Here is a 60,962-nt window from a genome sequence, read left to right as displayed (position 1 = left end):
TATAACATATTTAAAGAGTCACACGGCTTGTTTAAACCTCATACAACCTATATTCTCCTCTTACCAATCAAAAGCAGTTCTGGATACCTCCAGTTCAATGATCTACCAATTTAGCCTATTAAGCAGCATAGATCAGATGGTGTGAAAGCTTTGATTAAAGCAACGCAGCAAGCATGATGGAATTTGAGGTAGGTTTGCAAGGTCTCAGGGTTATTCACAGCCTACCCAAATTTGTCATCAGCATGAGAAAACAGTTGTAGTAATCATACGCTTAATATCTCAGCAGAAAGAGTAAAGATTGTGAGATTTTTCATTTTTGTCACAAACATACATTGGTATTGAGTACTAACGAGCTTAATTACTTGTGGATGAGTTTGACACAACGTTTTATTCATCACATTCAATGCATGAAAATATTTGGTGTGAACATTAATTGGTTTAAATAAAGCCTTAGATGAGACCCCCCAACAATAGAAGTTGGAACTAAGAAAGAGATGCAACTGAGAACCTAACTTATCTGTAACGATCGATTAGAATTTAGAAGATGATGAGAGAATAGGTGGAGATGCTGTAGCTCTAAAGCACAATGCAATATTCATTGAAAGCAATGACAGAGATAGTATTGCAAGAAACAGAATAGTTGTCAGTGTGTGTGTTTGTGTTTTGTTCAAGTAAGAAATAGAACAATTGTGGTTAGTGACAACCTGGATTTTATCTTTGGTGGGCCAAAGCATGAATTAGAAACATTTTTCTATTTGATGAGAAATTTACTAGATTCAAAAATAAATTTTTATAGGAAAATCCAAACTATGATTTCAAATATCCTTCTAATTAAAAAACCAAAATTCAAGAAGAGAAACAATTGAAGTATTGAACAAACATAATTTGATCCAAAAGTCTTTAGCTATATTAGCACCCAAAATATGGGTTCCAAAAACCATCGCAAATGCAGTTAGTCCAATAGAAATTAATGAGAAAGAGAGAATCGTAGAGGTGTATCGGTGCAATCATCGCTTATGAAGGGAGGGAAAACAAGAACTGAGAGTTCTTATTGTGAAGCTAGTAAGTGTGCCGATGGGTAACTCAAGTTGGGTGCTATGTAGTGATTTTGTGTTGTATGAAGTGATAGTCCACCTATGGACTTGTTAGGTGTTTTTTATTCAAGCGTTCTTCAGATCCGTTTGTTATTCTCTAGTTTCTATTAATGCATTTCCTTCTCCACCTTCTCTACCAAACAATTAAAGGTAAAAAAAGATACAGAATTTAAAGCAGATAGCATTTCTTCTAAGAAATTGACCTGGGTGGTGGGGGGTTGAGAAGAGCATCAGATATAATACCAAAGACAATAGGACTTAATATGGTTAAAACAACCTCAAACTCCTCAGGCACCAGAAGATTCATTTAACATAGGAATCTCCTTCGCCAAAGTATCTGTAACAAGCAGAGTCTCAAGCATTATAGAAGTGAAAGGCGAAAGAGCACAATCATTTCATTAAAGGAGTTTTCCCATACATTATCTTTTGGGGGGTTTAAACCATAGTGGATTATGTTAACTTGGTCTTCTTGGACTTGACATGAGTCTTCTCAGGGATTTCAGTATCGTCTTCTGAAGAGCCTTCAACAAGTTCATCAGGAACATCATTAGGAACATTATGTTTGGTGATGAATTCCTTCAATATGCTCATGCTTTCCTCTTTCATTGAAACCAATTGATCGGAAAGAGTTCCCTCATTCTTGCAAACAACATAAGTTTCAGGCCCAAGGCGAAGTGTGGCTCTAACCCCATGCTTGGGAGGAATCGCATTATTAGATTCAGCCTCCATCATAGCCTTAAAAAAGCTGCATCATACATTTTAATTTACTGGTCTTGGGGCACAAACCAGCTAAATATTAAACCAACAATAACAGAAATACATTGACCCACAGGTAGAAACCCAATCACATCATATTAGAAACAAAAGAAAAATTCTGCTTTTGAAGCGTCCCATACTGCAGGGGGATGGAAAGGTTATTAAAAGCAATGGAACACTTAGCTAATAAAATAAAATACTTAATTACCGGCTCTCAGATTTTTGACAAAAAATACCATATAAGAATTTTCAAAAAACCCATCCCATAAACAAGAAGAAAAAAAACCTTCTCATCAAAAAAAAAAAAAGAAGAAAAAAAACCTCAAATCCCTTGTTAGTCATATTCCTAGTCCTTAGGACTCCAAAATCCAAATAAATATACACACACAAATCACAACAGCACGTTTGAGTTTGAGTTTGAGTGGTGAGCCTCACATACCGTAGGTCTGTAGCCGCGACGAGACAGCAACCTTCGTCCTCGATCTAACTCCGGTGTTGTATGACTTTCTCACACTCTCTCTCTCTCTGCCTAATCTCTATGACTCTATTTATGTTCTGCTGTCAATACTTTTATTTTATGGAAGAAGAGTAAAGCTGGTCCGACCCGAACCGAATTGCTTTGAGCGGGCAGGTGGACATTCGGGCCGTGTTCGGGTCTTTCTCTCTTAATTTTTGGGTTTTGGGTTGTATTGGTTTAACCCGACCCGCCCGGTCCTAATTTAAAAAAAAAAATTTATTTTAATCATCTCTTGAGTTTTTAAAAGGTTAGTTACTGAGTTTGATTTTTTTTTTTTATAAACAAAAGGGGGGCGGGGGCGACCATATGTGACTTACCCCCAGAGCGTGACCTAATAGGAGCACCTCGTTAAAAAATGTTGAATTGAGCCATAACTACTGTGACCAGGGTGCCATAGACTTCACCTTAACACCTTAAGAGAGCCAGCGGAGGAGGCGCAAAGCAAGTTAGGAGCCCACCCCTCACATGGTACCCGCCACGACTCGAATGAGGGACCTTGTACTTGCTTGCGAGATCTCCACCAACTGGGCCACCCCTCTTAGGGCTAGTTACTGAGTTTGATATTATATTATTCTCAAAAAAAATTTATACTTTCCATGTTTTATTTCCAATTCAAATTTGAATTAAACCTTAAAAGGAAATCTTTTAATATTAATGACCCAACTTATTTGAAAAAAGATTTAATCACTTATTAAAGAACCTTCTCAATAGAAATGTCAACTTAAATCTTAATTTAAGAGCTTAATTTCAATGGAAACAAACAAAATTTCCCAAATTATAATCCAGAAGTCTTGAGATAAAAAATGCTCAAAAGAGTAATGCTAAAGATACAAACTTTTTTACAAAAAGTTTTACAAATTGCTGATATGGTGAGTAGTTATTGGTAAATAAAGAAATAATATTAATGGTAGGCCTAGATGAAAATTAATAAGAAAATGACCACATCAACAGTTTGTAAAATAGTTTGTAACTATAACATTACTCTTCCCAAAATTATCAAAAATTCTAAATGGGCGTTTTTCTTAATTATTAGTATTATTATTTTTAATTACAAAACAATTGTACCAAGAAATTAATTATTAATATTAATATTATTAGAAGATTAAGTCTATGACAGTTAATAATATGTTACCTCTTATAATCAAAAACAGTTTAGGAAAAAAATTTATACATTCCAATTTAGAATAAGTGTTAAAAATTTAAGTTTTAAATTCAAATAATATCATATCAAAACATTAAAATTGTGTAATTCACTTTTAAAAAAAAGAGATACCACCACAAATCATTAAATTAAAAATATTATTATTATTTTTTGTCATTTATATATATTTTTTAAGACATTCTGATTTAAAATAAGTATTCTTAATTCAAATCCGTCTTCTTCTTCTTTTTTTCTATCTTTTTTAAGTGTACTAAAATAGACCAAAGTGGACCAAACAGACCTAAATGTGATCTTTCATTTTATATGTTAACCGAGTAGCATTAAAAGGGTGTAAGGTTAAAAATTATATAAAAAAGTTTTTTTTTTTTGGGTAAAAGTATAACAAAAAGTTTACTTCTTTGTTTGAGTTTCTTGAGCTTGTATGTTGTATCCTTCCTTGATAAACAAGAAATTAAAAACCATATAGAATGCACAAATCACTTCATATTTTCAATCAATGTCTTAAACTTCTGAATTCCAACAAAATGATAAATGACTTGATATTTTCAGTCAATGTCTTGAACTTCTACATTCCAACAAAATGATAAATGACTTCATATTTTTAGTCAATGTCTTGTACTTCTGTATTCCCACAAAATACTATAGCATTTCTCTATATTTTAGCATGATTTATTTTTTCTTTTTTGAGAAACATACATATATTACATGTACAACAAAACTACCATAAAGAGTCACCATTATTGCATAGATAAGAGTCATAAGGTATGCTTATGCATATTTTCATTTAGTATCGATGTATCTAATGGCCTCCAAAAGATGTTCCTTCTTCAGTGGTTTGCCAAGATGAACATCCATTCCAGCCTCAATTGCCACCTTAGCTTCACCACCTGACGTATGAGCAGTTAATGCAATGATTGGAATATGAACACCGTAGGACTTCTCCATTTTCCTTATTTGCTTTGTTGCTTCATACCCATTCATCATAGGCATCTGTCAAACACAAAATGATATATGATTTATTAGTTGGAAAAAAATTTAATATGATTATGAAATATGAACAGCATACATTGTGTGATTAAAGTTAAACTATAGTGCAAGGAATTACAATAAATAAAATTAAAAAAATATATTTTGAATGGTTAAACATAGAAACATGTGACATAGTCCAAAGGATGTCCTCTAATATATTTCAGTTGTTCTAATCGTGAAATAAAAATAGTTATATATATATATATATATATATATATATTATAATACATTTTTTTAAATGCCATAAAAAAGTAAAGGAGAGGGAAATCATGGTCTTTACCTCACAATCCATTAAGACATAATCGTATGGAAGAACATTCGAAGCTCCAAGTTTCCTTTGATCACTTAGACCTTTGCAAACCAGATCTAAAGCTTCCTGTCCATTAACACAAGTTTCGGCAATTGCACCAAGCTTTAAAAGACTGGCAACAGTTAACTTGCGCAACAATACATTGTCATCAGCAACCAAGAGTTTCTTCCCACTCAATGGCTTCTCATCATTTGAGTTACCAATTTCTTGTATTTCTTGTTCTTTTGTTAGAATTCCGTTACTCGGAGGACTTCTTGGTTTGGACCCAACATGAGATAGAGTTTGAATGGGTGACATGCTTTTCTTCTTAGCTTCCTCAATGCTGCTACCATGGTCTTGTAATTCTACTTGTTGAGTTGAGTGTTTGTTTGCCGAAGAATTCTCAATATAAGACTGACTCCTTGATGAACTAGGATCTTTGGGAACTTTTTCAGCTTGGAACTTGATTTCTTCTTTTAGTTTGCTTGAATTCCCTTGCAATGTACCTCCAAACTCAGGAAGAAGTCTTACCACTTGATACAAACGAGAACCATGAAATGGCTTAGATATTACGACATCATTAGGATCAACCAGGTCCTCTTCAATGTGTTTGAAGTTAATGTTACGCATCATTGGTTTCTCCAACCAAACAACCTTACAAGTAGCATTGTGGAGGCCTTTTTTGAATTCAGCCACAATTCTACATAATTCTAGGAATGGTCCAGCACATGCATCAATCACAATTAATATGAAACTTGATGCAAATTTAGGAGTAGTCCTTTTGAAGACTGATAGTATGTAGTTTGAACCATCCATGCTACTTAAAGGCACATCCTTTTCTACACCGCTAGAGTTATTAGAAGCAGAACTACTTAAGTAGCCACTTGGAGAACTCAAATCTGATTTTCCTGAAGAATTGTGACAAGAATGGTTCTCCTTATGTTTTATCTTTTGAAGAGTAGAAGGAAGATGTTCCCATTGCTTTGCTACTGATACTTTTATCCTTAAGTTCTCCATGAATCTTTGTGAAGTCCTTCGCCGTTCATTATTTTGAATCAAAAGAACAACATGGGATGTCGTTACCTTGGGGCTAGGGGTTGAGTGAACTGTCAGCTTTGAACTAGAAGTACGTAACCACAAGCCAGGACTAGGTGTGCTAAGAGTTAGCTCAGGAATATGGGAGCCATCAACCATTTCAAGGTCTTCTGCTTTTGCATTATTGCAACTAACATTTTCACATGTACTGAGTATCACATTGAATCTAAAGCAAGTTCCCTTTTCCCCAATCTCTTTGTCCACAATTGATATGTCTCCATGCATCAAGCGTACCTAGCACAAAATTACAAGAAAAATTAATCAATAAAAGGGATTATAATGATATTAGACTATTAATCAAGGCACTTTAAAAACTAGTGCATCAATAAAGTTATTTGTGACAGTTATATAAATCTAATCCAAGTTACAACAACTACAGATGCATAATTGAGTTTAAAAAATAAAAGTGGTACAATAAGTGAAAAATAATTCTCTCCATTTCAAATTGATTCATTTAATAGATCCTCTCTATTTGTACAGACTATCATGTTATTTAAAATTTTAGATGGCCTGTACACTTTTAAACTTAGAAAATAAAATATGAACCATGAAATAGGCATAATGAAGATGACTTGAAATGGAGGGATCATGATCCCGCTTAGATTGCATATCTTGAAACTCTAGATAAACACAGCCAAAAAATAAATAATATGTGAGATAAAGTTAGTTGCTTACCAGGGATTGAACAATGCCAAGTCCTAATCCAGTGCCTCCTTGTCCAAGAGCTGTTTCTTTGACTTGAACATAGTTTTCAAAGACTGAGATGTGCTTTTCCTTCGGAATTCCATTTCCTGTATCATCAACCTCAAAGACAAATTCCATGGCATTTGGATCTTGTTGGGCTGCATTCATGGCTTCCAGGTCATTATATGCTTCATTGCTCTTGCGAAACAAACACTGTAAATATTTCATTAAACCATTCTGACTAGATGCAATTATTGAATTTTGCAAACTGGGTTTCCTAACCCATGTTCGAACGGTTACATGCCCCTCACAAGTAAATTTAACTGCATTGCTTAGTAAATTGCATAATATTTGCTTGAGTTTTCCCCTATCTCCTTTCACTTGTGAAAATTTGATGGCAGAACCATCATAAGGGTCTAATACCACATCTACTCCCTTTTTGATACCAACAGGATGATATAAATCAACTACATCTTCAAGAAGTCGAGCCAAATCAAATTCCTCTTCTTCAAGTTGCATCTTGCCAGCCTCGATTTTGCTTGTATCAAGAATAGAATTCAGCAAACCTGAATAAGTATATAAGTTATACATATTCATTGATAAAAAGAACACTAAATATAAAACAATTTGCCTAAAAATGTATGAAGAGATTACCTAGTAGGTCCTTTGCACAAGTATCCATTTGTCTCAAATTTGTCTCCAATTCAGAACCAGGATTAGCTTCTTCATAGCACATCTCTATCAAACCTGTAAGGCCTGCAAGTGACGCGCGAACATCATGGCTAGCACTAGCAAAGGCAAGACTCTTGTTCATACTCTTCCTCTCTGCTTGTTGAGTTGCTTCCATTTGTTTTATGAGAGCAGCACACAAGTGCATTTCTCGTTTGGCAGCTCTAACGAATATATATGCAAAACTTAAAATGGAAACAACCATTGAAGTGATAATCACTATGAGGAGGGCCAATGCCACTATCCTGTTCTTGCGGACAAGGCTGACTAACCCTTTTTGTGGGAAAGCCAATACATATACCTGAAAAGAAATAGAATTCAGTTTTACTACATTAATATATGCATAAACTGTTGAATCCAACTAATCTCTACCGTAGGAATGACACGATATTTATCGAAATGATTTTTTATCAATAAGCTTTTGAATATTATGGCCACTTGGCTAGCTACAATCTATAAAAGCCACAAGTCTATAATGTGTAGAATAAATTAATGATCAGTGAAGCATTTAGAATAGTATTTTATGACTAGCACAAACAAAAGCATTTATAATACTTATTTCTTAAGATTTTCTAGAAAGAAAAGGAGAATAAAAAGGTTTGCTTTTTTTCTTTTTTTTTTTTATAACTAGGAATAGCATAATTCTCTCTAATCTAATGCATACCTGATTATATATAAAAAAAAAAAAAGTGTAAAACCTACCTAATGTGTACAAAAACAAAGAAAGAAAAGCACACATGTGACATACATGATCATATAACTTAACAAGCAAAGCCTTTTGCAACGTTTAGTGTTCAATGCAACACAAGAAAATATAAATATATACAAATGCAGTTTTGCATATTTGCAAGATATTTAAGAATTAAAACTTACCGATTGGACTCCCACCATATCAAGTGACGAACAATAAAACATGTATTCTGTTCCTTGAATATTCAAAGTAGAAGCTCTTGGTGAGCCATCTTTGATGATGCAGGAAACGTTCCCAAGAACTTTTTGTTCCCCATTTGGTTTCATCAATTGGACAGAAACCATATTACCAGCAAGAACCATATGAGTGTTTTTGAGCTCTTCTATAAGCACTTTCCCATCTTTGGTAGCTAAATACAAGCTCCCACCCTGACGATCTATACTAGTAAAACGGGTGGTTAGTAATTGGGCCGAAAACCCTAGAGAGATAACTCCTTCTCCATTAATTCTAGCTGAGCTAAGTAGTATAAGATCTTGAGAATTATTCCATCCAGTTTCCAATGAGGCATATCCATTGGGACTATTCAAGGCTTCTTGAAACCATCTTTTACTGACCAAATTCAAGGAAGGGCATTCAATGGAGTTTCCATATAATTCTCCTGTCTCATGGTTCACATGTTGGATGTAACAACTGAGGTTCCTTTTTACATTTGGAGCACTTGATCTAGAATTATATGAAGAGTTAGAGTACACTGCAAGAGTTTGATTCTGACCAGTGTAGTATGAGAAAAATAGACCTTCTAACCCAGTATATGAAATTTGAGATAAGTAAGGAATTGTAGACCATGCTTGAAATAATAGAGGAGCCACCTGTAGATTTTTTTTAAAAAAAATTATGAAATCTTTAGTTGTTTCTTATTGAAGGTAATCATTTAACTACTTATGATCTTTGTGAGAGAAGCATATGGATACCAACCTTAGTCTCAATCATAGAGAATGAGAGTTTAGTTCCATTGAGAGACAACTTTAAAACTCCTGCTAAATTTGTTGCTGATGAATTTATTGGATGTAAGAACTTTTCTGTGTTCTCAATTTCATAATGCAAATTAGAGTGGAAGTCTTGGGAGTTCAAATTCACTTGATGCTCAACACGACTAATCATAGAATACCAACATGGGATCAATGCAGTAGGAAGGAGCATCACAGCAAATGCCTGCATTGGGAGTTTGACAGAATGTGTGAAGGATCGATGAAGGAAAAAAAAAATTCTCATGTTATTCTTTGACCAAGGATGAAGGGAAAAAAATTGTTTATAGAGAAAAAGACAGAAAAAAAAGTAACGTCTTTTAAAATCCTATACAAAGTACAAACAAATCCAATACCTAAGAAGTAGTAAGAAGGTCTATTTTCTTTTGTTTTCAATAGTTTTTGTTAGCATGTAAAATACTAGATCCTAACACATGAATAAGAAAATCACATATGATAACACTGCCAAGACTTGAAGACTTACCAGAAGAAATAAAAAAGAAACAGGTTGTAAAGTTATCAGTGAGCCGAGTCGCATCATGATCAGGTCCTCTAGTTGTGATCACTAAGGGTTCTGCATTGAAAAATATGTAGAAAAATCAATTTGTGAATATATATATTGAAAAATAAAGAAATAAGAAAAATTGCATTCTTTAATATAGTGAATTTCTTTCATAGGCATCATACCAGGAACAAATCTCTCTCTCTCTCTCTCTCTCTCTCTCTCTCATAATAACTCAAGAAGATTGATTTCTTAACCAAATCTTTAACGAACTTCTGTATGGAAGTTTCAGCCTTATTACTATGTCTTCTATACAGGGAAGTCAAATCTTACTTTCTATTGAGTGGACTAGAATACATGTGAACCGTTACATTAATATACAAGTAATTGAATATTTTCCTTGATGATTGAAGTGGCTCATCCATGACTTGTGGAAACTTAGAAAGCTTACTCTTTGTAATAAAAGGGTTTAAATAACTACAAGAAAAATTAGGGTTTTCAATAATATTTTTATACACCATTAAAGTATGCCTATTGACATCAAGATTTTTTTTTCCCTTTAATACTGCATAGGTGTATAAGCTCTGGCAAACATCAATCTTCTATCTACTAAGCCTTCAAACCAATAAAAAAATATTGCATCTCATCAAAAACAAAACAAAATAAATATTGTACAGCTAGCTAGGCAAGTAAGATTCATCGATTCATTATTGTGCTCATTCATTCATTGTTCACTGAAGTTGTTTATAGGCATTCCATGCTGAACTATTTAGGAGAAAACTGTGTTCACAATATATTTTTTTTTTCCAATTAAGCTATGTTTTAACTCAAACTTCCAAGCCTGGCATTATTGGAAGGGTGCAACATTGATTTAACCAAAATGATGTTTAGGCCAAATCGTTTTCATTCCTATGTTTGACTCTTAGATGTAAGTCATAATTTGTTGATTGGGTAACACTATTTTTTGCTAACTGCTTTAAACTTCTTATAATTTTGTTTCTAAAAAAAAGACTTATGATTTTTAGTAGCAAAATACACACACACACACATAACATAATGAAATTATAGTTATTCTTTAATACATATAACAACTTTTAAAATTAATATATTTTCAAAAAAGTATAAACTTTAAATACTTTCATTATGCATCATATTTTACAAACCTTTTATATGTAATAACCAAATTTATGAATAAGAATAGTAATTTCATTACAACATCTTTTATTCCAAGAAATAATAATTACTATTCCTAATATAATCTTCATAAATTATCATTTTTCTTTTCACTTTGGGGTAAATTCAATTTAGTTGCCTCTCAATTCCATAAATTTAATTATTTTTGCTTCTCCTTTCCCTTGTAATTTGAGTAATATTTTCAAGTGATAGACTACACATGATTATAGTATATGCTAGGTTAGTTATAACTTATAAAGATATCACACATACCCCGCATAAGATTAACAATGTAATAATCCATTCCATGGTTAGCAAAAGATGAATATTATATTGTATGTTACATGTTTGCAAATTTTAAAAAAAAGATATATATATATATATATATATATATATATATATTCTCTACAATAAAACTAAGTGCAAAACACATGAATGTGTTTGCCATCAGTTTTAACTTGACCTTTTTACCTTTCCTAGGTACAATTATATTTTAACCAATTTTCACCATATAAGCAATACCAACAAAAATTTGCTTTCAAATACACATGATCATATTTTTATAAAAATGCATCAATTTGACTAAACTTTAAAACTTTTATTTCTTTATTACTTGTAATCAAAATCAATATTTTAAATTCCATTTTTTTCCTATTTATATTAAATATCAAAAAATTATATTTTTATTACAATCTCTTTTTTTTATCTATTGAGTTTTATAATTACAAGGATGATCTTCTCTAATGTCATATACGTATAATTGTATTGATGTATATTCAATTTAAAGAAAAATCAAATCATGATCTTCTCTAATGTCATATGTATTATGTACGTATAACTTTATTGATGTATATTCAATTTAAACAAAAATCAAATCATTTTAAATTATAGTAATATGAGAAAATAAATATATTTTTTTTGTTATTTTGCTTGAAAAAAATTAACTTATTTAGTTGTTTTCAAAAATAGCATATAAAATTATACTAAGTGAACACAAATATGTTAATAAATTGGAATATAATAAAAATAATAATGTAACAAATATGTGTAAATGTACTTTCAGTCCCGAATTTTTAATTCAAATCCGTATATACTGTCTATAGTACTCACACCTACTTCTATTTACATTTTTGCATTTATGTTTTATGCTGAATTTTTCAAATGTTTAAAAATCAAATAAAATAAAATTATTTTGAGAAACAAATAAAATAAACCTGGAAGTCAAATATATTCCATACTAATTATACTCTACATACTTCAAAAAGAAAAAAAATTATAGTCTACAAGTTATGATACGTAAAAAGAAAAAAAAAAATTGCACCCTAGAATGACTCCATTGACTATGGTTTATTCAACTTCCCTAAATATTTTATTTTTTTTGAATGATGTATAGATATATATATATATATATATATATATATATATATATATATTTTATAGATTAATAGTTGGGTGGAAAGATTTGAATTTTGAATATTTTTGTTGGAAAGACCAACAAATACCAAAAATATAGCATAACTTGATTTAGTATACATAATATAGAATTGAAATCCATACCAACCATTTAAGTAAAAGATCCACCAAAATCTACTTTTATAGAATAAAAAACTAAATTGTCCTTTTGGGAAAATGAATTTGTATAATAACAATTTATTCGCAAATCTCTACACATTACATGCATGATACAAGCAAGAGAGACAAAAAAATTATTTCTTACCTTACAAAAGCAAGAGAGACAAAAACTTTATCAAGCCAGAAGACAAGAAAGAAAAAAAAATTGTAAAACTAAGGAAGAGAGAGGACCTGTAATAATGGTGCAAGGCAAACTGGTAGCAGAGAACACGGAGAAAATCTCTTAGTCTTCTTCCTTTGTCTCTAACATAGGCAACACCTTCAGTTTTTCTGGTTTCTATAAACCAAACTATGAAGCATATATATATGTGTGTGTATAAATTGTAAGAATACTAAACTACTTCCGTCTTATTCTCCATAGGCATGGTATGAGGAAGAAAACTTTATCTCCTCTCTATGCCTATGAATCCATAAGATTCGTTCTTTCACCGAATCATTTAATGAACTTTTATGTGAAAAGTTGATGCTCTATATATGCTACAATGTGTTTTTAACAGGGAATTGTTAAATCCTACCGCCTGTTGAGTTATTAAAAGTATATCTTAGCCGTCGGATTATATATACAAGATACGCTGTATTATATTTTCCTTTTGTGGTTAATCCTCTTGGCCAATCGCCTGTTCAACACTTACTTCATTTTTTTTTTCTAAAGGGTGTTTGACCTACATGAAGAAAGAAATTAGGGTTTGACTGACGCCAAAAAAAAAAAAAAAAAAAACTGGTAGTTGAAAACAAATTGGTTAGTCAAGCCTAGATATTATTTAAAAAATAATAATAATAATTTCTAGAATACTAGAAAAATACCAACTTAACTTTATATGCATCATCACACCAAGAGTAGTAAACTAAATCAAGAAATTTTTTTAAGTCCTTTTATTACTGCTCTGAACAAACCATGTTATCCTTTGATTACCATTAGAAAGATATATAAATACCATACAGCCAAAATAGTAAGATTTGTCAAGAAAATAAATAGGTTGCATATGCAAAACAAGAACTATGGTGCATCATGTTGACTGGATCTTGATCAAGTGCGTATTGTACTTAGTCTCACATCTATGCTACACTAGTTAATTTGGGCTTTATTAACATCTACAATAAAACTCAATTATGACTAAACTAGTCTTTTTGGGACATAATGCATATGTGGCAAGCATTTTTCATTGGGTTGATATTGATTAAGCGTGTGCTATGCGGGTGTGTGTTGAATTCTACATTAGAAGTCCTTTTAGAGTATAATGTGGCTAGCATTGACTGTCAAAAATGTTGGGAATGGGAGAATTGTTGGTATAAAATTGGTTAATGTCATAGCAAGCCATGAGAAAGAAGGAAGAAGTTGACAAGAGATGAAGGCTCCATTTGTTTTGAAATAAAATATTTTCAATCGTAAAATATTTCAAGTATTTGGTGTGACATGTATTATTTTCCAGAAAAACCACCCAAACTAGTGGCTCAGCCACTAGAGCAGCTAGTGCTAGATGTCCAATGATTAGATCGTTGAAACTGACAGCTAAAATGGTGACTCCAGAGACTGGACCATGGTTAACTTTTGTCAAAATGGAGTCTCTAGGGACCAAACCGTTGGCATTGGTCGTGGAAATGGTGGTTTCGACAACCTGACTAACGAATGCCACCTAAATAATGTCTTTAGTGACTGGACCTCTAGCACCAATCGTTGGAACAACAACTTCTGCCACCTAACTGTAGGCAATTGTTGCCAAAGTGAAAACTCCAAGTCTGGACTACCTACAGCAATCATTGAAATTAAAAATCTAGCCACTGGATCAACAACCTAACCACCATATAGGGTCAAGGAGGGAAGCAACTGTGTTTTTGGAAAATGTTTTGTAAAATTTTATTAAGTTTAAACATTTAACACCTTTTATAAAGGATTTTAAGATAAATAAAAAATAAACATTTTACATACAAATGAATACTAAAAAATGGGAAAACATATTTTTAAAAATATTTTAATTCAAAACAAACGGAACGGAAATGAAAAACAAAAAAAAAAAAAATCCTAGGAATGGATGGCTTTGATACCATGTGAAGAAAATGAGAGGCTTTGATACCATGTGAAGAAAATGATAGTAGGAAAAATGGCTTGTCACTTTTATTTATTGTATAGTGTGTGTATATATATACACATACAATCCATCAAAATAATTTTTTTTTTTATAAAAAAAAGTATGTATATACTAAGATATATGGTTCAAATCCCACAATTACATAATCACTATAATAATTAAATTCCTAAAAATAAGTATTTGACTATATACAATCAATTTAAATGATTTCTATAATGGATCACTTAATCATGATAGTGGATTTGTGATTCACAATCCAAATCAATTTGAGCTATTATTGAGAATATTTCTGTCATTTTAATTGTAGTTTTGACCATGCAAATGATTTACAATTAATTTGATTTATTTCCTGAAATATTCTTGACAATATTTGTTTTTTAAATTATTTTCACATAAAGTGCTTGCCACGCTATGTTTCGAATCGTGTATAATGGAGAGCCAGTGTTAAAATTATACAAAAAAATTTCCCATTGTTAATGATGCCAAAAGGAATTGGGAAAATGATAGAGAAGCTTGTTGAAACACTCATACAAAGTTTCTATGCCAAATTTTTTAATCATTATATTTAATTATATATAAATTCATTTTTGAAGCCACTTATATATGATTCATAGAATTCTCTCTTATAAAAATATTTATCAATGATAGCCTTAAAAGTAATTCTATTTGTTCCGGGAGAAGTGTTGTTTGTTTTCTACTTTTGATAATTAAATCTATGATAGTACCTATTCGTGTGAGATGAGTTAAACATTACTACTAGAATATTGAATAGTTGTCTATTTGAGTTGCATGGAATATACATGTAAGGGGGAAATGCAACTAAATCAGCAACGAACACGACTTGAGCTTTTATAATCATATGAGTTGCTTTTTACTAATTATTGTAGTTTATTTGTAAAATATTTGATAAGGAATGAGTTAATTTCTCCTGAATTAATATAAGTGTTACTAATTATTCATTAGTTGTATTTTTACTTTGTATTAAATTCAATTATGTTTCCTCAACTCCAAAAATTAGATTTAAATTTTGGAAAATTTTTACTCCAAACCAGTTGGAGCTATCTTCCTCCATATGTGGCGATTAAAGGAATCATCCATATATAATTTTAGTCACATTACTTTTTAATAAGTCATATATTTTTTAAAAAATAATACACATGCATTGATAGTTTTATAAATCGCCACATTTATAGTGAGTTAGATGAGATCTCTCCGAATTGGTTTTAATCTTAACTTTTTTCATGAATTTTTAAGAGATAAATATACTACATACTGCATACATTTAGTTAAAACTATGAATATCTAAAGGAGAAACAACACTTTTAAAGATGGTAATAGAATATTTATAAAATATATATTATAACTAGGACATGTATATAACATATTAAATTATATGTATAAATAATTTAATATATATTAAATAAAATATGTATATATATAATAGCGAGCAAAACCTATCCCTACTCTGTGACCTATTTGAGGTGGTAAAATTTTGCTTTCGATGTAGGACATGGTAGATCATTATTAACATCCCTACTTTTACATTGAAATAGCACTATGTTAGGATTGAGGCTTAAACATTGTTCTTAGAAAGAGAGAGATAAACTTAAAGAGTAGCCTTTTTCTATCCAAATCACCACCTTCCTTATATGAAATGAAACTTGGATGATTATAAAGAGTGAAAAGTATAAATAGTTTTTAATTTAAAAATACGGGGGATTTGATAATAAAAAAATGACATAGGAAAGAAAGAGATTTGAATTTAGGGAAAAGAGGAAAGGGGAGATGTATAAATGGTTTTTAATTTAAAAATACTCGGGATTTGGTAATGACAAAATGATGTGGGAAAGAAAGAGATTTAAATTTATTTTCTTTATCCTATATTTGGATGAAGGGAAAGGTAGGGAGAGAAGAGGAGAGAAAAACAGGGAGAAGATGAGAGGGAAAATGTATAAATGGTTTTTAATTTAAAAATACGCGGGATTTTTCACTGAAAAAATGACACAAGAAAGAGAGAGATTTAAAATTATATTTTTATATTATATTGGGATGAAGGGAAAGGCGAGAAGAGAAGAGGAAAGAAAAATAGAGAAAAGAGGAGACGAGAGAGGTATAAATGGTTTTTAATTTAAAAATACAAGGGATTTGATAATGACAAAATGACTTGGGAAAGAAAGATATTTAAATTTATTTTCTTTATCCTATATTTGGATGAAGGGAAAGGCGGGAAAAAAAGAAGAGAGAAAAATAGGGAAAAGATGAGAGAGGAGAGGTATAAATGGTTTTTAAAAATACACGAGAGTTGATAGTGACAAAATGACACGGGAAGGAAAGAGATTTAAATTTATTTTCTTTATTCTATATATGGATGAAGGGAAAGGCAAGGAGAGAAGAGGAGAGAAAATTTGAGAAAATAGGAAAGCAGAGAGGTATAAATGATTTTTAATTTAAAAATACGCGGGATTTGTCAATGAAAAAATGACGTGGGAAAGAAAGAGATTTAAATTTATTTTCTTTACTTTATATTTGGATGAAGGAAAAGGTAGGTAGAGAAATGAAAGGTGACTAGAATGTACTAAATTTTAGTATATTCCGGCTACCTTCTCTATTCTCCCTCCATCTCCGTTTCAATTTCTCTGAAAGTTTTAATATCTCTTTGATCTATTGAGATTTACAAAGTTTTGTAGCCATGAGCCTTGAAAAAGGAAGACCAAACAGATAATTTAAGGCTAATTTCATTTAGACGTTGGCTGATGATACCTTTTACAACAATTTATTTGTGGCAATTTTAAGTTTGACTTGCATGTTCACTTTTTATGCATTTCTTTTTCCTTTCTCTCTGAGTCTCCTACTTGCAAACCATTTTTCCAATGATCAATAATAACGCGAAAAATGTAAGATAGATGTAATCATTTATCAAAAAAGAGATTAGAGAAGAATTTTTGTTTTTTAATAAGATATCTTATATCATTTTCTTAAGTAAAAAGATGCATGATTTGTAAAAATTCTTAGAACAAAACAAATAAGTAAAAAAATCTAGTGAAATCTACTCTTGGAAAACAAACTATAAATGACCTTTTCTACAGGTTCTTTGTAAATGAATGTCAGGTGAAATGATATATCTCTGTCTCTCTTTTCTTTCGATTCATTGTTCATGAACTAGCAAAAGAAAGTTTTTAAGATCAGAGAAATTAAACATACCCCACTATAAAATAAGAGGAAGCAAAGCTGAGAGAGAGAGAGAGAGAGAGGACCTGCAAGAGCACGCCAGAAATCAAAGGGTGATCGAGAAGAGGGTGAAAGCTGTCTTCGTTTCTTTGTCACAAACAAACGTCAGTTTCAATGTCTAGATTTGTATGTCAAAGGGTACTGCACTTTCTCTCAGTCTCTCATGGTTTTAAATGGGCGAAATTGCCTGTATCAAATATGGAAGGGAGGAACGGAAACCATTCTTAGGCAACGTGTTGAAAAGTTTAATGAAAAAGTGTGCCCTATTTTGGAATTTTTAGTGATAATTACGCTTTTCACAAAGCGAAAACTGTGGTGAAGATCATGGTTTCTTGCTAAGAATGCACCTTTTTTGGCATTTGGCATTGGTATTTTGACTGTTTGGGGCACCTCCATGCAGCAAAATCCACTCTCACTCTTCAAAAAAAGAGAAAACAAAACAATAAAGCTATGAAAATTTTAGAGGTCAACTGGAAAACCAGTTACTGACGAGTTACGTTACCAGCACACAGTTTTTACATCTAAAGAATCTTTCAAATCTGAGATAAGCTCGCACAATTTCTTTAAAGCTAGGATAAACAGTGACTACTTTAAAAAAAATTCAAGAGTATATTTATGCATGATGAATAGTTGAACTAATACCAATGTTTGAAATTAAAGCATATCAAGTTCTGAAAGTTAAATTAAATTTTTTTGTGAAAAAAGAAGAAGAAGAAGAAGCTAGAATTACAAGAACACATCTTAAGGCAAATCACAAATTGTCTGCATTGCGTTTGTTATGTTCATTTCACCCAATAGCATTTTTATTGTTAAGGTGAATTGGTGTTATTTTAACTATAAATTAATCATTGGTATTATGCTATTAGCTTAGATGTTTTTTTTAAGAAGAATATTAGCTTAGATGTTAAAATGATAGAATCCTCAAATATGGATTTCTAATTTTTCAGATAAGGTGTTCACTCTGGTTGAATATGTGTCTCTAGGTCCCAAAGAATAATAAAACTAATTGAAAATATATATTTAGCAAATTTATTTTATAATATTTATTGGACCATTATATATCCATTTAAAATATAGCTATTTAAATTCGATACCGTGAAATTCAATTTTTAATACTCCAATCAGATAATTGAAAATCTGTCATCCAGATGGAGAGGTGGTTTTCCCCAATTCTTAGCATCACATGTCACCAGATTTAAAGAGTACATTGCAATAATTTTTAGAAGAACATAATTGTGGCACTTTTTTTTTTAGATAGTTACAATAGGTTACTAACCCTGCAACTCAAATCCTTTTTTTTAGATACATGACTCTTAGTAATAGTGTTGTAATACAGATTTTATTTTTATTTTTTTCCTCAATGAATGTAATACATACTATTGTAATCAAAGAGGATATCCAAGAGGATACTAAATTAATATGCTAATAATTGCATGTTGTTTTTTACTAGTCTTTAGACTTCTTACCAACTAATGCATTACAAACTTATTAAAGTCATAATTCCACAACTTTTTTAAATTTTTTTTAGGAAAGAATTCCATATATAACAGGGTTTTAGAATTTTTATGGTAACTTAACTATTTGTTTAAAGGTTAAAATGTAAAATTGACCCTCTAAATTTCTTCAGATTTTATTTCAGTCTTCTAACTTTGATTTTGTTTATTTCAGTCCTCTAACTTTCAAGTTTATTTAATTAAAATTTTTTCATCAACTTTTGTTATATATTGCGGTTAATTATTCAATTTTTAAATTTTTCTTCAAATTTTTTAAATTAAAAAAATTCAAATAATGATTGAAAAATATTTTTCAGATTTATTTTTCAAAAAAATTTAATAAAATTCGACGAAAAACCTTAATTGAATAAATTTAAAATTTAGAGAACTAAAATGAATGAAAATAAAATTAGAGAACTGAAATGAAATTTAAAGAAACTTAGAGGATCAATTTCGCATTTTAACCTTGTTTAAAAATTGATAACATACCACCGCGCACCCTTGGTGCGGTGGTCACTCTAAAAGTATAAAAACTTGTGGGGTGTAGGGGTAAGAGTCAGGGTTCAAGTCTCCAGGAGGGAGTTTCATACACATTTACATTTAGATTAGGCTAGAGTAAAATTCTATCTTGTATAAAAAAAAAAAAAAAAAATGATGACATGGCAAAAGTCAATCCACTTTTTTAAATTTGATATATAATATTTTAGTAATTTCATGAAAATGTTACCTTGAACATGTGTATTGAGAGCATAAAGAATATGTCATTCAACGATTAAATTTTCAAATTATATAATAATATTTATTTTATTGAGTAAGGTTGTAGCCTTAGACTACAACAAATTTTGTAGCTAAACTTTGTTCTTATAATTTTGATAGAGAGATAAAGGAAGAGTAATTTTTTTGGCGAATTGATAACTTTTATATTCTTAGGCTACCGCAAACATAGTAAAACATAATATTAAAATGTTGAACATTCAAAAAGAGTATATTAGTTTAAAAATAATTTTAAATTTTTGGACTTTAATTAAAATGTTTACATCGTACCATAGATAGACAAGAAATTCTATTGCCAATAATTTTTTTCTTCTTTTTCCCTAAGTGAGAAGTTTTACTTTTTTATTACTTATTATTTTTGTCCAATAGTGGAGGAGATGGGGAGTTCCTCCTGCCTTTATACCATATTGAATTACCAATTGGTACAAAATATTAAATTGTTGATAAATAATAAATTTAATCATATATTTTACCACATAATTTTAACACGTTGAACTTGAAGGCTACTTTATGAACATCATACATGCAATCCAATGAATTGAGGAAGACTACTAAAAAAAATAAGAAATGCGGTCCAAAAAGAACGTTCGATTATGCTAAGAATCTACGATAAATCAAGGTTTTAAATTAAGTCAAAACACCAAGCACTTTGCAGCTTAACTTATGAATTTTTTGTACTTTATGGACATCATTATTCAAATCCCTTTTCTCTAATTGTAATTGTGAAATTAGTTTTTTTTTTCAATTAAAAAAAAAACTATACAATACATTAGATAAAAGAGTAATGTTATAGTTACAAACTATTTTATAACATTTTTAAAAATTGTTGATGTGCATGGCAAATTTTGACTAAGTCTCATTTGAGCTCACCACTCACATCACTTTTTTACATACCAATAACTATTTACCAAATTAGTCATTTGTAAATTAATTTGTGTTTGTAGCATATTTTTTTTTGGGAAAAATACTCATACATCCCCTAAACTTTCAACTACTGGCCAAAAGACCCCCTCAACTTTTTTATTGGCCAATTTACTCCTTAACCTATTCACAACTACCAAATCAATACTTCAGTTAGTCACACATTAAAACACTAATAGAATAAGTACATGTGACTCACATGACTTTTAAATACAAACTTAAAATAACCCAAACGTCCAAAACCCAGCGGAAAGAAGAGAAGAGAACCAGGTCCGGCAAAGAGAGAGAATCCACATCATTCAAAGCCACTGCAGAGCTTCTCCCCGCCATCTCGCCGCCCTTTTCCCAATAGTGCATTGGTGGTTCCACCACACTGTTCAATCTGGGTATCTCTTCTTCTTCTTTTTCTTTCTTACGTATTGCTATTTAAATCTTCTAAGAACTTCTATTTTTTTTTAATCTCCATGTGCGAATTTTTATAGTAAAAATTCTTGTTTTAGTTTAATTTTTGGGTTGTCTCTGTGAAATTCTTGGTTTTTAACTATCTCCATGTGCCTTTCACCAACTGTTGCATTTGAGTATACCATAGAGCTGTTTGATTAAATGCTTGAGAGAGATATGGCTACTACTAAGGGGGTTTGGTTGCTTGGTTATCCAATTTTCCAAATATGCTGGCCTTCCAAGTTTCCCTTGCAACCCATTTGCTACAAAAACATATCAAACACAATAATTGGTTCTATAATGATCCAAAAGCCAATAACTAAATCTTCAATTAGAGAAATTTTATTAATTTTGTCACTTGCAAATATGCCATGGATCCATCCAAGAAATAATGCAGAGCTACATAAGGATTGATCATGAACATCCAAAATCTTGTTTATGAATCCCTTGGTATTTTTAGTGTGTTCCAATTTGGTCTAAACCTGCCATGTCTAATTACATTATAGAATTAGTGTAGCACTTTTCTTTTTTATTATGAGAAGATAATGCAGTTTTTCCATTTGTTTAGGCAAGGTCACTTTGTAAGTGAGCCTTATTGTCTTTATGTCTTAACAACCATCTTATGCAACATTTGCAATGACCAAGCAGTTGATACTGAAAAATCATAAACATAGTTTCAAATTTTGCATTAAGTCACTAAAGATTTTACCTAGTTTGATCCAAATAAGTTTTTTTTTTTTTTAATGATAATTCAATAGTTGGGATAGAGAGAATTTGATGGCCGAATGTCTTTGTAACTCAACTAATTTAAGGTTTCTAAATACTACTAAATATGGATCCATTAAAAAGAATATTATTAAATTTTACATTTTTCTATTGTTGCTGGGTGCGATTTTTTTTTTCTTGAAGATACTGGGTGCAGCTAAGTAATATTAATATATAATTTATAAACTTTCTAACAATTTCAAGATATATATATATATATATAACAAATTCAATAATTAAATTTTATATTTTAAATGTGTCATTATTTCTTTTAAAAAAAATGTGGACAATATTATCATGAGCTTTATAACTTAATTGGTTGGCACCAAAAGATGTGAATATTATTACTTGGAGCTAGTATTTACTTGACAGTTCAAATCATCTCATCTCATTGTAACTTTCAAATTATCAAAAGAAAAATATTTGGATGTTATTTTTTCACTTTTTAAAATGTGTACATTCGTGCATCAATTGTGGATATTTACTTAAAATAATAGAGGTAAATGAGTGTAAGCTAATATATATATATATATATATACACACACACACATGTGTGTGTGTGTGTGTGTGTTTAACATGGAGGTAAACCTATAGGGAAGTGGTCAGTGACACACTTCTAATTTATAACCATTTAATGAATTATGTTTAGTATATTGCCAATATAATGGTGCTAGACATTTGTCCCATCTGTTGAACTTTTCCAACTTTTTTGGCTTTTTACAGGATACTCAGCAATCAAATATAGGTACTCAACAATCGAGTCAAAGTTGTACAAAGGACAACACTAGTGGAAGCAAGAAGGATAAGGGAAAGGCTAAGGTCTAGTGGTAGCAAGAAGATAAATAATTTTTTAGTTCAATATTTTGTTTAGGAATACACGGCCTTCTAAAAATACTGATAGAGTCAGTATACTTTTGTTTTTCAATATTGCTGGAAAAGTGTAATTATTGATTCATTGAGTGTTATTTTTTTGGCAAACAATATACTATTTATAAACACTCATTTGATATTTCAATTCATGGCATATTGAGATCCTTTTAAAAATACTAATGGAGCCGGTATACTTTTGTTTTTCAATATTGTTGGAAAAGTGTAATTATTTATTTATTTTCTTAGAGTTATTGCATAAAGTTCAATTCATGGCAGGTTGGAACACATTCATATTTTGGTGGTGGTGTAGAGGCTATGAGTTTGAGAATTGTTGAATAGTATATTGATGCATTTAGCAAGATTGCTAAGGAAAGCACCACAGTGCTCCTACCTAACAATGACTTTGAACCTTCTAGCATGATGGCTCAAGCTCCCAACAAATACTGTCAAAATCAATTACCATGTATGGAACTATATCATTGGAGAAGATTGTGTAGGGGCTGAGTGCCATTGTTGAGTTCAGGTGATTTTGATAGGGTTTTGTTTTTCTTTGGCCACTCTTGTTGTTGTTGGTTCCCTCACTCCCTCAGTCATGATTTTTGTGTTGTTTAGGCTACTTGATTTAGCCTAAACATCAAGTACCACTCTTGTTGTTTAGGCTAAAAATCAAAACCAATTACCATGATTTTTGCTAGTTCCCCCACTCCCTCAAGCATCACAAACATGATTTAGGCAAAAGGAATAATATGAATTCATGCATATAAATATTAGAGTTATCATGTATCTAAACCATCTAGCTAACGCACAAGTGGTGACATCCATAACATGATAGCCAGAAGCTCCCTTATTTTACCATCACTTTTTCATAAACTAAAATCTAATAACTTGTTCTTAATCAAATCAAGAGACAACCAGACATAAATAAATCAAATGACTGCCCTATATGGCAGCAGAAAATAAATGCTGATATTTTCATATCAAAATTCTACAACACCCCAAATTCCACATTAACCCTTAGTTCACTCAAGCCAAATTAGAACTAATGCTAATGGCTAATACTTAACATGCGGCTTAAAGGGGACAACTTGATATCTCAAATTTTAATTAGAATAATGAAATATTGAACCAAAAGAAAATAGATTAAAAAAAAAAAGGCAAAATCAAATATAATTCAAATTAGCATCCAAATCACTAAAAAGTAAAAGAATTTATATATGTGGATTATGTCCAAGTAAGTTAATATTTTCTAACTAAATGTGTAGCCAAACCATATCAATTATCACAAGTTAAAGGAAGAATCAAATAAAGAGAACAAGTACGCATCAACCAAATCACTCATACAACTTGAATCAAAATAAAGAGAAGAAGTAAGATCATCCCAAGATTGTTTACTTTCCTCGTTGACTACTTAAATTATTATAGTGTCAAATCTACATTATACAACTCAAACCCTCCACAGCAGCCTCTCAATTTAATGGCTGCAAGAGAACCTATAACAGAAGGAGGACATATTCAATTGGCTTCTATTTTTCATTGTTCCTATATGACTTGAAACCTTTACAAGTATCAATGGAAGAAGAAAAAAATCTAACTATACATTTCTTCCATCTAAAGAATAGAAACAGACTTCATATTTCTCGTAGTCACAAGGTTCCTAAAGATCTGGCAGTGTTATCATCCCAAAGTTGTTGCGATTAAGCTTACTAAAGTGATCGCAGATCAGCAATGTATCTTTCTCCCCAATCTTTCCCATCATTTTGAGCTTGTAAATTACATTCTCTAATTTGCTGAAACAAATAAAGGAAATATTCAGGGTTGATTTCTACATGAAGAAGAAGAAAATTAAGAAATAATAATTGAAGTGCTATATATACAGACAAGCTTTTAGTAGTCTTAATTCCAATTACGTTAGTAATGAGGCACTTGATTCCAATTAAGTTAGTAGTATCATCAAATTGATAAGCTATTGTCACACATGGGACAAATGTCTAGCACCATTATATTGGCACATGAGTCACATGTGTTATTATCACACATGGGTTATTTTAAGTTTGTATCTAAAGTCACGTGAGACACATGTGCTTATTCTGTTAATGTTTTAACGTGTGACTAATTGAAATATTGATTTGGAATAGTTTAAGGAGTAAATTAGCCAATAAAAAAGTTTAGGGGGTCTTTTGACCAGTAATTAAAAGTTTAGGGGGGTGTATAAGCATTTTTTCCTATTTTTTAGATAAAAAATATTAGTCAAGACAGAAACACAGAAGCCCAGGTTTTTTTGGTTCACAAGGGGGTGGAATTGTAATTATCCTGGGAATTTTCCCATAATTTTCCTGCCACACCCACACTCACACTTCCCATTTCTATAATCTAAACCCATTTTTTCTTTTTTTCTTTTTTTTTTTCACTTTCTTCTTTCTTTTTTTTACACACTCTCTCATCAAACACATTCTTCAATGGCACCATCACAGGGCCAAAGCAATGGTCGATCCCTAATCGTAATCCAACAATGTCAAATCACTGACTTCTTCACCAAAACGGCCTTGTCCTCTCCTTCTCCTTCACCATCTCCCACTCTCTCCAAACAAAATTCCAAGTTTTCCAACTCTGTCCCTAACCCTAACCCTTGCTCTACCCCCAATTTTAGTCCAAGCCCTACCACCCCTAAAGAGGATTAGGGTTTTTTGGCCCTTGGATGAGGCTTGGTATGAAGGCACTATGAAATCTTTTGATACGGTAGCTAACAAGCATTTGGTTCCGTACGAAAATGATGAGGAGGAGCTACTGGATTTGGAGAAGGAGAAATTCAAGCAGTTATGCCAAGGTGCTTTGGATTCAAATGAGGTGGTGGAGATTGCTGAGGAGGAGAAGGATGTGAAGGGAATTAAATCGGCATAGAGGCGTGAAGGCCATTGTTAAGGATGAAGATGACAAGGTGGAAATTGGTGATGGAGATGATGATGATTCTAGTGAGACGAAGATTGGGGGAAGAATGTGGAGGAAGAGGCGGTTGAGGAGATTATGGATTTGGATGAAGAAGAAGATGTTGTGAAGGGGTCGAAATGAAAGGGTGGTGATGAGAAAAGGAAAGCGAAGGAGTGAGGGGGAGAAGTTGGGGTCTGCTAAGAAGAACAAGGAAGGTTTCAAGTTTTCCTTGATGGATTGGAGCCTACTAGTAATAATGTTGAAAGTAAGTAAAATGGAGTATTATAGTTGCGTGTATTTCATTGATTTATTTGAAGACAGGATGCCAGGGTGAAAGAGTATATGTAGGAAATGTTTATATTGTAGCACAGGTTGCAAGTGGAATGAGTTGTGTATTGTATTATTTGAAGAATATATAGTTCATATGATGGGGCTGTTATGTGGAATTCTGTATTTATGAAAGGTGCAACTTTTTCACTTACGAACATATTGCCCATGATTCACTTTTTAAAGGGGATTTAGGAGGACTCCAGCACCTCTTCTTCTTAATTTTCTTTGTCCATAGATACATCTAGACATGGCAAATCGGTCCGGTCAATTGAGTTGTGAGTCGGGTCAGGTTATGGGTTAAAACGGGTCATTTTTAAGCGGGTTAAAACGGGTTCAAATCAATTGGGTTGCGGGTCGGGTCGGGTTAACCCATATTTTTCACATGAATTTTTTTATATAAAGAAAACAACATGTATTTGTTATTTGGAAAGTCATGCAACAAATTACTTGATATAAAATGCATTACTTTGAATTCACCACTGTGGTGGACCTTTTTGTGATTTTGGGCTGGACTGCCTCTTGCTGTGCTGGGCCCAAGTATTCTGGATAAGAGAGTTGGGACCAGCCCAACTACAACTCACTTTGGTCCGGTTTGTGTTCAAACTATGCCTCCATTTGTCGAAACTTTTGTCACATGCCCATGGCAGGCGAAGTTGTCGCAGAAGAAAGTTGCGGTAGAATGGGTACAACAAAACAATGATAAGCGAGATACATTATTGTTAGGCAAAATAAATAAACAATCTTTCGTTAAAATAAAAGAAAAGAACAAGTTGTAAGTATAATAATAAAGCCTAGAGGAGAAACGATAGCAGTAATCAGTGAAGTTAAAGAAGAATATAACTAGCTTGCCACAATCAGTTTAGTCACGGAGCTATGGCCAAGGAGGGAACCATTTCATCAATGTGGGTAACCTCGCAGGAGGATCCTGCCGCGGAAATTACACACTTTGAGGGAGCGGACCTGAATGGCTTGTGCCCAAAAGGATTTTTTAGCAGAAGGTAGGCTTTAAGAGGGAGAGAAGGAGAAAACCTATTGGTGCATGCCTGCCATTCTACTCTCTTTCGCTCTTTTTCTAACTCTCTGTTTTCCTTCCCCTGTTTTACTATTTCAATTTTTCCTTTTTGTTTTCTCTCTTTTCTTTAGTGCTTTCTAGTGCGACGTGATGGTGATTACTCTTGTGGTGATTGCTACCGTTTTTCTTCTCCCCCTACTATACATGGCAAAGGCCCTTTATATACTGCTTGCCGCGACTTTTTTTACCATTTTACCCCTTAACAACCTTTGTCTCGTCTGGGTGTCCTTACCGACCACCACCGGTTTGTCAGTGCCCCAACCACCACCACTTACCTATTCTGGCTGTGCCACTCCCCATTACCAGACAAAGAAGGTTGTTTTGTTTGTTTGTTTGCTCACTGGGGGATTCTCATCTGCCACGATGTGGGTGTTCTCTCTTTCTATCCCTCATGGCATGCACCTAATGGTTCCAGCTTATCCTCCCTCTTTTGGGTGGTATGTCATTCCAGCAGGACATTTGCCCCAAAAGAACCTGAGCAGGAACCTCAGAATAGGCTTCTCCTTCTCCCCACCGCAAGATCATACCCTCTCTTACCTCTGACCCATGACCCACCACTCCTATATTGGCTGGGTATAGGCTAGTAGTGTCTGGGCCTTGCACGTGCTCCACTTCCTATGTATGTCAAAAACTTGTCTGTTGTTCAGGCGTTTATCGTGGTTTGGGACTCGTCTATGCGCTCTGCCACCCATCCTTGACCTTTTATGGCGTGAACCGTCTTTTGGTCTTTCATTCCTTATTGGCATGCTTCTTTTTAAGGGCTGGGCCTTGCTTAGGTTTCTCCTTTTAGTCCATTCCTTACTCCACTTATAGTCTTGTTATCATTCTTGCCACATCATTCTTCTATTCTTGCCACGGTGTTATTGGACCCGTGTTTGCTGGGCCTCTTTGGGCTTGCTGCCCGTCCTTCTTTCAATGACTTCGTATGGTCATTCATGCTACTTTAGGCTTTCCCAATCTGTTATATTGTTTGTGGGCTCTTTTGTCCCATTTCTTTCTTCTTAGGTGTCTTTGACCCATTTACTTTCCTTGGGCATTCTCGACCCATTTCCTAATTCTGCATTCCCATGGGCACCTTGCTAACTCTTTTAAGCTACCTTGACCCAATTACTTTATCCTTCATCCTTGGGGTTCATGGGCTTTTTATTAACCCCTTTCTTTCTTATTTCATTACATCAGGTCTACTGTGACACATTCTTGTTTTTCTTCATTACATAATGCCCATGAGTTTACTACTTCCTCCTTTGGGCTCCTTTGGGCCCATTTGCTTTTCTCAAGACCCATTTATTTATTTTATGGGCCTATGATCCATTATTCCTGCCTTTAATGATTCCTTCCTATCAATCTACTAACTCTCTTCTTGCTTATATTGTTGGGCTTCTTCTTGCTGCTGGGCTTTGCAAAAATGAGCCTCAACAACCACTTATATCAAGAATGAACTACACTTATTAATATTTGTTCAACAATTATCAAATTATACAAATCCTAACTTTGCTATTTAAAACAAAATAACACAAAGATAAGTAAAACAAATACACAAATTTTATTTCTACACAATATCAACATCCCAAAATATAAAACAAAATTACAAATGAGTTATTAGATAATTCATTTGACAACAAATAAAAACATATAAGAAATTTACAATTTTGAAAATTAATTTTATAATCTATTATCAATTGTAGTTGGCACTTTATTTCAATTTGAGATATACATTAAAATTTGATTATTTACTTATTTATACATGGTCTTTTTATAAATATCATATAATTGTTAAACAATATACACTTTAAGAAATATCATAATTTACTTAGAAAATTCGTTTATTTTGGACATAAATTGTTAAAAAATAGGTTTATACATTCATAATTTATATTAATTTGATCCTTTGACTTCATTAGTTTCACACTTGTAAATGTTTCACACATGGCTACAATTTTAAATCTATGTTTTTAACTGTACTGTAACCGAATTATCTTGGCATGTATTTTGTTATTTGATATCTAAAAATTTTTACTCATTATAAAATGCTCAATCATTCATCTCTCAACTTAATATGTAAATGTCATAATTATTTCCTTCAAACTCACAACAAGCAATTAAACCAATATTGTCTTAATTTTATTATTATTTTTTTACCAAAAAAAAAAAGTTTTAAAAAATAGTTCGAGTTCGAGTTGGGTTAACCCGCAAAATACAAGGATCCGGTTATGCGTCAACTCGATTTAGTGGCTCTATGTTAACCTTTTTTTTTAGAAACACACACACACACACACACACACACACATACATATATATATATAGGAGAAGAGGATGAGATAAAAAAATACACTCACACGCCAACCCCAAAACTGCATACAGCAGTTAGTGTTACAAAGTAAGTGATAAACCCCTTCTCAATATTACACCTTACCAATGTAGAACGACTCAACAACACTGAGTATCATTTTTTTGAGAAATACACACATATATTTAAGAGAATGGGATAAGATAAGAAAATATACTCACACACCAACACCAAAACTACATGCGACAGTTAGTGTCGCGGAACATTACTCCTTACCGATGTGAGACGACTTAACAATATTGAGATTTTTTTTTTTTTTTTTTTTTTTTTGAGAAACATATAGGGGAAGGGGTAATTTAAAAAGAAAATTACTTTTTAAGCAACGAAATTTTTAGGATCAAATCTTACAAAGCTCATGCAGAGGATGCAAAGAATACAGAGCAATCATCTGAAGAGCTCCATGAAATTTAAAACTCAAAACTCATTCCTCCATTTCTTATTCGCATTCTACAAATATGACTACAAGAATGAGGGGGAAAATTTTTCTAAATCTTTAATACAACTCATCTCAGCAGGCAAAAAAGTCACGGATATATTAACAAAAGGTCAGAGAGAAATCCAGGCTATGTATGATACAAGAGAGATGCAAAAAAAAAAAAGCTTTCAAGAAGAAGCAGCTAAAGGAGCTCCACGGAAGAAACTGGCTGTTATTGGTAATGTTTTGCTAGTGCCATCTCCCACTTCATGGTCCATTTCTTCTTCTTCTCCTTCTTCAGCATCCCAAAGAAACCGAGCATACGATGCTAGAACATAACTGCACCATTAAAGCAATACAACTCAGCTAATTCACAACAATAACAAATACTATTTCTAAGATTAAGCATGAAAGAAATGAGGCTCTTACCAGTCATCAGGGGCAGCTTTAACAGCTTGATCAAAGTAATTCTCAGCTCTAGGAGCATCCTTATAGCTCTGCCATATCAAATCTGCATACATGGATAACACTTCCCCATCATTCGGGTTCGCCAAAATCGCCCTCCCGCAATACTCTTCCGCCTTTACAAAATCTCCGCGAACCTGCCACCATTTCCAAAATCATCAGTTATATTTTATCAACACAAATTTCCTCCTCTCAAACTAACAAAACCCACCACTGATAATTCATTTTCTTTTCAAAAAACAATTAAATTGAATCTGTCTGTTCGATTATGTTCCTCTCAATTTTAAAAAATCTCGATTCTAATCCTTCAAATGTAACAATTTAGCATTCTGTTAGTCACCGGAAACTATAAATTTGTTACCTTTCAAAAATTTTGAAGAGCCAAAAAATCATACTGTCTAAATTAAGGACCAAAATTCAACATCCTCGTATTTAGAGGGACAGCAATAAATTTTACAAAATAGCTACTTTTCTAACATTTTACATAGTAAAATACTTAATCAAACAAAAAAACAATCATTTGTGATTATCTATGTACTTACCTCTTTCAAGAACCTAGCATAGTTGCAGAGCAAAAGCGGGTTTCCAGGATTAGCCTCGATCATTTTCTGATAATACAAATCAGTACCCTCATTCCCATGATTCGAATCCCAGAAATCGAAGCTCCCGTCTTCATCACCGTCCGACCGTCCACCACCTCCACCGCCGCCACAAATCTTACCGCCGCCACACCCGATCCCACCCGCCACCAACAAGCTCATCACCCCACTCCCACTCTTCGTCCCAACCTCGCACCTCTCCCCCAATGACCCCACCGTCTTCACCGCTTCCTCTACCTCCTCCTCCACGGTGATTCCGCTCAGGGTTTTCGAAAACGACTTCCTCTTCGGAACCGAGAGCTCGCGGAGGTCGGTTTCGGAGACCGCACGCGTCATCGTCTTAGTGATTGGATCGTTGATCACCGGAGGAGGAGATCCGACTGTTAAGGTAAGGGAGTTTCGTCGTTTGGGGATTTGGGGGACTATGTCGAGCTCTGGGACTGGGGATGAAGAGTCTTTTACTGCGTGTGGAAGCCATGAATTTAGGATCGGAGTTGATGAGCTTCGTAGAAGCATGATGAATTTTTGTATGAGGGTCAAGAGGCTCGCGTTTTCGCTTCAGTTCTGGTTAAAGAACTGGGTCTGTGAGTGATTTTTATAGGGAGATGGGAGTTCCATACGGAGTTAATCTGAGCCGTGGATTTGTTTATGATTGCACCGTGTTTGGCTTGTGGTTACCATTTTGGAAATTTTTTCTTCTCTGTTTTTTTTTTTTAATTTAATAGTCGTGACTTATGACCATAATTATTAAATTCAGTCGGGACATTGATCCTTTTATGAGTTGAGTCATTGGATCACTAGTTCAATAAATGGTTTGCAGGTTAAATGCATAGTCAAATAATTTTTTTTGACAGGATGTGAGTCTTGGAGATAAGTAAATAGACAAATAAGTGATTTTTTTTTTTTAATTCTTTATATTTTCTCTTCTTTAAATTGTCATATTATAACACATTAAATAGTAAATTAGTGAATAAAATAAACCTATGGACGTAATTTCACAAACCCAATCGGGTTATATAATCTCATTCGGGTAACTTGGGTCACCACAAACTTGCGGGTTTTAATTTGGTTGAGTTTTGTGCAAAAACGGTCCATTTAAACACCCAAACCGGTCTAGGTGCTAGGTCACCAACTTTTTAGTCTAACCGGCTGAGTCGGTTTAAGTTTAATAACTATGATTATGGCAGAGGAGAGATGATTTAAACTTTATAAAAGGATATAAATCTTCCATTAAAATCTTAGCATATCATATTTTCTTTAAATAGTAAAATATATGATTCCTTATATACAATTATAATGAAATCCCTATTAATAATTATCATAATTACTAAATTTCATATCTAGACAAGACATAAAAGAGAAAAAAAAAATAGTTATATTTTGTTAAATTTAGTGTTGTAAATGAAATAAGTCATTTATGAACAACTAGAGTTCAACTCGGGAAAATGCATGTTTACATATGTTTGTTTACCAATTTTTTCAATTGTAAAATATATAGTTCCTTATATACAATCCTAATAAAATGCATATTACTAATTATCATAATTATTAAATTTCATATTTAGACAAAACATAAAAGAGAAAAAAATTATTATATTTTGTTAAACTTTTGTATGCATTGCATGAGTTACCGAATAATTGGACTAATAAACAAATAAAGCACTATAAATAAATCAAGTTGTTTATGAACATCTCGAGTTTGACTTGAGAAAATGTTTGTTTATGTTTGTTTGCTAAACAAGTCAAGCTTAAACCGAAGTTTAGGCTCTACTATTAACCAAGTTCAAACATTGTATTCATGAACATGAGGTTTGGTTTAACTATATAAAATTTTATATTTATATATATATATATATATATATATATATATTTATGTCTAGAAATATATTTATATAGATGTGAGATTGAATTGTGTAAATTTGTAAATATGTTCATATGATATCAAATTATTATTTGTGCTTGATCGAAAATATAAATAGTTTACTTGTAGTAAAAAAAAAACTATAGATTTATGAAAGGGTGGAAAAATTATAGTCATGGTTTTAACGTATATAAGAAAGTTTAACATACTATGATTTTTATTTCTTTTATTTTTCAGTCTAAATATGAAATTGATAATTTTGGTAGTAATTAATAGAAATATATATATATATATATATATATATATATATATATATATATGTGTGTGTGTGTGTGTGTGTGTGTGTGTGTGTGTGTGTGTAAGGACACGATTCACGCCACAGCCTAAAAGGTATAGGCAATGGCTCAAAGAGCCAAAAACAATGAATTTGTTAAAGAGTGAGCCTCATATTGAATGTTCAATGAGTTAGATGATGGGCTAGTTAATGTCAGAACATGTAAGACATATAGTTTTGATAAAGAAGGATGCTCCTTGGTCAAGTCTGAGGAAAGTTTGTTCTTATATATATGTGTGTGTGTGTGTGTGTGTGTGTGTGTGTTTTTTTTTTTCTTGGACTTATACAAATGTTCAAGTTCTTTCTTACACAGTACGGTTTACTCTCGTTCAATCTCAAATGCCCCTTTCTGTCATGGGGTTCTTTTTTATATGTCTTTCTCTTCTTTCATCCCAGCCCCCCATGTGTAGATCAAATTATTAATCTTTTAGATATTTGCCTATCAGCACATTCCTAAAGTCTTTGTGAGTAACTGTAAGGTTGGAAACTACTGTTTAGGTATCATTTCCACATTAATGTGGCCAAGAGGTTAGATGCAGAGTATTCAATATGGTGGTAACAGCTATATGCCCAGATCTTTCTCATCTCTATGGTGACTCACCCCTCACTGAAGCTTATCCTCCCAGGCATGGTTGCCCACTGCCTAGGGTTTCATGGATGGTCGAACTTCAGACCTCTAACCTACCATTCGAGGAGGGGTAGCTCTTCGGACAACATCACTCGTTTGCTGTGACTTAACCTCTTCTTTGGTTTAACAACCAACCTGTCTCTGTCAACATTTATCCATCCTCGGACTATCTGATATCCTTGGGCGAGGCCTACGGCCCAATATCCTTATATGGACATTGCTTAATGTAAAATGTAAATGGATTTCTGTCAAAGTAGGTCAACACACTTTTACACAATTAATAAATAGGTCATTTGCAGGTTGACCTTCTTGACTTACAACCAACCCAAACTTTCTCATTCATATAAATAAAATGTCATTTTTTTCTAATATAAATTTGAATTTGAAATATAATTAAGTAATTAAAAGAATTTTAATGGTTCTATAGATAAATTCTCATTAAAAGTTTGAAGTCCTAATCATTTCTCTTTATTTTTCTTATATTTAGTATTATACGAATTAAAATGGGTTGTGTCATGTCAAGCCGCTTAATAAATGAGTTATGTTAGAGTTGATGGCTTTTAATATATGAGTCGAATTAGGATTGAGTTATATATTTGAATATCCTTATCTTGACATCACACAAACACCACCTGCCAACACAAATTGCCACTATAATAAACTGTTTAGATTTTGAATATATAATAGAATCTAAATCAATTAGAAAATATGTTGCAATAATAACATGTTAAAATCAAACATACTTGGTTTTAAATATATGGAAGATGAATATGTTAAACTTTTAATATATGGGTTGTGTTAACAGGCACCATAAGGTGCTTGTTAACAACTTCTTGCGTTTTTTATAGTTTTAGTTTACTTTTTGTAGCTTTTTATTCTTTTTAACAATTTTTTAATAATTTGTTTTTGGCAACATTTTTAATAATTTTTTGTCTTTTTTATAAACACAATCCATTAAGGGGAATGTTAACAAACACCCCTTAATCGTCTCAATTCGTTTACGGCCAAACAAATCTCTAGGCAGCAGCATCCTGGAACTATATAGATGTGGGTTCCACTGAAGCAAAAGGTCACGTGATTTGGGACCCATGTAAACCGTTGATTCATTATATTAGTGGACTTTTTCACGGCTCTGATTGAACAACAAACACTGCCTCCATTATTACAAAAAACAACTGGCATTTCATGGCAGTTGCAGAGAAAGAAAGGGAAAGACCCTAGGATTTTTCCGCGGTTTTAAGAGAACAGTACGTCGTAATAAAAGGCCCCAAAGATTTCCCGAAATTCACGAATTTGCCACCGCTTCACAATGTGTGGCTCAACTAGACTTATATGGGCCCAAAACTTGACAACCTTGCAAATTGATGCAGTGCATGAACCACTTTCGCATCATGGGTGGAGCCCAGGGGCTCGATTCAACGGTGAGCCTATGCTCAAGCGGATTCTGAAAGGTAACGTAGTGAAGCGGCTGACCCCACCAACTAGATTTTTGTGGGTCCCACTAAAAGTGTCTACCTCTAGTAGCAGGGTTTGTTGGCATTAAGTGGCCAACTTGCTGGACCAGGGGTATTCTTGTCATTTCGTCGTTGTGGTCTCAGGCACATGGAGATATTTTTCTTTTAACTTTTTACTATTTCTAATTTTCGGCATTACGTGAATGATTGAGATTGTTGATGGTGTGCTCCGTACGTGCGAGGATTTTTCAGAGTGATAAAACGATGTCGCATGGGTAGATTGAATTTTTTTAAGAGAGTTAACCATGGTTCCAAGATGATAAATGGTGTCTTGGTTTGATGATAGCTTTTTATCATCAAACTAAGACATCGATTAATTTTTTATGTAGGCAAAAATTAAATTTCAAATCTTTTATATAACAAACTTTACCCGTTGAACTAACTAAATTCGCTAAAAATATTGAATTTTTGTATGTTGGTCAAAGTGTCAAAGATATTGACACCGTCATGTCCTTGTGCGGCTGGTGACAAAGATATTGAAAGCAGAATGTAATGTGCACAATTTTTACAATACTTTTCACACCAAAATTTTTTTTTTGAGAAATTTTCACAACAATTGATTGTTATTGATTATTCTTTAAATTAAAAAATCTAATAACACAAACAAACAACTCTTTTATGTGGTTAAGAAAAAAGTGATAGTTTTATGTAAAAATGACTCTAAATGAGGGTGGTTTTACATGTAAGTTAAAGTGGTTATAGGACTACCTTAACTTGTAAAAAAATGATTATCCTAATAAAAATTTTGAACATTTTGACTCGAGAATTACAAAAATTTGGGTTCAACAAAAATAAGAGTAGTGCTACTACATTCAGAACATTTTTACAATAATTTCACAGCAACTTTAAAGTGGTAAGCTGTTATTAATTTTAATTTGGGCCAAATACTAATATTTTTTTTTTATCCACCAATAACAGCTTTTTGCATAAAGTTAATTGTAAAAATGTTGTGAACATCACATTACTCCAAAATTAATTCTGCCCCCAAACATAATTCTTAATCCATTTTTTTAAAACTTAAATAACAACAATAAATATTAGCCCAAATAACAACAAACATAAACCAAACAAAAATAATACAAAACCAAACAACAAGAAGTAATAAAATTATTCAACAAAAAATCTATTATAAAGCAAAATGATAAAATTTGTAGCTCGTTCAACCTATTCAATAAAAATAAATTCTAATTTCATTTTTCCTTAAAAAATGATATTAAGAAAAATATTGTAGTAATTTAAATTTTTAGTGACCACCATAAATATATTCCTAGAGTCGTCACTACTATCAACTAGTTATATTATGTCACGTAAGAGAGTTCTAACAAAAAGTTGTGAATTTGTTTGTTGTACTAGAAACTCTTATTTTATCAACTCAATATTGACATTACTTTTTATCATCTATCATCGACAACTCTCCATCTCAATATTTGTGAAATATTTTGTATTTGTAAAGTTATTGTTATTGAAAGATGTCCTCAATACCCCTCTCTCTTTTCTTTCAAAGGCTTTTTGTCTAGAGCTTTTATGCACTGGGCGAGTACTTGACTAGATATGGAATCGGCACATGTCCATTGTAAAACATGTGTCATGTATGTGTTGTGTAACCCATTTTAATGGACAAATTCTATAATAAGAAGACAATAAGTTAAGTGACAATAAAATTCACTACTTCTTCTTTTTCTATTCGGTTGTATATTGTGATTAGAGATAGAGTTGTATGAAAATGATATTACTCCACTCACAACTTGACATTTCGATAAGTTGTAAAATATTGTATCCTATGACATTTCGATAAGTTGTAAAATATTGTATCCTATCATTACTCATAAGCGAAAGAGAATCAAGAGCATGCAAGAGGTAAGAATGTCCTTGTTTCATGACATTTGAGAATTGAGTACACAATATTTGATGCACTAAACCGGTAATACTTATAAGTTATAAATTTAGATTTTTAAATTATTAATTTAAGATATGGTTTGCTCAAATAAGTATGCTCAAACATAATTATGCAATTGCCACTAAGTGAAACAAAATTATGTAATCAGGCTGAAAACATAATCAAATAATGGACACGCTCAATGTAACATTTATAAATACACCTGAGGATATATGAATCCTTTCATAAATCGGTAAATCCACATACCATAATCAAGCATTCTTCAAAAATCCCAAAAGCCTAATCATCGATCCTAGGTACACCAATTTCACAATTTCATCACAAAAAAAAATCACAATTTCATCATATCATTTACAACACATCCCATGCATCTTCTCTAATTAAATCATGAGGATGAATTCTGGATTTTAATGATCATTTTGAAGGAGGACTGATAAGTATTTGAACGCTGATCAATGAGGAAGGAATGATGATAAGTTTGCCATCAACTTCGTAATTGGAGAAATATAATGTATATGCTGGTATAGTCTTTTAACCTTAAATTTTATGTTTCTTTATTAATTTTTTAGTTCGATATCATTAATTGCATATTTTGAGTTATGTCAATGTATGATAGGTCGTTCATAGTAACAAATATGATATTAAATTAGTATTTTTGTTTATTTTTTAGTTTCATAATCTTTAGTTTACCTTGAAAGATTGGTGTCGAAGGGAGTTCCACACATGTAAACGATTTGTGAACATCGAAAAAATTTCATTCCTATGATTAATTATATGAAGTATGAACTGTTTTACATTACGGTTTCTTTATCATGAGTTTATACTTGGATTTTCACTTTGATTGACCCCAAATGCATAAGGGTATGATTTTTTAATCATTTTAGATTAGTTTCATTTAAAATGAAATAACAATATTTTAGCGTGAAAAGATAAGTTTTTTAATTTGCATTATTTTTTTTTAAGTGAGATCGAGAGAGAGAAGAATAGATACTTTTTGTTTAATTTCCTCCACATAAAATGATGAAAATATCAAATGAAATGATAACAAATCATGCATCCTCACATGCCATGCATTATTTTGCGGATAGTTCATATATGGGATCTTCATAAGATAATGAAATTATTACATGAAAGTCGCCACATGAAATAATGACATTTGAACGTGTGATTTATATTCATTTGCATGAGATTTAAACTAAATAAAGCAATGAAATTTTACTGTGAGAATTTGATCATACCCCTGCACTTTGACATATATTTTGAATCATTTGTATCATAAAATATTAAAATACTTATGCATCATTCACATATCCTCATGTTCATGTATTGTAAAATATATCCACACATATTTTTTTTTTTATACAATTATTAAAAAGAACATCCAATCTACATTTTAGGCACACATTTTGCATAATTTTTAGATTCTGTTTAGCCAATTTCATGCTTCTTTATATTTGATTTTATATTTGTTATAATTTATTGTGTTGCTATTTTTTTTTATGCTCTTGGATGTTTCTATTTATTCAAGTTAGTGTGTTATAAGCTGTAAGAATCATTAGACATTAAGAGATTGAACATAATGAGTGTCGAACACTTTACTACTTTGTAACTTATAGCCCTCAACTCAAATTTGGAGATGTAGATTTGGTGCATTTTCTTTTTAGAATTTTTAGTGTAATTTCATTTTTTGATTGTACTTAATATCAAAACTATGTAATTTGTCATTTGTTTAGATTGTATCTAGTATTCAAGTCATGTAATTTCTTTTCAATGTATTAATCTTGATACAGTAATATTTGATTTTAAAAAAAAAATTCATTATAAAAAAATTTAGTGACGACTCTATGCAAATACTTTACTTTAAGAGGATGAACATTGTTCATAAATTCTCCACCCCTAAGAGTCGCTACCAAGAGATCTAAAAAAATCAGTCCATTATACTAGTCACGATCCTCACAAACATGCTTTCACTATGTGAATAATATAAGTACACTAAAATTATTGGCATCATTTGTTTCAAGTGTGAAACGTTTTATTATCCGTTTCAATAAATTAAAAATAATACCACGACTAATATTTTATTATAAAAATTTAAAAAGGTTCATCATTTTTTTTAAATTTCTTTAATCATCTACCATTTTTATTTTAATTATAAATTTTGGGTTTTTAATTTTGTCCTTTTGCTGTGTGATTTGATATAAGTGTTATGCATTATATAATTTGCTTTAACCATGATACGTACTAAGCAATATGTCAAGAGTTTGAATCGGAGAATCAATCACTATAAAATTGAGGGTACAAACTACAAATCAATCACCTCTCTTAAACTCTATAGAAAACAAGAATGTTGTGTATTTGGTACAAATTTTTACAACATTTTTTTAGAATTAAACTTAAGTACTAAAAGTTTTAAAAAAATTAACAGAAGTTTCATTAGTTATATTAAATTATTCTAATAATTTATTATAATTATTAGTTTTAATAAAATTCTCGAAATTACATAATGTGCTCTAGCCTTTCGCCCAGTTATTTAAAAATCCAGTTACTTTCTACTTTTTGTTCAATATCAATATAGTGTTTGAAATATATTTTTAGCTTAAATATAACTTTTTATTTAACATGTGTATGACATGATATAATACTAGCATAACAAGTCTAGATAGTCACAGTAATTTTTACAAAATATTTCATAACTACCGAGATGGTGACAAATTATAAATAGTAGATGATATGATATTAGCAGTGGACTCAAATGAGAACTAATAATAATTTATTGACGTATTTATTGTTAAAATATTGTGTGACTGTGTCTATAGTATTAGCGCATTATCAATAATATTAGAGCATTACCATTAGGTGTGTAAAATGCCAAATATTTGGCATTTAACACATCAAACACCAATATTTATACCTCATGAGATGTTCCAAATTTGCAATATGCTACAGTTCACTTTCATAATTAAACACAATATTTTTACTATATTTCTTCTCTCTCTCTCTCTCACTCTCAGACTCTATACTTTGTCATTTGTTTTAAGTTAATATATTATTTCATGTGTTGTATATATTATTTTAATATTTAGAATCAAAGAATAGAACATGTGATGAATGGTGTATTGTAAAATGATGTGGTAAAATAATAAAGTAGGTTTTTTGATGTATTAAAATGACATAATTTTAACACACCTAATGAGAATGCTCTTAGTAACCCAAAATTTTAACAAATTGCACTTAACCCAATAATTTACAAAATTAATTTTCACGTTCTTTCTAACCAAATAAATGAAATCATATCTTATTTTATTCGAAATGCCACATCCACGATCCAACTAACTAAATACAAAGTCATTAAATTGATTGAACCAAAAACCCATCCCGAAGTTTTGATAAATTAGTTGAAAGGCAGAACCTGACCTGCAAGTCTAATCTTTTCAATAATGCAGAAAACAACCCCAATATCTCCATTTATAAAGCTAAAGAATGGCGTCAAAAATAAAATATTTTTTGTATGTGGACTGTGGACCACTGTGTGAGAGTGAAGGAGATATTCCTACTTGTGATGGAGATTCCATATGTTGTTAATTTTGGCAAAGAAATATGAGCCTCACGAATTGTATTTTGAATCTTTGATGCGAACAGATACAATAACAAATATGCAGATAAATCAAACTAGCCTAAGCCTAACATATCACAATTATATATATAATTAGGAAATTTAATTCCTTACATCCTCCACTAAGAATCAAAAAATCGACAGATAGGTCTCGTACGTGCTCGCCTTCAATTATCGGTATATGATATATTCTGTCCTCTAGCTATGCTAATGCAATCTTTAGCTCTTTTTTTTTTTTTTTTTGAATATTAAGTATTTTTAACATATACGAAGTGAGGAGAAAGTTTTAAAACAGTGGTGTATATCCAAAATGACCTAACTCTTGAATACACAGCACAAGTTTTAAACTTTTTTAACTCACATTCATTTTCTAATATGGGATTAACCCACTATTTTAGTTTTTTTTTTTTTTTCTTTTGATAATACTTAGGGGTTATTTGAATTTCATGTTTTCCATCAATCATCACTCTGTTTTCATCACCTATAACTCAAAATTGGTGGATCCCACGAGGAGGAAGTCTGTTTGGCATTATTTTCAAGTTTTGTTTCCATCACTCAATTCTCTGATTTTTTAGTGATGAATTAGTAAAACTAAAAACAACTGTTGGGTGTTTTTAAGTTATGGAAACTGAGTTATGATGGCATTCTTGTAAATACACACACTGAGAGACCCACAGTCAAAGGTCAAGTCGCAACTTTTGACAAACCCACCAACAGCTCCTTCATGTGTTGAACTTACATGATCATTTCACATCACAACTCCAAACCACACAAAGCACAAAACACCATCCAATTCATATCAAGTCAGACCCACTTTAATTTAATCAACATCAACCTTCAATTTAACATCAAAATCCATATTCCCCTTAAGGAAATCCAAAATCCAAAATCTAAAACCCATAATCAAAAATCCAAAATCCAAAATTCATACAAATCACTACGGATTGAATGAAAAAGGAAATGAGTGATAGATCAAGCTCTGAAATGAGTGTTTCGCTTCTCTCATTTTCTTTGGGTCAGAGCACGTTTCGAGGATGATTGATCGGTGCCGCTGGGTGATGATGGAGGAGATTGGCGCTGCCACTACACATCGGAGAAGAACAATTGGCACGATGTAGGCAGCGCACGCCGGGTGACGGTAGAGGAGATTGGCACCGCGCTTGGTGACGATGCGCACGAGGTACGATGGCCCTGGGTGACGGTGGAGATCGGTGCTGCAGGTCCTTGATTTGCTAACAATGGTTGGGTTTGTTGAGGGTTTTGGCAGAATAAAGGGGCTGCTGAAGGGGAAAAAGAAAATGAAATGAGGTCTAAATGCGTGTGAGGTGGGTAGGATAACCATGAGCCTGACATGGTGCTCAGGCAGTGGGTCTCACAAAAAGTAAAAATATTTGAGTGATGAGAAGTTGAAAATAGTGTGCCAAACATGTGGGTATAGAAAATTGAGGTATTTTAAGTGATAAGCAAGAAGTGATGAGTGACAAAATTGAGTGAGGAGTGAGGAATGATGAGCGATGGTTTTTTAAAAACCAAACAGCCGCTAAGTATCTTTAACATACACACAAGAAGAGTGAAGAAAGTTTTAAAGAAACTGAACATCTTTAATAGTCTAATGTGCTCACCAAAAGTCATATGAGAATAAAAGAACATCTTTATTGGCAAAACTAAATATGTGTGGCAAGCTTATGTGGCACTTAATGACAAATACAGACAGAGAGACTGCTGATGGTGACCGGAGTAGTTTGTAATTTAGCCACATATTAATATCTATACTCAGTTAGCGATGCCCTTCTGAATAAATTTTGGGATCTAACCTGGGTTGTGCTTAGTTGGGCTGGGCTTGGTAGTTGTGCATAGACTGTATGAATGGTTGCCAAGGGCCATTCTTGTACTTTGGGCCTTTAGTGGTGGACTTTGGGTTTCTCAATAAGCAAGGGACTCATCTGGGGTATTGACAACATTTTCTCTATTTATATTTTATTATTTCTTGTTACTGTGTTGCCAAAATCTTCTTTAGAGCAATACTGAACTCACTCGAGAACACCAATTTGGCTCAACAACAAAATTTGGGAATAATTTCTCCAAAAAAAAAAAAAATTTGGGAATATATTTTGGCGACCACAATGAGAGCAGAAAATAAATCATAGAAAGATTCTTAAAATTTGTAACAGATGTAAAATTTGATCGCATTAAAGAAAATGCAGTTACGTTGAATGACTTAAATCAACTTGAAGATGTAACCAAATGGAATTACTTGGAATTGGATTACGTTTATGAACTAAAAATGAAAAACTCACCATTCAAATATAAAATAAAATAAAACATTTTAAGAAATATTATAAAAAGAATTCCATGACACTTATTATTGTTTTTATGAAATTCACCAAGAGTCATCTTTCAATAAAAATATATTTTGTGATGACCATGGTCGTCTTATAGAAAATGATTAAGATTAAAAATAAATATAAACCAATTTAATAAAAACAAAATTTAATCCCCTACGTCCAAGTTCAATACCAAGCCTAAGCTCAAGTCCTTTTTGATGAATTTTAGTGATTAAGACCTCGTTTGGTAACAGTGTTTAAACAACAAAAACTATTGTTCAACCATCACAACACGTATCTTCACACACTTTTTTATCAATACATATATCCACAAAACTTAAACAACGTTACTAGAAATCTCTTATTAAACAGGCCAAGAGTTTGGTCCAGCCGCACTCATCACAAATACAAAATAATACTAGTTAGGGCAACACATGCAAGGCACGTGTTTGCTGTGGAAAAAAAGTAGTAATTAAGGTCAATTCTATATTTTATTTGTATTACAAAATAAAGATATGAATCATTTGATTTTTAAAGTATATAGAGATTTACATTAATCAAAAGAGACATTAATTTCAAGAATTTCGATAATTATGTCGTAAAAAGTTAATCTCATTCACTTAAGAATTTTGATCAACCACAAAATTAGGGTAGCTATTTAACATATAAATATTTATTTAACTATAATAATTTTTTAGTACCTACTTGCTAAAGACAATATATCTACTCTCTGAAAACTTCTAAGAATGATAACGAATATCATCATCTTCCAACAATAAACAACTGAGTTTTGCTAAGAAATTTAAATTTTAAAATTAAAAAATAAAGATAATAAAAGGCATGTGTTATTGAATTTTTCATTAGATAAATTATAAGTTTTGAAAATTTAAACCTAGAAAATTAACGTTCTTTAGATAACAAATAAAACACCTAATATCATAATTCTAACTTTCTAAGAATCTCTATCATTTAAAACTCAAAATACGCAAAGAAAATTTTTAGGATGTTAAAATTTAGCGGGAGTAATTTAGACATTACCCAATAAAATATTTTAAGAATCATAAGCTTTCATTAGGGGTTTAATTGAGAAAATAACAATATGACATATTTTCTCTTTTCCAAAATATTAAGGAAAAAATTGCTTGATTTTAAAGTTTAAGGAAGAATTGTAAACTACCCCAAACATAAAGGATGAAAAATATTTTTTTCCTAAGTTTTTGTTTTTGTGTGTAAAACTATGTACTTAAAATAGTGTGTGTCAACCCAAGAAAATTGTATGTGGAATAGTGAATTTTGGCTTAATAAAGTTGATTAAACCAACAAAAAATTTCTAAAAACACAACAGAATGATGCAACATTTTCATAATACCTTTATAATTTTGTTATATTTTATTTTAACTTGTAAAGAATTGACAGCTCAGTATTTTTGAAAATATTGTGATGACATCAAAATGAATTAACATTTTTCACACACAAAAAAAATGTTATGTCTATGACATTTTTACAACAAATCATAAGTAGTAGGTTACTACAAGTTGTTATTGGTGGGTAAAAAAGTAGTTTCATTGGTAAGTTTAAATTAGAACCAATAACAATTTACCATATTTGATTTGTTATGAAAGTGTTGTGAAAATTATTGTGGATATGACTCTTCTTTTTATTTAGTTGTAACTAGTTCTTGTATGATATCTTATTATTTTATTTTGATCTATAATGAATTGACACCTCAACAATTGTGGAAATATTGTGCCAATTTGTGATGTTAATATTTTATTATAATGTGAAACAGCATGAATTGGACAAACCAAAAATAATATAGCAAATATACTAAAACTTTATGCATTCACAAAAAAAAAAAAAAAAGTGGCCAACAAAACAGTGAAAGTTGAACAAACTAAAACTACTGTAGCGAAATTACTGTAACATTTTCCATTAACTATATATATATATATATACACACACATTGCACTTACAATGTAAATTTATGTTGTAAATACATAAAAATTGGCAAATGTTGTATACATTTGCAAAATTTGTATAATTTTTTTTTTTTTTGCAAATGTATATAATATTTGCTTCTTTTTGTGTGTATATAATGTAAGCTTATATTACAAGTAGAAAGTAAACATTTAAAGATCATTTAAAAGAAAAAAAAAAAAGAAAAAAAAAAGCTCAAACCAAGTTGGTGAACTTAAAAAAAAAAGAAAGGAAAAAAAAAGAAAGAGGCAACTCACTAAACCAAAAATACTATTTCATGAGCTTATTAAATGTATATAATATTTGCTACTTTTTGTGTGTATACAATGTAAGCTTATATTACAAGTACAAAGTAAACATATAAAGATCCTTAAAAAAAAAAAAAAAAAACTGAAATCAAGTTGGTGAACTTGAAGAAAAAAAGGGGGGGGGGGAAGGCAAGTCACTAAAGCAAAAATACTATTCATAACACTATTTATGAGCCTATTAGCTCTTTTTATATATGGAAAAAAGAGCACAAATTGATGACTAAAAAAAAAAAAATGAACAGTAGATATTGAACAAACAAAAAGTACTGTAACTTTTACACATTCACCCAACAAGTGTCACAACATTTTACAAAACATTTATTTTCAGTTGTGGTTGGTTACAGTTTCATATTTTATTTTTATTTTTTTGACTTATAAGAAATTGGCACCTTAATAATTGTGAAAATATTGTGAAATTTGTTGTGTTAGTATAACAATATGTATGCGGGTTCTTATAAATATCTAAAAGATAAAAAAATACAAACTGAAGACTTAAAAAAAAAAAAAAACGTTGTAGCTACTGTAGCTACAGTGCCACTTAAACAAATCAAAGTGGTACTGTAGCAATTGTTCAAAACTTGAAAAAGATAAAAACTCAATAAACCAAATGTGTACTGTAGAGTTTATTAAATGTATATAATATTTGCTACTTTTTGTGTGTATACAATGTAAGCTTACATTACAAGTACAAAATAAGCATATAAAGATCCTTTAAAAAAACAAAAAGCTCAAACCAAGTTGGTGAACTTGAAGAAAAAAAAAGGAAAGTCCCTAAACCAAAAATACTGTTAATAATACTATTCATGAGCCTATTCGCTCTTTTATATATAGAAAAAAGAGCACAAATTGATGACTGAAAAAAAAATACATATTGGACAAAATTTATTTTCAATTGTGGTTGGTCACAGTTTCATATTTTATATTTTATTTTGACTTATAAGAAATTGACATTTCAATAATTGTGAAAATATTGTGAAATTTGTTGTGTCAGTATAATAATACATATAAAAGGGAAAAAAAAGTACAAACGGAAGACTGAAAAAAAAAACCTATAGTTGGCACTGTAGCTACTATTCAAAGCTTAATTTAAAAAAAAAAAAAAAAACCAAAGTGGCTCACTAAACCAAAGTGGCACTGTAGAGGCATTGACACTTTTTATATAGTTAATAGATATCATTATGTCAGCTTTTTCCTTCTTTGCAACCTCAATTTCCTTAACCTCAATACAATTATGTGGTTGAATTCAATTGAGGAATTTAAAGTTAACATCTAAGAAATTATACTAAAGTTTAGCCCTTAATATTTTTATTATTTTAGTCATAAGGATTAAGGATCTTCTCCATTTCATCTATAATATATTTTACAAATCTAAAGGTGTATAAATTTTTATATTATTTAAAATTTTAAATAATGTGTCAATATGTATGCTGTTACATTCAAAAAATAAATTTTAAATTGTGAAGTGGAATGAAATTTTAGATAATGTAGTAATCTATACGTTGTTATAGTTTACAAATGCACTCCAAAAGACTGCCAACTACTAGAGTGCATCTGATATGGTAATGGAAAAACTCAATTGTAATATACAATTTTAATGATGTGTCTCATTATCAAAACTTTGTTATTATTTAAAGAGTTGTTTATTGGTTTCAAAAAAAAAAAAAAAGAGTTGTTTATTAAATTTAGGGTAAATTCCATTAACATACCCTGAGATTTGGGTTAACGTCAACCAGGTCCATGATATTTTAAAACGGACCAATTTGGTCCCTAAAGTCAACTTGATCCCTAAAGACTATTAACTCTTCATTAGTTTCTCTCTCTTCTCTATGACTCTCTCCTCTTTCATCCATAAAGCAACCAAAGAACATTCTCATCTTCTCAAAACACAACCAAAGTTGACTAATGGCAAAAGACTATAAGCCTCTGTTATCATTCTCTCTTCACTTGTCCCCTTTTCTCTCTAAACTTATATCTACCAATCCTCCATCATAATCAACTAACAATCCAATTTCACCATTGTCAAAACCCAGAAAAACAAAACCCAAATCCAAAAAACCCAAAGCATCCCACCATCACATCAGAACCCACAGCCACCCCATTGTAAATCCAAAAACCCTATAGCAAACCACCACCTGTCAGAACCCACCACCACCACTAAAAACCATCACTAGCTACAAAACCCAAATAAAATAAAATAAAAACTCAAAAACTCATAACAAACCCACGGCACATTGAAGCCCACCACCAGCAACCCACAACCACCACAAATGACCACCCAAAACCACAACCTAAGCCAACCCAAACCACTAACTCATGCACCACTACCATCGCTTAAGAGAAGAAAGAGACAATGAAAGGGTGAGCAAAGAGGCTTGGGTTGGAGAGAGAGAGAGAGAGAGAGAGAGAGAGAGAGAGAGAGAGAGAGAGAGAGAGAGAGAGAGAGAGAGAGAGGTTTCAGAAAGAAATAGAAAAATAAGTAATGGAGGTCAACAATGTTGGGGATTAAGTCGTCTTTAGTGGTCAAATTGATCAATTTTGAAATGTCTTAAGCCTGTTTGGTATTAGCCCAAACCTCAGGGCATATTAGTGGAATTTACCTTTAAATTTATAATATTTGTAGGTACACATAAAAATAAGAAACCATATGCAACAAAAGAAAATGAATGACTTGATGTTTTTCATGTACAACTCAAAATGATAGAAAGACAAACAAAAACGTTAACTCAAACCACAAATATTTCTTTGGATGACATCCCTTTACATGATGAGTGCATAGTTGAAGAAGAGAGTCTAGTTGTTCCACTTTCACAACATGAGTGGCCACCTGTCCTTGATATATGCTCAAGAAAATGAAAATTATAAGTGGGTTTTAAATTAGAAATTTATATTGTAGTTGTGGGGGGTTTGGGCCCTGAAAATTGGTACCGATCCATTTTATTAAGGTCCAAGATTGTATGAATGGCCCAACTCAACCCATGAAAGAGAAGCGAACCCCAAATGTGGTTGGAATAAGTACGGCCTAATAACACGTATATTGGGTTGAAGGAATTATCACTTGGGGAAATCCTTGGGTGCTCAGCCTAATGCTGATTAATGATCTGGGGGGGGGGGGGGGGGGAACAGTCAAGAGTTGAATAACTAGAAGTGGATACCTAAGGGAATCCTTAGAGAGAATGATTATTCCTTGGGAATTTGGCGAAAGTGGGAATGCATGTAAATTGGTGAAATAGAAATGATTAGTGCCTCACTCAAGAGAGACTATATATAGGGATGGAAGGCAGGCGAAAAGGGGTTAGAAAACACTGGAAAAAGGAAGGGGAAACACAAGGGAGAGGAGAGTGAACAAAGAAGAGATAGGAAAAGCTGCTATCGTTAAGGGCTTGTAGATTAGAAGGCTTACAAAAAGGGGACAGTCAGGACAATCTAGTTATTGCTTGAGGCTCTACTAGTAGGATTGTGAGCTATCCCACAAATAAATAAATTGGGGACCCAAATCTTTAAAACAATATCTCTGTCCTGGTAGGTTTGGGAGCCACAATAGTGATTCCAATGAAACTCAAAATGCATGAAGAGATTTTGATGATTTTCCTACGCATAATTCTGATGCTAGTAATGATGTAGATGAGAATGTTTTTTATGATGATCAAGGATGGACTTAGGATTTCAAGCAAGAGTTGGCTAGAGTATAAGAAAAAAAAAAAAAACTCCAAATAGGCATTCATATAGTAATAACAAATTATAAATACACAAAATCGTTATTTCTTAATACATTAAGATACAATTATCTACTAATAAAGAAAAAATCAATAATAATGTTTTTTTTTTAAATACTAGGCTGGGTAGGATTTTTATTTTATTTTTTGAAGTTAGAGCATTCACAATAGTAGTGTTAAAAAATTTATCTTTTAGCACCTCAAAAAACTACTTTATCTATTTTACCATCTCATTTTACAATATACCTAACATAAAATGTTCTATTTTATTTTCTACTTCATTTGAAATAATATAAACAACTCATCAAAATAATAACAGAAGAAGAGAATTTGAGTTTTAAAAGTAGAGAGATAATCTTAATAAAATATTGTATTTTATTTTTAACAACTTGCTACAGTTAATTGGTATTTATACCAATTTACTATAGTTGCAAAAATGTAGTTTTAGCTTCTCTAATAACACATGGTTTTTTGGTAGTAAAATTGTTTTTTTTACTAAAATACAATCACCATTGTGAATGTTTTTATTATTTTTGTTAAGTTTTTGAGATGGATAGTTGTCAGTTGGGCTAGGCCAATTAGATTGATTGGGGAGAAGAGAAGCCTAAGGTTTTGGAAGGAGAGCCCAACTACAAAAATGAAGTATATAATAAGTATAAGAATAAGGGCAAAACTTAGATACAGTACCTTAGGTACCCCTTTTAAAATTAAAACACCTGTCTACTTACTTAACAGTAAAATTGTTGTTTTCTTTCCGTTTATTTCTTTTCCTTCTTTTATTTTTCCCCTATTCCAGTCTAACATTCTGACTCTTGAACTCCCGCCAAACACTCTTTGCTCCTACCATTCTCTCTCTCGCTCTCTGTTCTTCTCTTTCTCTCTTTCTTCCCTTCTCTCTCACTCAGATTAGATGAAATAGATGAATCTAGCTCTCTGAATTCTCCATCTCGCTTTGTTTTCGCAGATTGGTTGGCTGACACTAAGAAAATTCATTGGTATGTATTGGTTGAATCTCATTATAGGTTTTCAATTCTAGTTGCTGGGTTTGTGTTATTTTGAGGTTTGGTAGAGTTTTTCTTTTTTGATTATGATCTAGGTATCAATTTTTGTTATTGGGTCTGTGTTATTATTGCTTTGGTTTGTTTTGATTTTGGTTTCAATTATAGTTGCTGGGTTTGAGTTATTTTGAGGTTTGGAAGAGTTTTCCTTAGGCTATTTCTGATGACGGTTTCAATTTTGGTTAATGGGTCTATCTTAGTATTGCTTTGGTTAATTTTAATTTGGGGTTTCAATTCTAGTTTCTGGGTTTGTGTTATTTTAAGGTTTGAAAGAGTTTTCCAATGGCTGAGTTCACCTTAATGAAGCTGGGTTCTAACTTTTTTTTTTCAATGTATGATGTTTGTCTTTGGTGTCTAGTTGATGGTTCAAATCAGAAATTTGAAATTGGAAAGGCAAAAGATTCTTAGAACAACAATCATATACTAATCTTCGATAATTAAATTTAAATATCTTGATTTGCATATTTTGGAAGTTGCTGGATTGATATTAGCAAAACATTGCAAAACATAAACATTGCTAGATTGATATACTATCGATTCTTTCTTCATGCATATACATTGATGATAGACCAAAAATGTATTGACCCATTGTGATGAATTAATTGATTAATTAACCAAGTTTATTAATTAATCAAATTAACATGCAAACGTGTGGTAGCACAAACAAATCACCAATTAACTAAAGTATACAGTGGAAAATAAATTAACATGGTGATTTGTTTACGAATGGGGAAAACCTCTAAGGCAAAAACTCCACCGGGTGATTTTAAGGTCACCACTTCTGAGAATTTACTATTATCACAACAAGCGGTTACAAGTAAAGGAATCTCAGTACCTTATACCAACCTATAATTGAACCCTTACCCTAATATCCAATTGGATTTGTTCTGTAGTGGCAATCTCTCTTTTCAATGCACGGCTCTTAGTACGTGACTAACCAATTGCATGGATTCCAGTATACGACTTCAATCACCAACTAGAGAAGATTGTTGACTACAAAATTCTTCAGTTCATCACACGATGAAGATCTACAAGTTCCTTGGTCACAAACCCTACGGTGTACAAACACAGTAGCTTCTTCACAAGAAAGATGAACTAGGGCAAATTCTGTCTCCGATCACAATTTGCATGATCAAACTTTGCTCAACACTTGTGCAACTTGTGTCTTGACAGTGCAACCTTTGACGGCCTTTAAAATAATCCTTTTATATGTCTAGGGTTGTGAGAAAAGAAAGCTCAAACATACAATCACAGATTGGATGAAAAATAGACCAAAAATTCTGAGTTTCATAAACCTCGACAGATACCCTAACTATTGAGCAGCTGTCGAGCCTCGGGTTTAAATAGCTCTTTTTAAACCTCGATAAATACTAGCTATTGAGCTAATTATCGAGTTTTAGTGAACAACACTTTTCACACCTGAATCTTGGACAAACTTGCATGGCTTTAACACTTGAACTTGAAACAAGGTTTCTTGAAGCATTAAACACATCCTTGATCTACCCAATTACAAGTAAAGTGCATTTTGTCAAAGAATTAGCCAATTACATAAAATAGTGACATATGTTCCTAACATTGAATCACATAGTTCCTAACATTGAATCACATATGTCCTAACAATTGCAAAGAAAGCTCAAACATACAATCACAGATTGGATGAAAAACAGACCAAAAATTCTGAGTTTCATAAACCTCAACAGATACCCTAACTGTTGAGTAGCTGTCGAGCCTCGGGTTTAAATAGCTCTTTTTAAACCTCGATAGATACTAGCTATTGAGCTAGCTATTGAGTTTTAATGAACAACACTTTTCACACCTGAATCTTGGACAGACTTGCATGGCTTTAACACTTGAACTTGAAACAAGGTTTCTTGAAGCATTAAACACATCCTTGATCTACTCTATTACAAGTAAAGTGCATTTTGTCAAAGAATTAGCCAATTACATAAAATAGTGACATATGTTCCTAACATTGAATCACATATGTCCTAACAATTGCAAAACTTATTTTTTTAAACTTCTTTCAACAATTCCATTATATATTGTAGTAATTTTTTATATTTTTAATGAACTTAGTTCATCAAAAGCAATAAATTATGTTTGTTAATTTACAGGTAATGGAGAAAGATGGGAAAAGCAACCTTGAAGAAGTTGTGTCTATTGATTCAGAGGAAGATACAACTCCAAAAATTGGAATGGAGTTTGATTTAGAGGATGAGGAATATTTATATTATAATATATATGCTGGATATGTTGGATTCAGTATTTGTAGAGATTGGCTGAACAGAAGTAAGGCAAATAAAACAACTATCATATCCTGCAAGTTTTGTTGTTTTAAAGCTAGTTACAAGAAGGAAGTTGCATATGATGGAAAGAAATCTAGAATGGAATTAAGATATGGTTGTGAAGCCCAAGTGGTTATCAGTCGTCAAAAAAATGGTAAATATCGTATTACCCTTTTTGAAGCGAAACACAATCATGAAGTTGCAACTCTACGGAGTAAACATAAATTGCCGACACAAAGGAAGATATCAGCTGCCCAAGCAGCTGAAGCTGAATTAGCAAATCGCTCTGGGATTAGGCAAAAATTAGTTTTTGAGTTCATGAGTAAACAAGCTGGAGGTAGGGAAAATCTTGGTTTTACTCTTAAAGATACTAGTAGTCATTTACAATCTAAACAGATGAGGGAAATGAAAGAGGGAGAAGCATTTACCCTTATTCATTATTTTGAGATGAGAAAGTCTGAAAATGCTTCATTTTTCTATGAGATACAGTTGGATGTTGATGATCAAATAACAAATATATTTTGGGCAGATCCTAAAATGGTTGTGGATTATGATTTATTTGGTGACATAGTTTGTTTTGATACTACGTATCGAACCAATAAAAACCATCGTCCATTGACACCTATAATTGGAGTGAATCATCATAGACAAACTGTGGTCTTTGGTGCTAAATTGTTGTATAATGAAACAGTTGAAACTTTTTTGTGGTTATTTCAAATCCTCTTAAAAGCAATGTGTGGAAAGAAGCCGGTTACAATATTTACTGATCAAGATCTAGCAATGGCTAAAGCAATTGTAGAAGTGTTACTAGAACCTCATCATCATTTATGCCAATGGCATATATATCAAAATGCTCTCAAAAAACTCAACACGTATTTTCAGAGTTTAAATTCATTTGCTGCAGAATTTAAAAGTTGTATGTGTGATCATGAGTATGAGGATGATTTTTTTCAAGCATGGGAATCAATGTTAGATAAACATGGTCTTCAAGAAAATAGCTGGCTGATCATTTTTGAAGTTAGAGAAAAATGGGCGATGGTATATGGTAGAAATCATTTTTGTGCAAATATAACGACCACACAATTGAGTGAAAGCTTCAATAGTCGCTTGTGACATTATCTAAAGTCAACCAATAATGTACTGGAGTTTTTTAGTCATTTTGAAAGGTTACTTGAAGACCTACGCCACAATGAGTTGGATTCCAATTACGACATGAGCCAGCGTTTGCCAGTTTTGAGAGTGGAAGTGCTTTTATTGAAGAACTCAAGGGATGTTTACACACTCAAAATCTTTAATTTCTTTCAAGAAGAGTATAAGAAGTCTTTGGACATGGTTGTTAACACATGCTATGATATTTTACCATTGTTTGAGTACAAGGTTTGCATGTATGGGCATACTCGAGAACATAAGGTTATCTTCAATTCTACAGACCAAACAGTTGTTTGCAGTTGTAAAAAATTTGAGTTTGCTGGGTTTTTATGTAGTCATGCATTAAAGGTGCTAGATATTCAAAATATAAAACTACTTTCTTCTCGATACATTTTGAAGCGGTGGACTAAGCAAGCAAGAGTTGGATATGTACTAGATAGCTATGGTTGCATTGTGAAAGAAGATCCTAAGTTGTATATAACAAATCGGTACAAAGATTTGTGTCGTAATGCAGTTAACATTGCAAGTAAGGCTGCCAAAACTAAAGAAGCATCTATGTTTTTAGCTAAGAAGATGGTTGAATTAAATCTTGATGTGGAAAGGATTTTGAAAAAAAAAAAACCAGATTTACCTTCCAATAATGAACATGTAGATGTTGCATCTGTCATAACAGCTTATAAAACAACTAGGACTAAGAAAGAAAAAAAAAAAGGCACATCTCATGTTAAAGGTCGGCCTAAAAGTTTTATTGAAAAATGATCAGGGGAAAGGAAGCATCCTCGTGGAGAAATTCTTGTGACAAGTACTACTGTCAACATCCCAGCTTCTTTATCTATTGACTATACACAAGTAACACAGGTAATTTTCTTGCATACATATTCTGTTTTAAACCTTTAAATGTTATTTTCATACTTCGAGGTGTCTTATATTTTGTTTTATTGAAGGAAAGAATCTAAGTGGTGCTTATTTCTTTTGGAAGTTACTCTTATTTTGTTTCCACTTAGTGCTTATTCTATTTCAATTTTACTTGGAAATGGTAGACATCAAGCATTGCGTCTGATTATTCTGCAAGGGATGGCAGTACTGGTATTCATTAGATTCCATAGATGTGTACTTAGTGTGGTGGTAGTATCTACAGCTTAGCATTAACAAGGTATATTGTGCATATATATATATATATATATATATATATATATATATATATATATTAGTATAAATGAAAATTTCAAGAATTAGGCTATAGACTATCTATTGATGTGATTAATAAATCAGGTGTTTTTTTTTTTGGCAGACCATTGTGTTTTGTAGCATGGGCAAAGAGTTTAGTGTGCAAGAAGTTTAGTGTGGCTTTGGATGAATCAATAAATTTTTGGCATGAGCAAGGAGTTTAGTGTGGCAGACCACTGTGTTTTGTAGCATGGACAAGGAATTTTCTTGGCAGACCACAGTGTTCTATAGCATGTGATCAATAATTTGTTTACTAATTGTTACAAGTGACATTACTTTGTTTTGTTGTTGCATATCAGTTTATTTACTGATGTGTGTTTTGGGTACTTTTATTGTTATAACTTATCAAGTGTAATTTCTTTAATATTGGATACTTTTTATGGTCCAAATTCACTACTGGCCTTTTGATTATTTGAACTATTTTTGCTTTACTTTATTTATTACAATCATCTCAAACTTGAACTGTTTTTGCCCACACTTCAAGCACTACCATATTTTTCTTGATACATAGTGTCTGGTCTTGCTGCTGCATGCAGTGGGGTACTACTATTTTTTTTCCCTCTACATTGGTTTCTCTGCACTGGTAGTTGTTAGATTTTTGCACTGTATAGCTGCTACCTATAGTGTGTGGGCCGCTGTTTTACTTGATGCAATTGCATCAATTTCACTCATTGATGCAATTGCCAAGCTTGCTTATGTATCTGATGGTGAAAGTGGTAATAGATACATGTGGTCATAATATTACAGATAGCATCATTTATCTCTTTTGAGCTAAATATTGCCAATTGTTGTAGGTGTACAATTTTTTTGTGTGGATTATTTAATTAGTGTACCAAAAATCTTAGGGTCTTCTTAGTTTTGGCCCTTTTGGATGAGGGTTGTACTTATTGGATCATAAATGAATGTAGTCAATTGTTGTACTAGTTATATGCTTTGCCTTCAAGATCATGTCTCCACTTCATGCAAGAACCGCTTGGAAAAATAGTTCATACTTTGGTATTTTGGACCCAGCTTAGAAGTGTGTTTATAAACTAAATTAAAAACTGATATATTTCTCAGCTTAACAACATGTCCAACCAACACTAAACTAACAATATCATTTCACACCACAAAAAATTATTCTCATATACACAAATATGCATTTCCACACAAATGTACTGCACATCTATACACATAGCTCTTAGTTCCCACTGTTATCTTTAAGTGCAAGCAAATGAAGGCTAGTGGACTCTTTTTATAAAGGATGAGGCAACCTATGGTGAACATAGAGCCAAGACTCACAATAAATTCAAATGAAATGGCATAAATGTCCCACTTATAACTCAAAAAAAAAAAAAAAACTTAGCAGTAGTAACCAACAATTGATTAAGCCAATGAATGACTGAACAAGATAAAAGTTCAAAAAATTAGCAACCCATTTCACAGAGGAAGCAAAGAAAAGTCAGTTTCATTCAGCATTGATGTCTAAACTGTTGAGAAATTTAGACCCTGGTTGATTGAATTAACAAGTTTTAAACTCAAGTTGTTAATTAGATTTATTATGAATAAACCTTATTAAAACAAACAAACATCAATATCATGTCAATATCATATGTAGCAGAAAAATAAATAAAACAAGATATGATGACCCAAGAAAACCAATGAAACAAACTAGTTTCATAGTAAAAAACCTGGGGGGAAACCTTCCCAAAAAGCAATTCACTATAGTAAAGAGAAGTTTCAGATCTTATATAAAAATTTTGTCCCTAGACTCTACAATCCCCGTAGATGAACTTACAGCAGAAACCTTCTATTACAGCAGAAACCTTCTACTGCTTCAGAACCTTTGAACTCTTCAATATATGAATGCCACCCTTTTGATGCACGGATCATAGTACGCGACTAACTCTTTTGCACGAATCCCAGTACGTGACTCACTTACCAACTTGAGGAAGAAGAATGTTGGCTGCAAAGTTCTTAATTTCATCAACAATGAAGATCAAGAAACACTTGGTTACAAAACCCTAAGGCGCAAAGATGCAGTAGCTTCTTTTAGAGAGAATAAGGTTTCGGTCACATTTTGCATGTTTTCTCCTTGTATTCTCTTATGTGACAGCCTCTAAAATAAGTCTTATATATGTCTAGGGTTGTGAGAAAAGAAACTCTACACATACATGTCAGCATGGGCCGAAAATCATATCTAGAAATCTGAATTTTGTAAAACTCGATAGATACAACTGTCGAGCTAGCTGTCGAGACTCTGTCGAGCAGCTGTCGAGTTTTAATGAATCTTCACTTCTTCACTTGTTTCTTGGATAGATTTGCATGGCTTCAATACTAGACTTGAACTCTTTATTCTTTGAAGTATTAAACACATTCTAGATCTACCCAAATACAAGTAAAGTACGTTTTGTTAAAAGATTAGCCAGTCTTGAATGACATATGTTCCTAACATCAATCACATAAACAGACAAACAAAAAAGACTAAGCAACCCCGAACACTTCCTTCATTAAAACCATAGACTTCATATACATAGAGACCTAAACTTTTTTCAAAAAAACAAACACCACTTATTTTTATCTAGTTTCTACAGACTCAAGCAACAGTCCTCTTGGCTCTTTTAGCAGCAGGAGACTTAATCAATTTGGGCTGTTTAGGCTTAGCAGGAGTCGATTTCTTGGTCTTCTTAGGCCCAACTTTCTTCATGACCTTCTTCACAGCCTTTTTAGCAACATCAGGTTTCTTCACAGCCTTGGTTGTTATAGTTGTAACCTTCTCCTCTTTAGCCATTTCAAATAGCTTATACGAAGCCTTGATTTTGATAAGCTTTCCTTTCACAGCAGAGTTCTTCAAATGGAGGCCCAAAATCTTCTTGTAATTCAGAGGAAGCACATCCTTGTGCTTCTCTTCCATGTACTTCGCTATAGCATATGGACTTGACCCACTTCATTCATTCAAAGCCAACAGAGCTTCCTTGATCATCTGCAAAATCCCATAAAAAATTCAAAATCATCATGTTTTGTTAAAATGAAGTAAACAGTGTTTTATTAAATTGTGAACTCACAATACAAATATCACATGGCATATTGCAAAAGAGAATTCACTAAAGTAAAAACAGAATTCACTTTATGTCTTAAGATGTAAAGTTACCAACCAATGCTGCACCACATTTAAAAATTAAACTATAATGTTTAATGACCAGTCACCATAGCAGTCTTAGAAGATATGGCAAATAAACCAAAAAAATTCACTAGCCATTAAAACATCTTCAGGTATTGCTAATATCAACCCAACAACTTCCAAAATATGTAAATCAAGATATTTGTATTTAATTCTTTAAGATTAGTATATGATTGCTGTTTTAAGAATCTTTTGCCTTTCCAGTTTCAAATTTTTGATTTGAACTATCAATCAAACCCCAAAGACAAACATCAGACATTAAAAAAATAAATTAGAACTCAACTTCATCGAGGTGAACTCAGCCATTGGAAACCTCTTCCAAACCTCAAAATAACACAAACCCAACAACTAGAATTGAAACCCCAAATTAAAATTAACCAAAGCAATACTAAGATAAACCCATTAACCAAAATTGAAACCTTCGTCAGAAATAACCAAAGGAAAACTCTTCTAAACCTCAAAATAACACAAACTCAGCAACTATAATTGAAAACCCAAATCAAAATTAAACATACCCATTAACCAAAACCGAAACCTTTATTAGAAATAGCCAAATGAAAACTCTACCAAACCTCAAAATAACACAAACCTAGTAGCTAGAATTGAAAACCCTGAAAGCTCGGATTTGTGTTAAAAACACAAGAGTTGTTTAGACCCCAAATTAATAAATTACGGCTCGGTTGATTTTACTCTAACTTAAACTAAGTGCGGAAAAGAGTAAATGCGAGTGAACAAACAAAACCACTACTCTAAGCCATATTCAACACATCACAGCAGAAAAATAAAAGCTAAGAGAGTAGGGAAGAGAGATGCAAGAACAAGATAACACTCTGATGTGTTATCGAAGAGGAAACTGAAGAACTCGGCGAAAAACCTCTCTGCCGCCCTCCAAGCGGTAAATCGATCCACTAGACAATAAATTGGGATACATGAATAGCAAAAGACCCTCCAAGCCTAGTCTACCCAATGCACCTAAGCCCTCCAAGCTCCTACTCCAACAAGGCTTCTCGAAACCGTGTCTTGTCTAGCTTTCTGGATCCCGCAATGCACTCGATTGCATCTGCCAAAACTTCGCTTCTCCCAATACTTCACAGCAGTACCAAAACCTCACTTGACACTCAGTATGGGTGTGGTAAGTGTTTGGGCTATTAACCTCTCAAGGATTTGGAAATGGAGAGGTAGGAGTAGAGGAAAATCACAATAGATGGTGTAGAGAATTGTGGGTATGACAATCTCACACTCTCAAGGGTTTGAGGTTAGGGTTTTCTCTTCTGAAAAGCTCTCTACTCAATATGTGGGTAATGATGGTATATATAGTGTGTATGAGGATGTAGTGGAGCAAATAGGACAAAATAGCAAAACAAACTGTTTTGCGGGTATCTCGCAGGAAGGCCTTACCTGCGAGACACTCGCAAAAACCAGCTGTCGCCATCTGTCATGACTCTTCGCATTTCAGTCATGTGCAGGGCACATGCATCACTTTGCGGGATGGCTATTCGTGAGCTACCCGCGAAAACTCCTTTGTCTTCAACAGATGCCTTGAGTCTTCACTCTCTCTCTCTCTCTCTCTCACACAACCCTTACAAATAAATCCCACATAAAATACAGGGTATAAAAGATTGAATAAAATTACAATCAAATTTGGCACGGAATTAAAGCCAACACAAAAATAGTTGTAAATCATAACTTTACAATCTCCCCCTTTGGTTATTCCGTGACAAAACCCCCTATAACAGACTCTAGACTTAAACGTGAGTTTGGGAACAATGACAAAACTCACTCACACCTAATCTAGAAGCTGTGAAGCACTTGCACGAATACTCTTGTATCCTGAAACACTCGTACACAAACAAAACTTTCATTAAGCTTATAACAAGTTGAATACAAGGTACGTATAGGAGCAAGTATAATGCGATCAAGGTAAACAACAAGATATAAACTATGACGCATAGCTTGATCATACAAGAACAGTCATTACGGAATGACTACAATGATCATTTAACTAGTAAACAATCATCCGGACACACAATGCAATTAAGTGCAAAGCAAGAATCAATTGTATGTTCAAAACACTCAACCAATGCAAAATACCAAAGTATTCGCATTAAGGATACAAGATCCAATAAGGGCACAAGAGTGTAGCACTCAAGAGAGACTATAAGTACAAAAAAAGTGTTCTAAACTATGGCAAAAGAAAGTAAACAACTAAACCACCAAACAATTATCCAATATGTCTATGAAGTGCATGTGCTACACTATTCTTCGCTATGCTCCCCCTCAAACTGTGGAACTCCCCCTCAAAATTTTCTCCCCCTTTTTGACCGAAATGGCCAAAGGAGCTAGTTTTCCTCTAGCTTCCTTTGAATTTGATCCAATTGAGTTTGGAGAGAAGTGAACTTCGTGTCGAGGCGAATATGTTGAGAGTGCATGATAGATGCAAGTCCGGATAACTTAATGTTGATGTCTTGAATGGATGACATAATGATGTCTAACTTCTCATCAAGAGCATGAAAGCTAGAGTTTGAACTAGCACGAGGAGCTTAAACTAGCTAGAGCTTGAGAGAACGCGCGTTGATTGGATTAGGTCGTGGGTATGGTCTCTCATCTTCCAACGGGTGAACACCTTTCAACTTCAGAATTTTTGAGATAAGGCAACTGAAGGGAAGGCAGTTCCTTAAGGTAGTCCTCTCGGCTGTTTTGCGTAAGATATGGAAGATATGAGAGCAATTGTCAATCTCTTCATCATGGACCAGGTCATGGAGAAATAAAGCCCGACCAAGATTCATGTAACCGGTACTTGAGAG

The 60,962-nt window shown here is 32.2% G+C and overlaps 4 protein-coding genes and 1 long non-coding RNA gene across 5 annotated transcripts; 1 reads left to right on the top strand and 4 right to left on the bottom strand.

The window, feature by feature from the left end:
• Window positions 1-1,331: 1,331 nt before the first annotated feature.
• LOC142638019 (uncharacterized) lies at window positions 1,332-2,409 on the bottom strand. The gene is made up of 2 exons (XR_012844959.1): window positions 2,290-2,409; window positions 1,332-1,839 (listed from the first exon to the last, which is right to left on the bottom strand). It is a non-coding gene; the product is annotated as an uncharacterized LOC142638019 (long non-coding RNA).
• Window positions 2,410-4,309: 1,900 nt separating this feature from the next.
• LOC142608166 (histidine kinase CKI1-like) lies at window positions 4,310-9,252 on the bottom strand. The gene is made up of 6 exons (XM_075779883.1): window positions 9,022-9,252; window positions 8,229-8,915; window positions 7,281-7,656; window positions 6,618-7,192; window positions 4,839-6,176; window positions 4,310-4,519 (listed from the first exon to the last, which is right to left on the bottom strand). The coding sequence occupies exons 1-6, from the start codon at window positions 9,244-9,246 to the stop codon at window positions 4,310-4,312; spliced, it is 3,411 nt and encodes a 1,136-aa protein (XP_075635998.1). The 5' UTR covers window positions 9,247-9,252.
• Window positions 9,253-30,037: 20,785 nt separating this feature from the next.
• On the bottom strand, window positions 30,038-31,694 carry LOC142621549 (uncharacterized). Its single transcript, XM_075794834.1, has 3 exons — window positions 31,054-31,694; window positions 30,476-30,648; window positions 30,038-30,385 (listed from the first exon to the last, which is right to left on the bottom strand). The coding sequence occupies exons 1-3, from the start codon at window positions 31,624-31,626 to the stop codon at window positions 30,235-30,237; spliced, it is 897 nt and encodes a 298-aa protein (XP_075650949.1). The 5' UTR covers window positions 31,627-31,694; the 3' UTR covers window positions 30,038-30,234.
• A 20,760-nt stretch (window positions 31,695-52,454) lies between these two features.
• LOC142634818 (protein FAR1-RELATED SEQUENCE 5-like) lies at window positions 52,455-53,735 on the top strand. The gene has a single exon (XM_075809073.1). It carries the CDS (start codon window positions 52,455-52,457, stop codon window positions 53,733-53,735), a length of 1,281 nt encoding a protein of 426 aa, XP_075665188.1.
• A 3,838-nt stretch (window positions 53,736-57,573) lies between these two features.
• On the bottom strand, window positions 57,574-57,891 carry LOC142634812 (histone H1-like). The gene has a single exon (XM_075809067.1). The coding sequence runs from the start codon at window positions 57,889-57,891 to the stop codon at window positions 57,574-57,576; it is 318 nt and encodes a 105-aa protein (XP_075665182.1).
• Between the last annotated feature and the right edge of the window lie 3,071 nt (window positions 57,892-60,962).

The sequence above is a fragment of the Castanea sativa genome, chromosome 1 (assembly GCF_040712315.1).
Source record: "Castanea sativa cultivar Marrone di Chiusa Pesio chromosome 1, ASM4071231v1".
Taxonomy (NCBI): domain Eukaryota; kingdom Viridiplantae; phylum Streptophyta; class Magnoliopsida; order Fagales; family Fagaceae; genus Castanea; species Castanea sativa.
This window is presented reverse-complemented; position numbering and strand designations above follow the sequence as displayed.

Excerpts from the sequence above, each read along its gene's own strand:
- LOC142608166 (XM_075779883.1), bottom strand. The coding sequence starts at position 9,246 with ATGCTCCTTCCTACTGCATTGATCCCATGTTGGTATTCTATGATTAGT. Across the intron at positions 7,657-8,228 it reads ATATGGTGGGAGTCCAATCG|GTATATGTATTGGCTTTCCC; the intron begins GTAAGTTTTAAT and ends ATTTCTTTTCAG. Across the intron at positions 4,520-4,838 it reads ATGTCTTAATGGATTGTGAG|ATGCCTATGATGAATGGGTA; the intron begins GTAAAGACCATG and ends TGTGTTTGACAG.
- LOC142621549 (XM_075794834.1), bottom strand. The coding sequence starts at position 31,626 with ATGCTTCTACGAAGCTCATCAACTCCGATCCTAAATTCATGGCTTCCA. Across the intron at positions 30,649-31,053 it reads ATGCTAGGTTCTTGAAAGAG|GTTCGCGGAGATTTTGTAAA; the intron begins GTAAGTACATAG and ends AAATGGTGGCAG. Across the intron at positions 30,386-30,475 it reads AAAGCTGCCCCTGATGACTG|TTATGTTCTAGCATCGTATG; the intron begins GTAAGAGCCTCA and ends TTAATGGTGCAG.
- LOC142634818 (XM_075809073.1), top strand. The coding sequence starts at position 52,455 with ATGGAGAAAGATGGGAAAAGCAACCTTGAAGAAGTTGTGTCTATTGAT.
- LOC142634812 (XM_075809067.1), bottom strand. The coding sequence starts at position 57,891 with ATGGAAGAGAAGCACAAGGATGTGCTTCCTCTGAATTACAAGAAGATT.